Here is a 72,089-nt window from a genome sequence, read left to right as displayed (position 1 = left end):
ACCACAGACCCTGCAGTTGTGAGTATGATGCTGAAAAGACTACAGGAAGTGTAGTAAGAGTGGCCCTCTCTAGCAAGGCTCCAAAAAGACAGTCCTTGAATTCTTTGGCCCACCATGGTCCAAATTAAATCAAAGGAAGGAATATTATTTTTTAAATGGCAGAAAGAATCCACATTAGGGACATGAAGGGGGAATAGGATCAGCCAAGAAGAAATGCTCAGGCTTTTCAGTTTCTCATTTTAGGACAATGTCATTGCAGCCAGTTCACTTTCATCCAAATCCCTATCTCATCAGTCCCTGAGAGAGCATTGAATTCTCTGCCTGGTGGTACTATGCATCTTTTAACCCAGTTATAAACATGGCGCAGCCCTCAGGCTGAATCACGGAAGAACATTACTAGGCAGCAACTGAGATTAACATCCACTGATAAACTGGATGGTTTGCGTTTGAGACAGGGCCTTCCTCAGATTTGCTGGAATTATTGAAGTTTGTACTCTTGCTCTTCAGAAGGACAGAATGAAGTCCCTAGAGTAGAGTTCTTTTGTACAAGCCTATCAATGAAAAGGCCTAGCTGGGTTTTAGAATAGATCCCTGTGCAATCTATGGCACTGATCCTGTAGACCCCTGAGTCTGTGTGGAGTGCCATTATTGTCAGCAGGATTTTGTGCATGTGTAAATTTTCAGGTTGCAGGAATAAGGCCTAAATTTGTAGTCCACCAAGAATACATGGAACACAAACCTTCCACAGACATGATATCGGCTCCTCTTATACAGTACTTCTCAAGCGGGTGGTGTATGGAAGACTGGTGCTCAAACTACTTAAGACTAGTGGTCAGACTATTTAAGACTGATGTGAAAAGGCTGGGTTTATGTGCCTGAATATTAAAAAGAAAAAAAAAAACCTGTGGGATTTCTTGAAGGACAGAATCCCTTACAAAACTGCCTCTCAAATGTTTTTTAAGACCATTTCATGGCACTTGTTCCATCAATATGGCTTTTAATGCTAATATAGTAATGGGACACTAATTTATAAGAGAGCTAGTCCAAATTTAAATGTCCTTTTGCTGGGTCTCTGCTATTTGACCTAATTCATCTTAAATTTTGGATGTGTAGAAACGTTCAGTGAAACAGTTAACCATAATAAAACATTAATAGTAACAACTTCATTTATCAATGCCCATGACCAAAGGATGCTGACTTTTTTTTTTTTTAAAGAAAAAGATTGTCAAAACGTAACTTATCATTATCGAAGTCACGTACCTGAAAAGGACCAATCTACACTATGTGGTAACATGGTTCCATAACCTATAGGAATGGTTGGTCCTTTCCACACAGCCAAGTCTTAAACATATTAGAATGTAATTAGGGGAATATTGGGGTTTTTTAACACCAGTCCCCTAACGTGATCCATTTCCTGGATGGTAAGGCTTTCATTCACACCTTTACAGTTCTGATGGGCTCTCTGGATCTATTACAATGAATTAACAGTCCCTTCTTGAAGGAGCTATTTCCCTCACTCCTCTGAGGCAATGAATGACGCTTGATTGCAGTAAAAGTTAGAGGGGCTAGAAAGTTTAGAAGAACAGAACTCTCTGCTTCTCTCTGTAAGAGAAAGGGGAAAGCTTGGCAGCTGGTAGAATTCATTTACATAATTTATTATAATTTTGCTTGCCTGGAGCCATAAATGGTGTAGTGTTGCATTATTTGGCAATTTTGTTCATTCTGATTTTCTGACTGATAATAGCTTCTTAATGTAGCAGTATTTGTGAAGGGGCATATCAATTGCGTAAGATATGCCCTGTAGGAAGTTGGTCACCCTGAGCTGATGGGTATGCAACCTAAGTAGGTAAGGACCCCAAACAACAAAGGGACCTGGGGATGATGTCCAAGAGACTGGGGTTCTGTTTGGGGTCCTGCTTTACTCTGGATTTCCCATATAGAGGTTCTGAGCCCTATATAGAGCACATGTCTTTGTAGACTTATCTCATGGTAAAGTTAAAACTGACTTTGTGCAACTAGATTGCTGGTGCTGGAGAAGGAGATTTTGGAAGACCAGACTGAGCAATAGCTGAGGAGGAGGAGCTGACTTTGTGAAACCAGACTGGTTAGCCACCAGTCAGACCAGCACCTGGTGGTGCAGGCTTTGATGGACTAGAGCTGCCCCCAACACCCCACTTGACCACCACTGCTACCTGGCAGATCGGTTACAAAAGGCATTTAGAACCAATGCAGGGATGCAACTTTTATAGCTTAATATCAACATTATAAGCATTCAATGTCATAGAATCCTAAAATATTAGGGTTGGGAGGGACCTCAGGAGGTCATCTAGTCCAACCCCCTGCTCAAAGCAGGGCCAATCCCCAACTAAATCATCCCAGCCAGGGCTTTTTCAAGCCTGACCTTAAAAACCTCAAAGGAAGGAGATTCCACCACCTCCCTAGGTAACGCATTCCAGTGCTTCGCCACCCTCCTAGTCAAAAAGTTTTTCCTAATATCCAACCTAATCTTCCATATTACATTTAGGCAGAGCTGTGTGAGATTCAGAATTTCCATCGTGTGGGAAAATTTTAACCTTTGTTTTCCTCCCAGAATAGGATAAAACACTTAAATTTCAAAATTTTCTACAGAATGGAAAGTCCAAAAAGTTGTTTGGAAATAGCTAAACAAAACTTTCAACATTTTCAATCAAAATTAAACATTTCAACACTCCTGAAATCCAAATAATCAGTTTTGATTTGCTGACATGCCCCAAAATGCCTTGTTTTGAGTAATTTCTACATTAAATTGCATTTTCTTATGGCGGTACATTGTGAGTTGTAGTTCAAAAGCCTGGTACACCCATTTTACCCTATCAACCAGGCTCCCTGGCTGGACTACATCTCCCATAATGCTTTGATTCACATGACTCCCATGATGCATCCTACTGTTTGGTCTATATGAAATCACAGAACTACAACTTCCATCGGGCAATATACCACCACGATAGGAAAATACAGTTTTTAACGTTCTGTTGAACTGATTCTAAATTAAATTATCTGAAATATAATAGTTCATTTTAATGTTCCTAATGGAAAAATCATAACTTTTTGGCAAAAATCAAAATTTTACCTCCAAAAATTTCAATTTTGTGGAAACTACATTTTCTATTTGGAAATTTTCCATCTGAATGACTTTTTAACCAGCTCTAGCTTTAAGGTGGTCATCTCAGCCTATAAAACCTTGCATACTCTGTTAAAAACTACCACATCTTTCCAATTTATAAATCTACTTATATCTTCACAAAGATCATCACTGTGTAGATATGCTACACTGGATGACTATTAGCATCTCCTTTAGAATTTCACACCCTTAAATATCAGGATACTTCAATCTGAAATGAGAATGAAAGGTTCTTTTCTATTCCCTTACTTAGCACGAGTCGCAAGGCTGTATTGAATTATGCATCATTTGCTAAACATCTTGAGATGTGTTTGCATGAGAACACACCATAGAAATTGAAATGATGGGGCCAAATTCTGCACTGCACTTACCATCCATTGATGACTTACTAAGGAAAAGCCTGAATGACCGCATGTAAATGAGCACAGAACAGAGCCTAAACTATTCTCAGTGGAATATGAGACAGAATGTGTATGCAATGTGAACTTTAATCTAGTTCTATATGGGAACAGATGCATAATGATAGCATATAAATGTTATGTTTTTTAAAAGGTCACTTTCATTAATACTGAAATAAACTGCATATAAAACTTCATATTCTTGAAGGAATTCACAATAGTTTTCCTAAAGGTGGTAGCAAAAAGAAAAGGAGGACTTGTGGCACCTTAGAGACTAACAAATTTATTTGAGCATAAGCTTTCGTGAGCTAGCTGTAGCTCACGAAAGCTTATGCTCAAATAAATTTGTTAGTCTCTAAGGTGCCACAAGTCCTCCTTTTTCTTTTTGAGGATACAGACTAGCACGGCTACTACTCTGAAACCTAATGGTGTTAGTCAGACTTTAAAGATTTGGATGCTGATAAATGAAACTTTTTACTTGTCTTCTCAAATTTCTGCAAGTAGGGAATGCACCTAGATGCCCCCAAAGCTGGGGAACAAAACATAAGATATAGAGTTTCATTCTGTCACTCGTTCTTCTTGGTGCTGTAATTCATTGCTGGAAAACTAGCATCTGTCTTTTGGGCATTTATTTTTCATACTAAAAGCTGTAAGTCCTATTTATAATAAAACTTCTAAAAGCATCATAGAAGGAACATAAAGGATAAGAATGGCAGTGCCATTCAAAACACCTGTTGCAGTTGCTTATATTCAGAAACAGTAGAAATCCTGGACATGGAAATTGTATAAAATCCAGAAATTTAGATTCTGGAGAGAGAGGAATATCCATCTTCTATGGGAAGATGCTAAACTTTCATTTTAAAAACTTGGGGCCAGTTCCTCAGCTGTTGTGAATTGGCATAACTGCTTAGAGCTGTACTGACTTGAGCCAGCAGAGGCTCTGGCCCTAGAATTTTAGCTAGTTTGAAGATAACCTTCACAATATAGATCTAGACTTGCCCTTGTGTTGCTAAGAGCCACATCCATTGAAATAACTGCACTGGAGGCCTGATCCTGCAAGCTGTATGTGTACAGCTCTCTCACTGAATTCCATGGGTGAAGCACTTACAGGATCAGGCCACAAAAGGATTGAGAAGTGCCCCTTTTTAATTAGTGTTAACTCTGGTGCCAAATTATGACACTTTAAATGTTAATTTTGTTAAACATTTAATTGATTATCCAAAGAAAATTAAAAAGGAATAAGGCTGCAAGTTTAAATATGCCAAAAGCTTTCAGGTGTGTGTTTATTTTTTGGGGGTATTCAATGGAGGACATTCTCCCCTCCCCCCCCCCCCCAGCTGCCATCTTTACTGGAAACAGTCTATCAAAATACATGAAGGCAGACTTAAAGGTTGCTAAGGGAACCCCAACTTCTGTGACATTAAAACCTCAATCATATCATTTTTGTGGCACCAACTGTGTTCCAAGCACTTTTCAGAACAAGTTATAAACATAGTCCTTGGCCCAAGGAGTTTACAATCTATGGGGCTAAGGCAGCCACTAATGCAGCACTCGCAGATTCCATCCCTGCAATGGAGCTGTCATATGGAAAAGAACACAGAGCTCCACTGAGTTGAAGATCCTTCCCCAGGGAAATCAAAGATGGGGGCTCTTTCATTGACTCCCATCTCTCACTCTGAGGTGGTAACTTGTTTCTTTAAAATTGTGTGATCCACTCCCCAATCTCACTCCAGAGGCAACTGTGTGGCGGTTACTGCAGACCTATGGTTCTAGGCCACAGAGTGCTGCAGTGAGGGGAGAAAAGGGTCTGGAAGTTGTGGACAGCTGCATGACTTCCCCATCTTCTCAATTAGCTTCACACCTTGCTCTTCAGTATGGACACAATGCTGCATCCTTCACCCTGAACTGATTGTCCTTGGCATCTGTCAGCCTAGTGTGAAGCTGTATTACATGGTGGTAAGAATCAGAGCTGTGTGAATAACTGAGCGTTTTGGTTTGCTGCCTGTAGGGTTGCCAGGTGTCCGGTTTTCGACTGAATACCCGGTCAAAAAGGGACCCTGGCGGCTCTGGTCAGCACCGCTGATCAGGTCATTAAAAGTCTGGTTAGCAGCACAGCAGGGCTAAGGCAGGCTCCCTGCCTTAGCCCTGCGCCCTGGTTCCGCACAGCTCCCGGAAGCTGCTGGCATGTCCCTGCAGCCCCTAGGTGCAGAGGCGGCCTGGGAGGCTCCGTGCACTGTCTCCGCCTCAAGCACTGGCTCTGCAGCTCCCATTGGTCAGAAACCACAGCCAATGAGAGCTACGGGGGCAGCACGCAGAGCCACCTGGCTGCTCCTCCGCCTAGGGGCCTCAGGGACATGCCAGCTGCTTTCGGGAGCTGCCTGAGGCAAGCCACTGCACCCCCACACACGCACCCAAGCTCAGAGCCCCCTCCTGCACCCTGAACCCCTCATTTCTGGCCCCACCCTGGAGTGCGCACCCCCAGCTGGAGCCTTCACCCCCCCATACCCCTGCCCCAGCCCAGTGAAAGTGTGTGAGGGTAGGGGAGAGTGAGTGATGGAGGGATGGGGGATGGAGTGAGCTGGGATGGGGCCGTGGAGTAAGGGCTGGCCCTTGGGGAAGGGGGCAGGGCAAAGGTGTTCAGTTCTCTGCAATCAGAAAGTTGACAACCTTCGCTGCCTATACCGGGGAAAGTAGGGGGAGTAAAAAATTAATTTAGGTCAAACAATGTTTTATTTGACCTGAAACGAATCTTTTTGTTTGAGCTTTTTAAAATGTTTTCATTTAGAAATTTACTTCAGTTTTATTAAAAAGTCCTATTGAATTTAAAAATAGAAATGTTCTGATTTTTCTCCAATTTTGTTTTTTTTGTTTGTTTTTTTAACCAAAACAATTTGTGGAAATTGACGCAAATACATGAAATGTTTCAGCTGATCTGAATTTTTTTATTGAAAAACATTTCCGCCAAAAAATTTTGCTCCTCTCTAGTAAGGCACTCCCATACCTCTTATTGTCATGTAGACAGGGGAGAGAATTTGACCTTAATGAATGTGATTTCCTCTGCTTTTTGAGATACTGTCAGTTTGCAATATTGTTTCTACCTCTTGCCATCCAAGAAATATTTTACAGTAGATTTATACTTGCGTATGTGAAATCAAAGAATGAGGCAAACAGTGGTTCCAACAGATAATTATTTTCAACACTTTAAAACGTAACGAATTCAAGAATAGAGAGTACTGTACAGTCTACATGAGGGGCCAGGATGACCGAAAAAGCTGTAGCTCAACAGTTAAGAACGAAGCCAGCATGCTACAAATTACAAGGAAACTGAAGTGTCTGAGTGAGTAATATACAGCCTGATCCAGCCCCTATTGAAGTCCCATTGAGGGCCTGATCCCAGTGAAGTCAACAAAGACTTCTGCTGATTTTCAGGAGCTGGCTCAAGCCTTCAATGCATAAACATTTCTGAGTATTTGGATTCTTGTACATGCTCTCTGAGCTTTAAGGGAAATAGAGTTGTTTAGAGCCTGCAGTTCACAAGTACAGAAAGCATATTCTTACATTTTCTTCTTTGGCATCAGGGTTATGATATCTAGTCCCTCTTCACCCGAGGTGGGTCATGGAACTAATCTATAAATCAGGTTTTAAGCCTTTCATTTCAGCAGCCCTTTTACATGGCACCTTGGCTCTGTTTATGCTTTTTATCTGAGCTTAATCACTGCTTATTTAATCTTGTTCTGTGTATTTAGTAGTTTTGGACCTTATTCTGTAGTGCAGAGGATGCTCAGAAAGTTTTAAAGATTTTTTTTAACAAATTATTCTATAATACCATGTTTTACAGCCCAGTGGGTGTGGATGACTCTTTATAGAGCAAATAAAAAAGCCTTGAAGAGCTTGCAGTGTAAGAGCCTGATTGCATAATCACGTACTATTAAGCATATTACTCATCTCTCCATGAGAGCAGCTCTGCTTTGAGTCACACCAGAAGCCAGTGTATTATTTATGTCTAGACACTATTGTCTGGGTCTGAACTGATCTGCAAATTCCTCAGAATGGGGACTGTATATTAATATACATTTGTACAGTGTCAAGCCTACTGCTGATGCTAAATAAAATATAAGTCGGGGGGCTCCAGCCATTTTTCAACTCTGGTAATTTACACTCTGCTCCCAGAGGCCTTGATTCAAGAAATCTCTTAAGTATGTGCTTAAGTCCCACTAACTTCAACAGGAGTTGAGCATGTGCTTGACTTTAAATTCATGCTTAACTGCTTTCTGGAATAAGTAGTATTTCCTTAATCCGTTCCAGAGTGCTAGCCCTGTAGTAAAAGCACTAAGCACCTCCTGAAATGTGCTGTTTGTCTCAGATACCTTTGATGTCAGTGGATCTGAGGCGGTGGAGGGGTGAGCACCTTGCAGTATTAGAACATTTGCATTAAAAATATTGCAATAGGAATGTCCAGAATAAGATTTATGACATTAACAAAACTTGACATTAATTTTTCAGATGGAAATACCAAACAAGATGAAATAAGCACCTAGCAGATTTAAATGATCAGGCATCAATTTTAATACTTGCCTTTATGATACCAAATAACATTTTTTGAGAACTCAGTGTAGAAAGGTCAGTTAACTTTTACAGGCTTATTCTCCAAGTACTTATTAGAACTCCAATTATGGTTGTGATTTTTTTATTTATTTGGATTAGAAGACCTTATTATTTATATTTACATAATTTATATAAACATGGACATAAATATTGTTAAAGTAAATACTTTAAAAAAAAAACCAAAGTAAATAATAGAAAGGACAAATGTAGCACATATCAAAAATAAAAACAATTGTTGTAAATATAATGGCCTTCAATGTTTGCTTTTATGTGACAGATGTTTTTAAACAAAATTTCTGAGTTGGCAGTTTGAGTACACTTATGATTTTCATTTATGTAATATTCGCTTTTAGTATTGATGTCTATTTACAACATCTGTGAGCGGTCTGTAACCTGAATTTGACAGGGGAAAGCTAACATGCTGCTATTGGAATCTTTCCATGGATTCCATGTAACAGACTGTTACCAAAACTCTTAAATAACTATTCTAATCATCAACGGGGTTCTTACGCAAATTATATTAGACCCAAAGGGCCTGATTTACTTTAAAACGCCTTACAGACATGAAACATAAATTTAGCTTTCCCCGCCTTTAGAATAGGAATCGGATCGTAGAGTGTATGCCCATTACATGCACACACACAAATCAGTATGCAAGTCAGTCTTATATCAAGTAGGCAGGATTCCATTTTCATAACTGAGAAACCAAACTTGTGAGTACAAAATAAATTTAGCCCCTCTTTTCCCCATGAAATGTAAACACAGATTTACAACCAGAATTTGGAGCTACACAACTCTTTAACCAGCTGGAGGGCAGACACATTCATAGCAAAAGGAAGTATTAATATATCAACTGGCATTGATATTAAAATTATATCGGTAGAGTCAGGATTTCTGCTGGAGTAGAGCTAAGTCCTACTGATCAAGAAGCATTGTATGAACATAGCTTACAATTATCGAAGCATGAATGAGTGAACATGAGCTCTCCTTTGCTATTCATTAGTTAATGTTTATATTGATCTTTGAATTGCTAAGTATCTATCTCCCAGAGGCCCTATCCAGAGAAGAGAGTCCTTGGCTATTGGCTTGCACTGTTCAGGGGTCATCATTTACCCTACCATATGCCACTTAGCCCTCCTTCTCCCCCCCTTGCCCCCACACATACTTTGTTTGACCCCATCTATATTATTAAAAACTAACAGTTGTTAGTCCTACTTAGGACTGCCTCCCTTGTACTTCCTGCTCCTTGACTCTGACCTTGTGGTATCCTGACCCAGCCTACCAACTGAATCTTGCTCTGCCCTCTGGCCTGAACTGGACTCTGATTTCTTGGTAACCTGCCCCTGCCTGCCGCGTCACACCTGATTCTCAGTCTGCCCTCTGGCACTATCACAGATGATAATCCCCTGGTATCTTGCCCAGCCTGACTCTTGCTCTGACCACAAGTCAGACCGCCCACAACCTTGTTGTGACACAAAGTGAGTTCCCCCCACTAAACCAATTTTTTTGGTCAGGGATCAGTCTCTTCGCTAGAGTGTATAGATTTCACACAGGTGGGTACTTAACAGTCAGCTACCTTCTATTGTTCTTTCACCACCAGCCTTTGGAATTTTCAACCCAACATAGAAGCAAACAGACCATAGAGAAGGCAAAAGGCTGCACATTCATAATGGAATGTGCAACTGGACAGAGACATGTAGCGTTCATCATCTGACAGAGCATTCATAAATTGTACAGGCATGTTCCCAATTCATCACAGCTGGGAGAAGCCCAAACAACACCTAGTTTCTAAATGAAGTGATCTTGGTAATTCAATAAAGAACACTTTTCCTTCTGAGCTAGACTGATCCAATGCTCCAGTGTGATGTTAGAGGATCCACAGCCACTAGAGATGCTGTCCTGTGATAAGATATAAAGCCAAGCTGTGATAGGATGCTCAGAGGACTGGGTGGCCTAGCAGTTAGTGCACCTAACCTCTGGCCCCTTGCCCCTCTGTCAAGGTGGTAGAGGTGCCTGGTTCTTGACCATCAATCAGCCATAAATCTTCTGGCCTCCACTTGCCTCTGGGTCTCACCCTTAAGGGGGTGTGGTCGTGGGACCTCCCTCTCCACCAGGGCCTGTGTGAGCAACACCAGCAGGGTCTTCCCTGCAGACAGTCTAAGGGCTAGTCTACACTAGAAGCACTACGTCAGCGCAGCTGTACTGATTCAGCTGCGGCATTGTAGTGAGTCTGGTAAAGGCACTCTATGCTGACAGGAGAGAGCTCTCCCATGGGCATAATTACTCCACCTCCATGAGAGGCGGTAGCTATGTCAGTGGGAGATGCTTGCCTGCCGTGGTAGCACTGTCCACATGGGTGCTTAGGTCGGTGTAACTTGTGTCAGTCAGGGGGATGACTTTTTCACACCCCTGAGCAACATAAGTTATATTGACGTAAGCAATAGTGTCTGTCTGCTGCCCTGGGCTACTTCCTACCTAAAAGTCCCTTCAGGTTGGGATGTTGCCCCTATAGTCCAAACAATCAATCACTTAACAAAAGGAGTCCAAATGAGCAGGGCTCTGCAGGACCTGCTGGTTCTTAAAGTGGTTGGTGGTTTGAGAAGGCATTGCCTGTGGGCCTTACCCTCTTTATGGTTCCATCTTAGGCTCAACCTTCAATCTGGCTTCCTGGAGGATTAGTCTCTCCTATAGCCTGCCCACGACCAATAGTCTTGGCTTCTGAGCTCCTTTTTACCCACTCCTCCAGTAGTCATATGCTCAGAAGGCCTGGAGGGGTGGTGCTACCTGGGCCCAGTATTGCCTTTTAACCCCTTCAGGCTCAGTGTGGAGTTTGTATATCACATTACAATCTATGGGACTTTTCACCAGAATAAGTATCCTGGCCAAACTGGTGCATAGAGAATATGAAATGAGTATATTAAGAATACATAGACAGATTAAGTATGGTATAGAGGATAAATATCCCATTTTTGTAGATTTCACGTTTGTAATCTTAGGACTGGAAGGGACCTCAAGAGGTCATCTAGTCCAGTCCCCTAAACTCATGGCAGGACTAAGTATTATCTAGACCGGGGTGAGCAAACTTTCTGGGCTGAGGGCCACATCTGGGTGGGGAAATTGTATGCAGGGCTGGGGCAGGGGGTTGGGTGTGGGATGGAGTACGGGGTGTGGGATGGGGTGCGGTGTGCAGGAACAGGCTCAAGGCAAGGGATTGGGACAGAGAAGGGGTGCAGGATGTATGAGGGGGCTCAGGGAAGGGGGTTGAGTGCAGGAGGGGTGCGGGGTGTGGCAGGGGCTCAGGGCAGCGGGTTGGGGTGCACAGGGGTGCGAGGTGCAGGCAGGGGCTTAGGGCAGGGAGTTGGGGGGTGGAGTGCAAGGAGGGGTTCGGGCTCCAGCCCGGTGCTGCTTGCCTAAAGCGGCTCTGGGGTGGCAGCAGCGCACACCGGGGCCAGAGCAGGCTCCCTGCCTGCCTGCTCTGGCCCCACGCAGTGCTGCTCCAGGAAACGGCCGGCACCACGTCCCTGCTTGGCCCCTGGGGAAGAGGGGGGCACAGGGGTCTGCGCGCTGCCCTTACCCTTGCCATGCCTCCAGATATAGAATCATAGAATATCAGGGTTGGAAGGGACCTCAGGAGGTCATCTAGTCCAACCCCCTGCTCAAAGCAGGGCCAATCCCCAACTAAATCATCCCAGCCAGGGCTTTCTCAAGCCTGATCTTAAAAAACTTCAAAGGAAGGAGAATCCACCACCTCACTAGATAACGCATTTCAGTGCTTCACCACCCGCCTAGTGAAAGTTTTTCCTAATATCCAACCTAAACCTCCCCCACTGCAACTTGAGACCATTACTCCTCGTTCTGTCATCTGCTACCACTGAGAACAGTCTAGATCCATCCTCTTTGGAACCCCCTTTCAGGTAGTTGAAAGCAGCTATCAAATCCCCCCTCATTCTTCTCTTCCGTAGACTAAACAATCCCAGTTCCCTCAACCTCTCCCCATAAGTCATGTGTTCCAGTCACCTAATCATTTTTGTTGCCCTCCGCTGGACGCTTTCCAATTTTTTCACATCCTTCTTGTAGTGTGGGGCCCAAAACTGGACACACTACTCCAGATGAGGCCTCACCAATGTCGAATAGAGGGGAATGATCACGTCCCTTGATCTGCTGGCAATGCCCCTACATATACAGCCCAAAATGCCATTGGCCTTCTTGGCAACAAGGGCACACTGTTGACTCATATCCAGCTTCTCGTCCACTGTAACCCCTAGGTCCTTTTCTGCAGAACTGCTGCCTAGCCATTCGGTCCCTAGTCTGAAGCGCTGCATGGGATTCTTTCGTCCTAAGTGCAGGACTCTGCACTTGTTCTTCTTGAACCTCATCAGATTTCTTTTGGCCCAATCCTCTAATTTGTCTAGGTCCCTCTGTATCCTATCCCTACCCTCGAGCATAACTACCTCTCCTCCCAGTTTAGTGTCATCTGCAAACTTGCTGAGGGTGCAATCCATGCCATCCTCCAGATCATTAATGAAGATATTGAACAAAACCAGCTTCAGGACCGACCCTTGGGGCACTCCGCTTGATACCAGCTGCCAACTAGACATGGAGCCATTGATCACTACCTGTTGAGCCCAATGATCTAGCCAGCTTTCTATCCACCTTATAGTCCATTCATCCAGCCCATACTACTTTAACTTGCTGGCAAGAATACTGTGGGAGACCGTGTCAAAAGTTTTGGGGGAGACCTCCCCCAAAGCTCCCATTGGCTGCAGTTCCCCGTTGCCCACCCCTGATCTAGACCATCCCTGACAAGTGTTTGTCTAACCCAGTGGTTCCCAAACTTGTTCTGCCGCTTGTGCAGGGAAAGTCTGTGGCAGGCCAGGCCGGTTTGTTTACCTGCCACATCCGCAGGTGCGGTCGATCGTGGCTCCCAGTGGCCGCGGTTCGCTGCTCCAGGCCAATGGGAGCTGCTGGAAGCGGTGGCCAGTACATCCCTCGGCCCGCACTGCTTCCAGCGGCTCCCATTGGCCTGGAGCAGCGAACCGCGGCCACTGGGAGCCGCAATCGTCCAAACCTGTGGACACGGCAGATAAACAAACCGGCCCAGCCCGCCAGGGGCTTTCCCTGCACAAGCGGTGGAACAAGTTTGGGAACCACTGGTCTAACCTGATCTTAAAAATTTCCAATGATGGAGATTCCACAACCTCCCTAGGCAATTTATTCCAGTGCTCAACCACCCTGATAGGAAGTTTTTCCCTAATGTCCAACCTAAACCTCCCTTGCTGCAATTTAAGCCCATTGCTTCTTTTCCTATCCTCAGAGGTTAAGAAGAACAATTGTTCTCCCTCCTCCTTGTAACAGCCTGTTATGTACTTGAAAACTGTTATGTCCCCTCTCAGTCTTCCCTTTTCCAGACTAAACAAGCCCAATTTTTTCAATCTTCCCTCATAGGTCATGTTTTCTAGACCTTTTATCATTTTTGTTGCTCTTCTCTGGACTTTCTCCAATTTGTCCACATCTTTCCTGAAATGTGGCGCCCAGAACTGGACATAATTCTCCAGCTGAGGCCTAATAAGCGCAGAGTAGAGTGGAATAATTACTTCTCGTCTGTTGCTTACAACACTCCTTCGAATACATCCCAGAATAATGTTTGCTTTTTTTTTTTTTTTGCAAGAGTGTTACACTGTTGACGCATATTTAGCTTGTGGTCCACTATGACCCCCAGATCCCTTTCCACAGTACTCCTTCCTAGGCAGTCATTTCCCATTTTGTATGTGTGCAACTGATTGTTCTTTCCTAAGTGGAGTACTTTACATTTGTCTTTCTTGAATTTCATCTGATTTACTTCAGACCAAAGCTTCCAAAGGTTCACTTCAGAGAAGCACTCAGAAGTTCAGATGCTTATTCAAACTATCAAAACCTCTTAAATCAATATACCTAAGCTGGAAAGAGGCTTTCTTGTGAGATTTCCTTTACTTCCTTATTCCAGTTGAGTTAGAACTACTATGCCATTACAACAGTGGGTCTCAAACAGGGGTACATGTAATCCTGGGGTTACTTAGAGGTCTTCCAGGAGGTATATCAACTCATGTAGATATTTGCCTAGTTTTACAACAGGCTACATAAAAATCACTAGCGATGTCAGTACAAACTAAAATTTCATACAGACAATGACTTGTTTATTTTGCGCTATATACTATACACTGAAATGTAAGTACAATATTTATATTTCCAGTTCATTTATTTTATAATTATATGCTAAAATGAGAACATAAGCAATTTTTCAGTAATAGTGTGCTGTGACATTTTTGTATTTTTATGTCTGATTTTGTAAGCAAGTAGTTTTTAAGTGAGATGAAATTTGGGGTATGCAAGACAAATCAGACTCCTGAAAGAGGTACAGTAGTCTGGAAATTTAGAGAGCCACTGCATTAGTACATCATCTCTGAGTATTTGATCACTACAGCTTCTTGTGCCAGCCAGAACCTTAAACTGGAAAGGGGCACAAAAACAGAATGAAAAATTCAATATTTGTTCAAACATTAACTGAACTCAAACTGAAACTTTTATAGAGGTTTGGGTGATAGTTCAAGTTGCTTCTTATTTTATTCAAACTAATTTGTTGCCCTCTAATTTCAAACTCTCTTGATAGAGACAAGGAAGGTAAGCGAACATTATTTCTTGGACCAACATAATTTCTTTGTACAAGCCTTCAAACTACACAGAGTTCTTCTTCAGGTCATCTATATAGTTGAAAAGCTTGTACCTTTCACCAACAAAAGGTGGTCCAATAAAGATGTTACCTTCCTTACTTTGTCTCTGTCATATCCTGGGACTAACACAGCTACAGCAACATTGCAAACAAATTCTCTTGATGTCCTTTTGAACTAGCTGTTCTCCAACTTTCCTCTTTTAATAATAGATGTATCCCTCCCAAAACAATTGAGCACTTTTAAATCATATAACCATGCATCTCTGCTGATCTTGTGCATTTAGCCAAAATTAAACACATAATTCTGAGAGAGGCTGAGAAATTACGACTCACCAGTCTGGGTATGTTGAGATGATTTAGAAACAGAATAATAAAAATGCTGACTTCAACTGGTATGCATCATTTTTTTCCAGCAGCTCCTGTTCAAAAAGGCTTTGATCTGTTCAACAGATTTGTGGTGTATGGAGCAGATTTTGTTCCCACAACCAAATAGAATTTTTTGGGGCATACTTCAAACTCCTATGTTTTTTGAACTACATTGTTTTCAGGTAAAGACAATATTAGATTGTTTCTAATTTGTTCACAAAATGTTTTAACATGAACTATATGAGAATTTCTTATATTTCCATTCAGTGTCTTCTCCGCATTATCAGTGATGAAATTAAAGCAGATCCACTGTTTAAATAAAAATGTCTACTAATTTCTTTTTTTTTAAACTATAGTAATTACCTACATTTAATGTTTCTAAGTATATTCCCAATATAACAATGCCCAGAATAATCTGTATACCTGTCCTTACCCTACTATTACATTTTCCTGGAAATTGAATGCAAATCCTATATAGTTTTAATATATATATTGCTATAGGATCTGATGGCATTAGAGTCCAAATACTTAACTGTTACAGCAAGCACTATTGCACTGCCTCATGCTTACGTTTTTAATCTCTCTTTGACCCAAGGTCATATTCCAAATAAATGAAACATGCCTCGATTTTTCCCATCCAGAAGACAGAGGATAACATGTCTGTTTCAGACTATAGGCATATTACTCTTCAGGCAGACGTTTCTAAAGATATGGAACAAGTTCTTTAGTCTTTAAGTTTAATATTACCCTTTCATATTTTAATCAATTTACAGACTTTCTTTGTAATCAGTTTGGTTTCTTCCCAAGCCCAGTACAGGGGATGCTTTATTGCCAAATCTGTGTCTCTGGTATGGTTTTCTGGATAAGGGTTATATCAAAGACAACACTTCTTGATCTGTCTAGAGCGTCTCACACAGCCCCTTTGTTTAAACAAATATATATATTGTAAATATACCTTAACACGGCAACTCTCTAGTTATCTGCATTCAAGGTACAAAGTATTGTTAAAGGTGTTTCAAACAGCAAGGACCCTTTGTCATCTAGAATTCATCTATAGACTGTTCTTGGCTGGAATCTGTTTTTATATATATTCATAATATAATCTCTTAGCAGCTCTCAATAAATAGTAGGCTAATTTGCATTAGTGAAGACACAACACTTCATAAGTCAATGTTTAATTCAGCTGATCTTTCTGATTTCCAGTCTGATGTAGTAGTAACATTAGAATATAGCTGGTTCCAATACCATTTATAGATTCATTAATACAAATAGGGTGACCAGACAGCAAATGTGAAAAATCGGGATGGGGTGGAGGGTAATAGGAGCCTTTTTAAGAAAAAAAAACCCAAAAATCGGTACTGTCCCGATAAAATCGGGACATCTGGTCACCCTAAATACAAATACCATTCTGAATTAAGAGTTAACATTTGAAAGTCAGTAAATGAAGAAAAGACATAAATACATAGCATTTAAAAAGGAATACTGATTACTATGGGCCAGATGCTGCCATCCAAGTGGCATTCCAATGGGACTAACTGTGGAATAAGGGGCTACTCAATACAAGTAAAGGCAGCATAATCTGGCTCCTTTGGTTGAAAGAAAATTTAATTTGTAATAAAGATAAAAACATTAGGTTAAAGAGTGGAATGGCAGTTTCTTAAAGATGCATGTCAAGGTCACAATGCACCTCTGGTTTCTCTGAATGTACCCCATCAGGTTTCAGGCCTCAGAACTTTGGCTTTCCTGGGATGGAATTCTACAATTCTCCCCATCCTAGACCAGGCCATAGGCTAGAGTACCTTGTTGTTGGCTGACTCATAGAATCAGATTTTAAGGTCAGAAGGGACCATAATGATCAGATTCTAGTCTGACCTCCTGCATATTACAAGCCATAGAACCACCCCCTCCCTACCAGCCACTCCTGTAATAGACCCCTAACCTCTGATTGAGTTACTGAAGTTGTCAAATCATGGTTTAAAGACTTCAATGACCCATGCTGCAAACAAGATCCACTCCAATTTAGGCTCAGGCTTTATTTTGTATGTTTTAAGACAATGGTATTACCACCTGTGAATTACATGTACACGCAAAAACAGATAAGGCAAGAAACTTTTCAAATGACTCTTCAAATCTCTGTTCTTTCCTGTGTCTTCTTCACCACTTTCCTATTACCAATCACCTATTTTTACCTCCTGTTCTGCAACTTCAGGCAGACTCAGTTTAATCAGTTACCTAATCTCTATACATGTCCTTTTTAAACCCCAATTAAAACATTCTTATACATAAATCCCAATAACTAATGCAAACTAATCCATTTTTGCTTATCCTGCTAAAAACCTACTTTAATCTGCCTACTTCTGTCATCTATTCTTTGTTCTTAACCCCACTGGCTCCCTCCAGTTGTTTCTATCTTACTGGTCTGTGTAGGTTTTAGTTTGTTTGTTTGTTTTTTGTTTTTTGGTGGCCTTGGGTATGTGCTTGTTAGCATGTTCAGGGCACAACTGAGTTTAACAATTCCCTCATGACACTCTGTTTCACCCTATTTCCACAGATCAAGATTTTACAACTAACACACACACACAGACACACCCACCAGCTTTCATGGTTTACACAACACAACCCTGAAGATGTTTCAGCTAACTTCTGAAATGCTGCATCAGCAGGAACACATACAAAAAGCAAAACATTCTTTATATTTTCCTATAATACTATAATAATATTCATTTCTCTAGTGTATATTTAGTGTATATTTGACTAACACAATTCATTATCCAGTTTCCCAACACTGTGCATCAACCGTGTTTATCCAGAAGGTTTGGCACCTCCAGTTCTTCCGTTCAGAAGTCTGTGACCAGTGGTGTAGTGATGAGACAGTCCTGTTGAACCAATGTATTGTTTATTTTAACAGTAGGAACAAAGCATCAGAGAAAAAGGATTTTAAAACAGTCTCCCCACGTCTATCTTACCGATAGCTTACCATTCCCGATGATAATGTTGGCAAGCCTAGCTTCTTCAGACACTCCAGTGGATGTCTGTATGTAAGTCTGGTTTCCCAGAGCAGCTCCCCAGCTGCTGCCTCCCTCTCTCTTGAGTCCCATAGTCCTTTTGATCTCATGTTCCCAGGTCTTTTCTAGTCCAGCACTGTCTCCTAACAACCCTTAAGTGTTTACCAAGGTTGGCTTATTGTGAGTCATTGTTTCCCTTCCTATTTATTTTTCCTGACCACACCCCTGTTACTAAACCAACATATTCATATAACCAATAACCTGGTCAACACAGAGTCTTCTGAATTCTTTACAAAGCAGCTCCAGTTCCCTCACAGTGCACTGTGAAACTTGTAAACTCAAATTCTGTTTTCAGGCTCACAAATGTAAGTCAGCTGAGTTATTCTGGATTTATGCCTGTGAAGCCCACATCATCCCCTCTCATAGAAAAACCTGTGGGACTGAGGGATCTCAAAGGGAAGAAATCTCTGCAACGATCCCTTCACAGATAACCCGCTCTGTGGCTCACTGGGCTGGGGTTTGCTCCCTATAGAAAATACTGCGTCCCCTCTAGCCAAACATAATGGATCCGCAGGGAGCCATGGAAGACCAAGGTCATTTGTGTGGAGAGCATGTGCTTCTGCACCAACCCTAGCCCCCAGCAACAGCTGCCCCAGTTCTGGCAGCATAAGTCCAATGGAGCAACATTACCATGTCCTCCTCCTGGCTGCAGCTGCCCCCTGTTTGGGGGTGGGAGGCGCCAATGAAAAGATGATACAAGCCCTATGCTGTATTACTATTATTTCTGCAGGACAGGAAGGTGGGTTAATTTACTCTTCTAGGTGGCTCTCTCACGGGCTTGCCGGTCTTTACCGCATCCGCCATCACAGGACCACGAATCTGCATGAAGATACCTCTGTGGGGACAGGAGTGTGGGAGAAATGGTGACAGAGGTATTTAAACCCCACTTCTTGTAAGAAATAAGCCAACGGTCCCTGCCATGCATGGAACTAGGGAGTATGAGCTGGCCCGAGAGCCGAGTTTGGCACAACTGTTTTTAACCTGAAGAGTCCTAATCTAAAGTGGAGTATGTATGCTGACTTCAAAGCCACACAAATTTATTTTAAAATAATATTTGAAAATCACTTGCATGCTGAATTCTGAGATCAGGACTCAGTGTTTTCCCTTTAAGAGCTACAGTTTCACAGTCCACTAAAACTTGAGGGGATTGCTTGCCTGTTGTACTTCAGGTGTTTGTTTTTGCATCAACTGTTTCACTGGAAACATGGATTCCTGGACTGAGGACACTGTCCCTAATCCTGTTCCACTGAAGTCAGTGTGGATTTTGCCATTTGGGTCCATAGTAAGCAAGACGTTTCAGAGTAAGAAGACACTGAATCTTCAAATAGTCTGTTTTAACTGTATTTATAGTTTTTAATCTAAATATATTCTATTGATGGCCTCAGATCAGCTTTGCATTTAACTTTAAAAAGTGTTCTGATCATCCATGTGCAAAACCTTTGTATCCATTTATAAAATTGAACTGTGCACTATCATAGGCAGTGGGACAAATGCAAGGGTGCTCTTGGGTGATTATTCTGTCTCTTGGTCTGGCAGTACAAAGGTTGTCTGTACAATAAATGGGGATGGATATTTCACTCTACGGATGTATCCCACTTAGGAAAAGAGGAAGGAGGCCCTTTCTAATAGTCACCGAACAGCTTACACATAAGGGCCATTAAGAGGCTATGCTAGCGCAAGTAGCCTGAATGACTCTAGCCAGCTCTCCAGGGGGAGCACGGTAACCAGCGTGAACAGGGTTGGTCAAACTGGGGGAAGCAGATTGAGAGTCCCAAAGAGGCAAGGTAGGGAAGATTGGGACTCGCTAGTAGAATATAAGTTGATTCTGCTCTGTTCCAGTAACTTAAGACAAAAGCTGATCTAATTTTGTGTGTAATGATGTGTAAGATTAAGTGAAACTAACTACAAGCATAGGCTGTTTGTTGTTTTAAAATCTTTATTTCTCTAATGCTTTGTTCCAACTCCCTAATAAAAAAGCTGTATTTCAAGAAGTCTGTTGGTCAATATCACTGGTCACAGGTTCCTGAAATGCAGGTGCCCGAAACCCAGTCAAACCAACAGGTTGATAAATGGTTGGTATACACGGAGCAGTCAACCCATGTCCCCATTTAAGAGTGGAAGAATCATGAGGCCAGTCACCTGAAGGGTACATTAAAAGAGGGTCAGAGGTGCAGGGGTCAGGGGTGCAGCTAGCCCTGGAACTATGACAGGCAGTCTGACTCGATGTGCATTACTCCAGGGGGAGAGCAAAGGTTATGGTTGAAATTGATCCTGGTATACAACACTCAAAGATGTCGGAGTATCATTGGGGAAAGACTAAGAGAAGAGTTTTGAAGGAAAGTAATTTAAATAATTCTCTTTAGGTGTTTTAAACTGTTTCATTTATATCTCATCTGTATCACAATCCACTCATTTTTGGACATAATTTGAGGAGGAGGAATTTGGCTTGGGGCAGAACACTAGCATTATGGCTGGGACTTGCCTACCAGTAGCTCTTTGCACTATGACAGCATGAATGGGGAGAAATTTCAGTGATGAGAATGTAATGGAGATTAACTTTCCTTTAGCTCCTTCTGGCAGGTTGGGGTAATCAGGTGGGCCTTTTATATACAGTCTCTGTTATCTGCTCTCACGTGACACAACTCTTACTGTAGAGAAAAATTGCCTGAGAAGAGTAATTTGAGACATGCCAACATCCTCCCACTCAAAATGGACAGGGGAAAGCTTGGAAGAAAAGTGAAGAATGACCACAGGAATGTTAGGAATCAGGGAGAGTTTTTATTGAAGTGCCTGGCCCTCAAGAGCTGTTACTAAGTGTCCGCCACCAATAAACTTGTGGGTGGAACTTTGGACAACACCCGCAGTGAGCAGCATTCTATGATGTGGAAGAAAATGCATCCCAGCTCATATTTCTTTGGAAGACATTCCTTTAAAATTAATAGAATTATTTATTTGAATTTGTAATCTGCTTTAACAATATATATTCACCAGGAGTTACAAGATGACTTTTAATTCTCTTCTTACTGGCCTGAGTTTCTCTCTCATATAGGTGGAAAATGCCTTAAAAATGTATTTTTTTCTAAATTTGAAGTATAATATAATTATAATACAGACTTTTGTAATGGGGTTACTGACTAGCACTATTATAGATCCCTCACTACAGAAGAGCAGCAAATTTGATACTTCTATCATAGCTTATCTGTCCAAGAATTTGCAGGATATAAATTCTTTGTGTGTGTGTGTGTGCTAGCCATATGGGGTATGAGGCCTTCAGTTTGTAGAAATTAAGGTCACTGGTTCTATTTACCAGATTTCTAGGCAAAAAAATTGTTGAAGGCAAGAGAGCACTCTGTAGGTGACTACATTGATAGCCAAATCTGTCCAAGAAGCTGTTGTCTGCTAATAATAATGACTAATAATAATGCATCACTTACTTTATGAGAATAAAGACAATAATTAAACTCAAGAATTGTCCATATCTGTTCTCAGAGTAGCAGCCGTGTTAGTCTGTATTCGCAAAAAGAAAAGGAGTACTTGTGGCACCTTAGAGACTAACTAATTTATTTGAGCATAAGCTTTCATGAGCTACAGCTCACTTCATCGGATGCATAAAAGTGGAAAATGCAGTGAGGATGTTTTTATACACACAGACCATGAAAAAATGGGTGTTTTTCACTTCAAAAGATTTTCTCTCCCCCCACTCCACTCTCCTGCTGGTAATAGCTTATCTAAAGTGATCACTCTCCTTACAATGTGTATGATAATCAAGGTGGGCCATTTCCAGCACAAATCCAGGGTTTAACAAGAATGTCTGAGGCACAGGGCGGGGGAGAGGCGGGGGGGGGGTAGGAAAAAGCAAGGGGAAATTGGTTACCTTGCATAATGACTTAGCCAATCCCAGTCTCTATTCAAGCCTAAGTTAATTGTATCCAATTTGCAAATGAATTCCAATTCAGCAGTTTCTCGCTGGAGTCTGGTTTTGAAGTTTTTCTGTTGTAATATCGCAACTTTCATGTCTGTAATCGTGTGACCAGAGAGATTGAAGTGTTCTCTGACTGGTTTATGAATGTTATAATTCTTGACATCTGATTTTTGTTCATTGATTCTTTTACGTAGAGACTGTCCAGTTTGACCAATGTACATGGCAGAGGGGCATTGCTGGCACATGATGGCATATATCACATTGGTAGATGTGCAGGTGAACGAGCCTCTGATAGTGTGCCTGATGTTATTAGGCCCTGTGATGGTGTCCCCTGAATAGATATGTGGGCACAGTTGGCAGTGGGCTTTGTTGCAAGGATAGGTTCCTGGGTTAGTGGTTCTGTTGTGTGGTATGTAGTTGCTGGTGAGTATTTGCTTCAGGTTGGGGGGCTGTTTGTAGGCAAGGACTGGCCTGTCTCCCAAGATTTGTGAGAGTGATGGGTCGTCCTTCAGGATAGGTTGTAGATCCTTGATAATGCGTTGGAGAGGTTTTAGTTGGGGGCTGAAGGTGACGGCTAGTGGCGTTCTGTTATTTTCTTTGTTAGGCCTGTCCTGTAGTAGGTGACTTCTGGGAACTCTTCTGGCTCTGTCAATCTGTTTCTTTACTTCAGCAGGTGGGTATTGTAGTTGTAAGAATGCTTGATAGAGATCTTGTAGGTGTTTGTCTCTGTCTGAGGGGTTGGAGCAAATGCAGTTGTATCATAGAGCTTGGCTGTAGACAATGGATCGTGTCGTGTGGTCTGGGTGAAAGCTGGAGGCATGTAGGTAGGAATAGCGGTCAGTAGGTTTCTGGTATAGGGTGGTGTTTATGTGACCATCGTTTATTAGCACCGTAGTGTCCAGGAAGTGGATCTCTTGTGTGGACTGGTCCAGGCTGAGGTTGATGGTGGGATGGAAATTGTTGAAATCATGGTTGAATTCCTCAAGGGCTTCTTTTCCATGGGTCCAGATGATGAAAATGTCATCAATATAGCGCAAGTAGAGTAGGGGTATTAGGGGACGAGAGCTGAGGAAGCAGCTTGTTCTAAGTCAGCCATAAAAATGTTGGCATACTGTGGGGCCATGCGAGTACCCATAGCAGTGCTGCTGATTTGAAGGTATACATTGTCTCCAAATGTGAAATAGTTATGGGTGAGGACAAAGTCACAAAGTTCAGCCACCAGGTTTGCCGTGACATTATCGGGGATAGTGTTCCTGACGGCTTGTAGTCCATCTTTGTGTGGAATGTTGGTGTAGAGGGCTTCTACATCCATAGTGGCCAGGATGGTATTTTCAGGAAGATCACCGATGGATTGTAGTTACCTTAGGAAGTTAGTGGTGTCTCGAAGATAGCTGGGAGTGCTGTTAGCGTAGACTCTGAGGAGGGAGTCTACATAGCCGGACAATCCTGCTGTCAGGGTGCCAATGCCTGAGATGATGGGGCGCCCAGGATTTCCAGGTTTATGGATCTTGGGTAGTAGATAGAATATCCCAGGTCGGGGTTCCAGGGGTGTGTCTGTGCGGATTTGATCTTGTGCTTTTTCAGGGAGTTTCTTGAGCAAATTCTGTAGTTTCTTTTGGTAACCCTCAGTGGGATCAGAGGGTAATGGCTTGTAGAAAGTGGTGTTGGAGAGCTGCTGAGTAGCCTCTTGTTCATATTCCGACCTATTCATGATGACAACAGCACCTGCTTTGTCAGCCTTTTTTATTATGATGTCAGAGTTGTTTCTGAGGCTGTGGATGGCATTGTGTTCTGCACGGCTGAGGTTGTGGGGCAAGTGATGCTGCTTTTCCACAATTTCAGCCCGGGCACGTCGGCGGAAGCACTCTATGTAGAAGTCCAGTCTGCTGTCTCAGCCTTCGGGAGGAGTCCACCTAGAATCCTTCTTTTTGTAGTGTTGGTAGGAAGGTCTCTGTGGATTAGTATGTTGTTCAGAGGAGTGTTGGAAATATTCCTTGAGTCGGAGACGTCGAAAATAGGATTCTAGGTCACCACAGAACTGTATCATGTTCGTGGGAGTGGAGGGGCAGAAGGAGAGGCCCCGAGATAGGACAGCTTCTTCTGCTGGGCTGAGAGTATAGTTGGATAGGTTAACAATATTGCTGGGTGGGTTGAGGGAACCATTGCTGTGGCCCCTTGTGGCATGTGGTAGTTTAGAAAGTTTAATGTCCTTTTACTTTTGTAGAGAAGCAAAGTGTGTGTTATAAATGGCTTGTCTAGTTTTAGTAAAGTCCAGCCACGAGGAAGTTTGTGTGGAAGATTGGTTTTTTATGAGAGTATCCAGTTTTGAGAGCTCATTCTTAATCTTTCCCTGTTTGCATATCTGTTCTATTCAGTGTAATTTTTTGGCTGCTGCATCTGTGAGGTCTGGGCCACCAAAAGGCATTGCATTTTTAAAGCACTCCTCAGGATGGTAGGGGTCTGAGAAATCCCCTGAAATCCTGAAGATAAGGCTAAGGTAACCGTATTTTCAGAATAAAAACCGGACACTTTTGTGGCTATATCTTTTAGGTTGGTGGAAACACTCATGCAAGAGGCAAAAGTACATTCTTAACAATGTGTGCTGGTGCCCCCTACAGCCAGCTTCTGACTCAAGTTGCTCATATTTCTTGGAGCAGAGGAGTTCTTGCAGTAATTTAGTGTTGAGAATAAATTTATCATGAAATATTGAACAAGTGTTAACATTCACTTTGAGCAAAATAACAGCCTTGACAGAGTTTACACCCATTCAACTTTTCTCTCCAAACACTATGCATCACAAAGAACGCTTTTCATTAGACTGTTGCTGGTAAACAGAACAAATTCTACCTTTGATACAAACACATTTTAAAAAATGAGCATGTTCATTGATGAAATGAAAAACCAGGACATTTCAAGTGCCCCAAAAGAAGGTCCTGGGATCCTAGGACATCATACAAAAAATCAGGACTGCTTTGGTAAAACTGGATATACGGTTTCTTTAGATATTCTTGAGCACAGCTTACGTTTTTCCAGGATCAAGGCCCAAGTTATTATTGTTGCTAATATTTACAGAGAATATTTTCCAAATGAAAAACTTTCTCTGTAGACAGGTTTCAACACAGTAACCAATTCTGTTTGAGATATAGATGCTCTGGCAGAGATAACAAACACAGCCAGCTCCAGTGGATTTTATAATCACAGCAACCACAAACAGCGGGAGTTATAAACTCTGCTGGTGAATTCTGCAAATCCGGTAGCGTGGGTAGTTTGTAAGGTCCTAAAGAGAATAACTGTGGAACCATATCAGGCCATCAGTTTATAAGCAGAACTTTCCAGTGATTTCTGCTTTGCAGCACATGCCGTAATACGGCCCTTGGCTTTTCCTATGTCCCTGTCCCTCCTTAGGTTAAAAAAAAAATCAAGGAAAATTAAAATGAACGTAGGTTAACATAATTTTAAGGGTATAAATGTATATAGCCAAACATCAGGGAATTGTTTTCTGTAACATGAACTTAGCCATTTGGCATGTCCTGGCCTTGTCTTGACCTGCCGCTGTTTGGTTGTTTGGGTTTGTATGATGGCAAACAGCGTGCGCTGCGCTGCTATTTAATGCCCGCCTTAACAGATGCGAGTAACAGTGGTCTGGACCGGCTCTTTGGGGTGGGAATCGTCTTTGGGTTGGGGGTGGGCAGCACAGTGCGGCCCCGCCCCGGGCCTGGCGCCCCTGCAATAGCGGGCACCGGCTGCCTGCGAGACGAATTTAACACCACCCTCCTGTCACGCCCCTGGGGCTGGCGGGTAGGAGGGGTTAGGGGACGTCAGTCCGTCCCTCAGCTCAAGGCGGGGCCCGGCAGCGCCCCACACCGAGCGGAGGGCTCGGGGGGGGGAGCCCCGCCTCGCCGCGCCGCGCCGCGCCGCGCCAAGCTCGGGCCGAGCAGAGGGAGCCAGCGCGAGGCGCCGCAGTGTGTCAGGCCCCGCCTCCCCCGGGCTCGTACCATTTGGCGGCGCTGGTGGGGGGGGTGCGCGGCAAACCCCAGCCAGGCGTTCGCTGGCTGCCGCGCGAGCGACTGGACTCCCCTGTGATCTCCGCGCGCAGACCGCGCGGCCCCCGCCTTCCCCCGGGCTCTCGGGCCCGCGCCGGGCCTGGGGCAGCCCTGGCGGGAGGGCGCGGCGCCCGCGGCTCCCCCGCCCCGCGCGCCCGCCCGGGCCCCGCCGTTATTCGGACGCGGAGGCCGAGGCGGGCAGCGCCAAGAGCGCGGGGGACCCGGACCATGCTGGGTAGCGGGCGGCGGCGCCCGGCGGACTCGCGCCCCGACCAGTGGGTGCTGGTTGCACCAGGTAACCCCCCCTCCCCCGGGCCCCGCGGAGCAGCTGGAGCCCCGGCGCCCCGTCTCCCCACCAGCGCCCCCGGGGGAGATTGGACCTCCCTCAGCGCCCCAGGTGCCACCCCCCCGCCACTAGGGCCCCTGGGGAGACTTGAGCCCCCTACCCCCACGAGCTGCCCTCTGGGGAGACTGGAGCCCCGTGCCCCATCTCGGCAAGGAGGGGCGCGATCTCAGTGCAGTGAGACTTGATACCGCTGATCCACACCAGCTTCCCTTGTTGTGCCCCATCGAGTCTCCGGGAGCAGGACCCAGCGGGGTTGAGGGGCTGCTCTTTGTAGAAGGTTAAATTCTTTGCAGCTGTATTACAGTCAAGACAGGGGGCAGGATGTGATGGTCTATATCTGCTGCCCCTTCCCTCTCACGAGTGAGCTAGATGCATCTCAAAGGCTACTGATGCTGCAGAAAGAGAGAGATCTTCCCTTATCAAATACTTAGATTTCCTTGGCTGATTTGCACCCTAGTCAAGACCTCTCTGTATATCCAGCCAACCCCTATCGTGCTAAGAAGCAGGATCATCTACCGGACCTTCCTGTGTGTAACCTTAAGTAAAGTCTTACAGAGTTCACCATTCTGCTTCTCAGTCCATACTCAATATTTTCCTACATCACTGGGATGTCATAAGGCTTAACTCATTAGAATTAGTAAATTGCTGTGAGATCCTTGGAGAGAAGGTGCTGTGCAAGTGCAAAATATCATTTCTAGAGTACTCTCACAGGTGCTTGATCTCACCTGTTTTTGATGATCTCTCGTGAAGGAGCCTTGCCTACTTCACAGTTTATTCTGTCTTCTGTTTTCTAAAGGGAATGGCGTAGAGACATAAACATCAGATTCGAAACACTTAGACCCTTCTGAAACACAAAGTTCTAAACCTGATGGGGTCTACTCAACCCTTCATCCTTATAGGATAAAACAGAATTCCCTGTATCTGATGGAAGAATGTTTCAGATGAGGGCCTTAAAAACTGAAATCATCTCTGGCCTGTATTTCCCTCCACTCCACAACTGTCATTCAGTATGATTTGTAAATGTAAAATTGCATTACTGCTATTTTTTGCAGTGTCTGGATTTAAAATGTCATCTGATTCTTAGGTTTCAGAGTAGCAGCCGTGTTAGTCTGTATCCGTAAAAAGAAAAGGAGTACTTGTGGCACCTTGGAGACTAACACATTTATTAGAGCATAAGCTTTTGTGAGCTACCGTATGGTAACACCCATTGTTTCATGTTCTCTGTGTATATAAAATCTCCCCACTATATTTTCCGCTGTATGCATCCGATGAAGTGAGCTGTAGCTCATGAAAGCTTATGCTCTAATAAATTTGTTAATCTCTAAGGTGCCACAAGTACATCTGATTCTTACCTTCAGTTATCTCCAAACAAAAGATTGGTTAATTTTTAAATGAAGGTGGCTGAGTGAGAGAGAATGTGCACAAACTGTAGGAAACAGAGAAAAGATGCATTTCTCAACCCTATTTTCTTCTGGATTTGCTGATTCCTCCCTGTCTGTTCCACACTTGGATCTGAGCTACAGAGTGTACAAGATGCTGCCGCTGATAGTAATAATAACTAGGGCTATCAATTAATCACAGTTAACTTATGCGATTAACTCAAAAAAATGAATCGCGGTTCAAAAAATGAATTGCGATTAATCACACTAATAACAATAGAATACCAATTGAAATTTACTAAATATTTTTGGATGTTTTTCTACTTTTTCAGTATTGATTTCAATTACAACACAGAATACAAAGTGCACAGTGCTCACTTTATGTTATTATTTTTGATTACCAATATATGTGCTGTAAAAATGATAAACGAAAGAAATAGTGTATTTCACATCATACAAGTACTGAAGTGCAATGTCCTTATCGTGAAAGTGTAATTTACAAATGCAGATTTTTTTTTTGGTTACGTAACTGCACTCAAAAACAAAAGTGTAAAACTTCAGAGCCAAGTCCACTTGGTCCTACTTCTTATTCTGCCAATAGCTAAGACAAACAAGTTTGTTTATATTGACGGGAGATACTGCTGCCTGCTCCTTATTTACGCCACCTGAAAGTGAGAACAGGCGTTCGCATGGCACTTTTGTAGCTGGTGTTGCAAGGTATTTACATGCTAATATGCTAAACATTCATATACCCCTTCCATGCTTCGGCCGCCATTCCAGAGGACATGCTGATGATGCTCATTAAAAAAATAATGGGTCAATTAAATTTGTGACTGTACTCCTTGCGGGGAGAATTATATGTCTCCTACTCTGTTTTATCTGCATTCTGCATATGTTTCATGTTATAGCGGTCTTGGATGATGATGACCCAGCACATGTTTGTTTTAAGAACACTTTCACAGCAGATTTGACAAAATGCAAAGAAGATACCGATGGGAGATTTCTAAAACTAGCTACAGCACTCAACCCAAGGTTTAAGAATCTGAAATGCTGTCTAAAATCTGAGAGGGATGAGGTGTGGAGCATGCTTTTAGAAGTCTTAAAAGTGCAACACTCTGATGCAGAAACTACAGAACCCAAACCACCAAAAAGAGAATCAACCTTCTGCTGGTGGCATCTGACACAGATGATGAAAATGAACATGTGTTGGTCTGTACTGCTTTGGATCGTTATCAAGCAGAACCCATCATCAGCATGGAACCATGTCCTCTGGAATGGTGGTTGAAGCATAAAGGGACATATGAACTTTTAGCGCATCTTATACATAAATATCTTGCAATGCCAGCTACAACAGTGCCATGCAAATGCCTGTTCTCACTTTCAGGTGACATTGTAAATAAGAAGCAGGCAGCACTATCTCCTGCAAATTGTAACCAACTTTGTCTGCGTGATTGGCTGACCAAGAAGTAGGACTGAGTGGACTTGTTGGCTTTAAAGTTTATATTGTTTTGGTTTTGAATGTAGTTGTTGTTTTTTTTCTACATTTGTAAGTTCAACTTTCATGGTAAAGAGATTGCACTACGGTACTTGTATGAGGTGAATTGAAAAATACAATTATTTTGTTTTTTACAGTGCAAATATTTGTAATAAAAAAAATGAGCACTGTACACTTTGTATTGTTGTAATTGAAATTAATATATTTGAAAATGTAGTAAACATCCAAAAATATTTTAAATAAATGGTATTCTGTTGTTGTTTAACAGCACAATGAATCGTGATTAATTTTTTTAATCGCTTGACAGCCCTAATAATAACTGCTAGCTCTTATATCATGCATTTCATCTGCAGATCTCAAAGCAGTTTACAATACAGGTCAGTATCATTCTCCTCATTTTACAGTTGGGAAAACTGAGGTACCAGGCGAGGTGAAGTGAGGTCACCTACCAGCCTAGTGACAAAACCAGGAATAGAACCCAGATTTCCTGAATTCCAGTATAGGATGAGGATTCACTTCTCACATGCATCCAGTGAAGTGGGTATTCACCCACGAAAGCTTATGCTCCAATACGTCTGTTAGTCTATAAGGTGCCACAGGACTCTTCGCCACGTCTTACTTTGACATCTATGCAGACTTCAGTTTAGAGTTAAGTACTGTATTCAAACAGCTGGCTTTGCCAACAAATGCCTCTTTCCTATTAATTTTAACACACTTAACTTTATGCATGTGAGCAGTCAGTTCTGTGCAAAATGTTAATCTCTCACATCAGCATTTTCAGAAGTGGAGCCAGAGCTTGTAAATTCCAGGAACTCAGGTTTCCTTACAGAGGCTATGTGTACACTAGGGGGGCTTTACTGGTATAGTATAGGTATAATATACCAGCAGAATGCTCCTGGTGTGGGAACAGCTGCACTGGCAAAGCTGCCAACTTTGCCAGCAAAGTTTATAAAGTTCATCAAATGTATAGGAAAGTTTATTAAATTCAGTAGAACCTGAAAGCACACATGGAGTTTCAAAAGTCCACAGCAAACAGCTCCAAGGTTTTGCTGCTGACATAATCAGAAATAGTCCTGTGGTTGAGGTCTAATTGAAGACCATTGAATATAATAAATGTAATGTTTTTTGATTAAGTGTTTTTGAGAAATTACAGGAAGTTGAATACCACTTTTTGAAGTCCCATATTTCAGAAGTGTTTTGTCATAATTTCCGTAAATTCTCATGTGGCTATACTTGCAAAACTTGACTTTACTTTCCAAATTTCCAATAGAAAAGTCTGTTTTTTGAGGAAGTTAAGTGGGCAAAATGGGGCTTATAACAAAAGTTCGTTACAATTTTAGGGCCTGATCATGATAACTCTTACTTATATGAGTAGTCCTTACTCATGATAATAGTTCCATGGTCTTCAATGGGACTACTTATGTGGGTAAGGGGGTTACTCAGATGAATAATTATTTACAGGATCTGGTCCTTAACTGTGGAGTCTCTATCTTGTCTCTCTAGTTCTTGCAACTCCTTTGTGGCGTAGGTTAGTAACAAGTTTCTGATCTTATGCAGGGAAACATTGAATTATGGAGAGAAAAGATTTGTTTTAATGTTACAACAAGAAGCACAAAAGAGCTAATTGTTACTTTTTCTTCTTGGAAAGTAGGTACATCCAAAGGGTCCAATCCTAGAAACACTAAGGCACAGCTGTAGCTGCTCACATGAGTAATCTTAGCATTAGAATATCTCACATGGGTGTTGATATCATGTACCACCCTATGTATTCAGTAGCATATTTTCACCTGGACATGAATAGTTCATCTTGCTTTGATTGTGCCTTATTTTAACGTTAATGGAGAGGATGGGTTAATTCTGCAAAGAAGCAGATGTCTTGGAATCAGTCCAGACAGAGACGGGAAACTGAAATTAGGGGACTTGTCAGCAAGTATTCAGAAGTGAAACTGAAACTGTACCTAAATCATGTGTATCTTGATATCCGTCAAGCCCCAAGCAGCATGACAGCAGCTTGCTATATTGAAAACGGTGTGAAATAGAGTGCTACAAAGTTAGGGCCTGACCCTGCAAACCCTTAACCACATGCACAACTTTTCTCATGTGAATAGTCCCATTGTACTGAGAATTATTATTGTATTAATGTCACAGAGACCATTGAACAGCCCTAGCATGATTTTTAGTTTGGATTGAAAACAGTTAGCTAGAAATAAAAAGCTCTGTTATTCCATTATCCATCTCCTGAGTCACCATTCAGAGTGATAGTAAATCTTAATATGAAACTTTTGCACTTCAGTTAATGGTGACATGCTTTCCCCCGGCTGATCACTGTGATGCAGCATTGGAAATGGCAAGATATTGTCAGTACTTGCAACAAAAATCAGTGGAATGCCAAATAGTTAAATTGGAAGGCTGAGTGGTGCAATTTCTAAGTCTTCAGTTGAAGTAATCACATGAGCAAAGAAAAAGCCTGTTTTTATCGTTTAATAATGAAAGGAACAGTTATTTTGTGGTTTACTTTTTCGTCTGCAGGATACTTGGCATGTTTCCTGAGCAAATGTTGTTTACCAAATTATCAGATTGAGACTGTGCTATCAACCCCTAGGGCATCAGCAAGCATAATTGAATATGTGGGGCTTTCATATTAGCCTAAGGAATAAGAGAAGGAGAGTGACAAACTTGAAAACTCTGGATCATATTGGAAAAGTAGTCATATTAAAATAAGTTCTAGGACACATAGTATGTAAAATATAATTTATATTAACAACTTACACAGACAAATTATATTTATTTTTTTACATGTCATTACTCCTGGGGGCATTCTGTGCCAAAAATTTAAAAATTCAGTGCACAATATTTTAAAATTCTGCACAATTCTGCAAATTTTATTTGTCAAAATAACACTACAAGTTAATCACGCCAATTCCAATTATTTTGGTAATTTATTTCAAAATACCTGTCAGCAAATATATCTGTAACAATTCAGACATTCACAAAAATTCCCCTGGGAGTAGAGAGTTAAAGAAACCCCTATGACAACCCAGTTCCTCTGTTTCTCTGTCCCCTTTGCCCCCTCTCCGGATCCCAGCCAGGGGGCCAGACACCCACAACCCCTCGCCCCCAAGCCTACCTGTGGGGCCCTCCCACCCCCACGGCCAATACAGCCAAACCCCCTCCTCCCCAGAGTCCAGCAGCAAGGCCCTCGCAGCCCAGATAGCCCGGTCCCCTCCCAGAGCCCAGCTGCGGGGGGCCCCCCATGCCCAAACACACTTCCTCCCTCAGAGCCCAGGGATCCAGAGGGAGAAACAGCCTGATGCTTGGTCCCAGGCTTGCACAGAGTTTCCTGCATGCTGCCCTCTCTTTCCCTCAGGGAATGCTGGGAACTGCAGTTTCCAGGAACCCTCTAGCTCTCTCTCCCTCCCCCCCAAGCAGTGTCTTCTATGTGCAAGCTGGTCTCTGCCGAGTCCAGTGGTTCCTAATGGCAGCAAGCAGCAGTAGAGCCCATTTCTGTGGGGGAAAGGAAATTCTGTGTGCAAAACATTAATTTCTGCAAAATTCTGCATTGCGCAGTGGTACAGAATTCCCCCAGGAGCAGCATGTTAAGATCCTGCCTTTTAAAACATTTGGTTTTGTTCATTTCTGTTTAACCTAAAATAAAAGATGTTTAGCCCAATTTGTTCATCTGCCAAAGAGCAAAACACAGTAGTAGAGTTATAAAACAGGATCCAGGAATTGCTTAGAATTTGAAATTCAGAGAGACATTTGGACTTTTATATTTATCTGTCTCTTCAACAACATTCCCTGAACATGTAGGTTTAAAAAAAATCTAATAAGAATTTTGTACATATTGCATAAAAACACTGCAGAATATATATATTAATATTAAAGTCATCTTAAAAAGTTAGTGGATTAAGTGTCCAGGACAAATTCAGTGGTGAGTTTAGAGAGCGGCTTTGTTGGCATAATTTACCTGTGCTTCCCCCAATGTGTACATTATATCAGCTTAAATTCCCTTACACTTAAGACCTTTTACCAACAGGTAATTTGCACCCATTCTAATATGTCATCTCTGAATATGGTCCACTAAGTATAAGGAAGACTACTTTGATGTAACTCATAAGCTGAGGGGCCAGAAGAGAGGAGTATAGCAAGTAAAATAACCGAAAAGAGATGTGAGACCCTCCCCTCCTTCTGTTCCTATCTTCTGGCTCCTGAGTGAGCAAGTTACATCAATTTAGGCATTGTCTACACTCAGGAATAATGCTGATTCAGCAGTTGGTGTACCTGCACCAATGCTGACCCTTAAGTGTAGACAAGAGGAAGCTGGGGTTTGCATCAGTTAAGCTAGTCAGGATTTAACCTTGCTTAAGCTAATCAGAGTTTACCCATACTTCAGTGGGTGCAAACTCCGGCATGCCCTTGTCTACACCTAGGGTTGAGCATGGTTACAGCTACACCGATTGCTGAATTAGTGCTGTTTCTCTGTAGGCAAGTCTTAGACTTGCTCCTCGTTAGTTGCTTTAAAAAAGGTGAATTATACCTGAACGGGGTGAAGCCAGAGGAGGGTTCTAGTGGTCCTCATAGGCAAAATCAGTCATTCCATTTGGGAATAGGGGCAAAAGACTAACCAAACCATCTGGTAGTGTTTTCTCTGAAGTTTCACTCAAGATAACTCATGTTTGTCCGTGACTGCACCTTACAATTCACAGGTGATACATAAGGTGGTGTAAGTTTGAGGAGTGCAACTTGTACCACCTTAAACATCATTTCTGAATTTAGTCCTTTGCTGGAGAGTACCAATCAATGTTTCAGCGATTGCCAGACTGATAACCATTAGTGCATTGAGAGTAAGCATTGGAGAAGTCCTCGCTCAATTTTTGAAGATAGTATTACAGATTTGTTATGAAGAAAGCCAGAAATGTAAGCTCTCCAGCACTTTCTGATGTTTGAACATAGTTGAGAAATCGACTGCAAAAGCAGAATTTTCAAAGAAGATGCAATGGATGCTCCTACAGAATGTGTCTGTGCAAAAGTGCCTGTTTTCTAAAGTAGTTGAGGGTTTTTGTGAAGATGAAGTATCGGACTGGGAGTCAAGAAATCAAGTTTATAGTCCTGTCTTTGATACTTGACTGACTTTCTGACCTCTGCCAAGTCACTTATCCTCTGTGTAACTGAGTTGATTCCTCTGTTGATTGGAACTAATGCATTCCTCATATTGATTATTAATTAAACTTTGTAAAACTCTTGGATGATGTAAAGTGTCATAAATCCTATGTAATCTTATTCAGCCCTTCTAAAAGGTCTGTATTACTTATAAGCCTGGGTTGCAGAGTCGTAGGGCATCACACTTACGTACCATAGAGTCGTTGGTACTGAGCTAAAGCCATGTACTTCAGAGTTCCTTGACTCCATGAGGTACACAGATGAAGCGAGATTATTAGATCTAAAATATCTGCAGTATTAGTATGTCACTCTGTCTTTATTTAAAGCTTTTATTAAAATATCTATCAAAAGGACTTCATCAAAATGTTCCCATGTTATAAACAATGTGCAAAGGCTGCATGGGCTGGCAGTACTGCAAGGAATGGAAGAAAATACAGTTATGTAGATGACTTTAAACTAGATAAATCCATATGTTTTAATATCTGTTTTTAAATGAAATCTTAACTTTGTAGTTCCAGACTTTTTAATGAGCCTTTCTTTTTGAAAAAAAGCCCTCAATGTTCTTTTAAGGCTAACCTTAATGGCATCTTTTTGCCTGAGAATTCCATATCCTTTGATACCAGTCTGTTAAACAGAGTGTTCATTTCTAAAATTTGCTTGTAAAAATAGATTTTGCGTCATCCATAATTGCTTCATGTAGCTTGATGGGGTTTTATGCTCCTTCATGTAGTAGAAATATAACGCAGAACTGCATTGGGCCTGGTGTTGGCATGGAGAAAAACTGGCCTGCCAGGGGGATTCAAGGGCTGTGATGAAATTAAAGGTGGAGCTAGCGATTAGCAGCTGCCAGAACATCAAGGGTCAATTTCACCAGCCTGAATTAAAAAAAAATAAAAATAAAATGCACTTCCAATTTAGTCATGTAACAATAACCAATCTATAATATGGAATTTGGTTGTATGTCTGACCTCCAGGAAATGTGATAAGGTTTCCCGCAAGATTTTAGGAATGAGTCGGGCAAGTGAAAGTCATCAGATGACCTGAGTGTTTTCGTTAAATGTGAAAGAAGTCTGGACACTTTTAAAAAGCTTTAATTGTTTATTCTGGTATTATTTTAGACTTGGCCTGTGTTAAACTGGGAGAGGCTTTCATGTGAGGGAATGCATGACGATAGAAAGTAAGGGTGCTGGGATTACCATCTAGTGTACCTGCTGTGCTGCACATTTTCAAAGCTTTTATAGCCTCTCTTAAATCAGGTTCAGGATAGAGTAAGTTGTGAAATTCACTTTGTAGACTTCAGTGAAAATGACGTGTCCATCTCAAAGCATTTTTTTTTAAACTGTTTAGTGTTACTTGATGAATACTGCAAAGATTACTGTAGAATATATCTTAAATGATATATACCAAAACCAATTTTAGAGAGACACAAGGTGGATGAGGTAATATAAAAAAGGTAATAAAAAAGGCTCAAAAGCTTGTCTCTCTCTCTCCAGTAGAAGTTGGTCCAATAAGACAGTGGTTCTCAACCGAGGGTACATGTATCCCTGGGGGTACACAGAGGTCTTCCAGGGGGTACATCAATTTATCTAGATATTTGCCCAGTTTTACAACAGGCTGCATAAAAAGCACTAGCAAAGTCAGTACCAACTAAAATTTCATACAGACAATGACTTGTTTATACTGCTCTATATACTATACACTGAAATGTAAGTACAATATTTATATTCCAGTTGATTTATAATTATATGGTAAAACTGAAAAAGTAAGCAATTTTTCAGTAACAGTGTGCTGTGACACTTTTGTATTTATGTCTGATTTTTGTAAGCAAGTAGTTTTTAAAAGAGGTGAAACTTTGGGGTACGTAAGACAAATCAGACTCCTGAAAGGGGTACAGTAGCCTGGAAAGGTTGAGAGCCACTGCAGTAAGTGATATGACCTCACCCACCTTGTCTCTCTAATATCCTGGGACTAACACAGCTACAGCAATACTGCGTAAAACCAGTTTTGACATTTATTTAAACAGCCCCATAAACACATTATGCTTACTTCTTAATTACCTCGTTTGTTAGGGTTATAAAGGCACTATATATTTGTGTGAATCTGTAATGTAGTCATATTCTTAAATGCTGTGCTGGATGAACAGTTGTCTAGTTTATCTGTTACTAATACACCCACCTTTACTGGGTGAGCAGTTTTGTCTACCTGCCTCCATCTTGGTACAGTGTCTAGGTGCAGTATAATTAATTGAAAGGCATAATTTCTAATCAAAAGACCTTGCACACACTCACTAACTTGTTTTTTGCTCATATAAAAGAAACTCCTTGGGGCAGAGTTTATAAAAACTATTCTTGTATATTGTGGCAAATAATCCATCTTCCTTTAGGATTTAACAAGAGACCTCTTGCATCTTTGGTTTGGTTTTTACTTATATTCTCCAATTTTTTTTAACCAATTATGGGTCTTAGACCTTAAGACAAAAGACAAATTTTAATTCTTAGTTTTCCTGGAAACAGCAAAGCTGCTTTGATATTTCTTTTTAAGAAAGCCCATTAACTTAGCAACAACATTATCTTTTTCACTGAATATGGGGCTGAAAACCACACAAAAAAAAAAAAAAAAAAAAGGCAATCCAGTTACCTTTGTAAGTAAAGATCTCTGTGCCTTTTATAGGGCTTGCAAAATGTGGTCTTTTTCTCTTATATCTGATGCCCTTTCCACAAAAGTAATGCTTTCTTACCCTGACTTCTTATTCTTGAGTATTCTCTCCTGTAGGTGTTCCATTTAAATAGGGGGTTCTTAATATTTCAAGGCCAAGTTGGTTTGGTATCTATTTCTGCAAGACAGCACCATTGCAATGTTTTCCCCGTCTGCATGCCAACCTGATTTTCAAGCATAACTGATTTCTAATGAAAATTACTTCTAGTCAATGGAAGAAATGACAGAGTAGGTCTGGTGGGGACATGGCATTGTATGTGAAAGAAAGCCTAGAGTCACATAAAGTAAACATCTTAAACGAATCAAAGTGTACCATAGAATCTCTGTGGATAGAAATTCAGTGCTTGAACAATCAGAGTATAGTAGTAGGAATTTACTACTGGCTCCCTGACCAGGATGGTGATAGTGATTGTGAAATCCTCAGGGAGATTAGACAGGCTACAAAGACAGAAAACAAATTAATGATTGGGGGATTTCAGCTATCCTCATATTGTCTGGGTATATGTCACCTCAGGAAGGGACACAGAGATAAAATTTCTAGACATCATAAATAACTGCTTGTTGGAACAGCTTGTCCTGAAATCCACAAAGGGAGAGCCAATTCTTGTTTTAATTCTAAGTGATACACAGGATCTGGTCCAACAGGTGGAAGTCGGGTCCTAGTGAGGAAAATAGAAAGGAGCATAAACTCTGGCAAGTCAATCGTAAACTAGGGCAGGCCAAGAAAAAATGTGAAGAGCAACTAGAAAAAGACACTAACAGCAAATATTTTTTTAAGTGCATCAGAAGCACGAAGCCTACCAAACAGTCAGTGGGGCCACTGGACAATCAAGGTGCTAAAGGAGCACTGTAGGAAGACAAGTCCGTTATGGAGATGCTAAATGAATTCTTTGTATTGGTCTTCACTGTATTGGATGTGAGGGACATCCCTGCATCTGAGCCATTTTTTTAGGTGACAAATCTGAGGAACTTTCACAGCTTGAGAAGTCAATAGAGGAGGTTTTGGAACAAATAGATAAATTAAACAGTAAAATGCCACCAGGACCACTTGGTATTCACCCAGGAGTTCTGAAGAAACTCAGATATGAAAATACAGAACTACTACCTGTGATATACCTATCACTTAAATCAGCCTCTGTATCAGATAACTGAAGGGTAGCTAATGGAACACCAATTTTTAACAAAGTCCCCAGAGATGATCCTGGCAATTACAGGCCAGTAAGCCTAACCTGAGTACCAGGAAATTGGTTGAATCTCTAGGTCACAAAAAAATTATCAGGTACATAGATGAACACAATGCGTTGGCTTTTATAAAGGCAAATGCTGCCTCACCAATCTAGTAGAATTCTTTGAAGGAGCCGACAAACATGGACAAGGGTGATCCAATGGATATAGTGTAATTGGACTTTCAGAAAGCCTTTGACAAGGTCCCTCACCAAAAGCTTTTAAGCAGAGTATGCAGTCATGGGATAAGAGGGAAGGTCCTCTCATGAATCGGTAACTGGTTTCAAGCTAGGAAACAAGGGGTATCTCCACAGTGCAATTAGACACTCATGGCTGGCCCATGCCAGCTGACTCAGACTCCCAGGACTCAGGTTAAGGGGCTATTTAATTGTGGTGTAGATGTTCAGGCTCAGGCCTGAATGTCTGCACCACAATTAAACAGCCCTTTAATCCAAGCACCCTGAGCTTGAGTCAGCTGGTACTGGCCTGCTGTGGGTTTTTAATGACAGTATAGGCATACCCAAAGGGTAGGAATAAATGGAGAGAGGTAAATAGGAGGGTCCCCAAAGGATCTGTGCTGGGACCAGACTGTTCAACATACTTATAAATGGTCTGGGAAAGGGGGTAAATGATGAGGTGGCAAAATTTGCAGATGATACAAAATTACTTAAGATAGTTAGGTCCAAAGCTGACAAAGGGATCTCACAGAGCTGTGTGACTGTGACAAAATGGCAAATGAAATTCAGTGTTGATGAGGGCAAAGTAGTGCATTTTTGAAAAAATAATTCCAACTATACATACAAAACCATGATGTCTAAAGGAGTTCTTACTGCATAAGAAAGAGATTGTGGAGGCACTGTGGATAGTTCTCTGAAAACCTCCACTGAGTGTGCAGCAGCAATCAAAGGAGTGGGGAAAAAAGCTAACCGAATGTTAGGAACCATTAGGAAAGGGATAGAAAACAAAACTGAAAATATCATAATGCCACTGTATAAATCCATGGAACACCCACACCCGCAGTACTATGTGCAGTTTTTGTCACCCCATCTCTAAAAAGATATATGAGCACATATAAGAGATATTAGGGATGCAATCTCATGCTCTGGGTGTCTCTAAACCTCCAATTTCCAAAAGCCGGGCGTGGATGGCAGGGGGATGGATGATTGGAAATTGCCCTGTGCTGTCCATTTTCGCTGAAACACTGGCACTTGCCACTGTCATAAAACAGGATACTGGGCTAGGTGGCCATTGTTCTTGTCCAGCATGGCCACTTTTTGTGTTCTGATGTAATGGACATACTGGGTGGCTTTCAGGGGGAAATTACCAGTATCTGAAAGGTAAATCCAATTAATACAGACAAGTATGTTGGTGAAGTATGATGGGGTGGGAAAGATCTCTCAATTTATAATTTATAATTCTTTTCAGAGCCTGTTACTGATCTTCCTATGAAATCTGATGGTGGACCTTTATTTACAAGACTGCGTAATCCAAGTACAGGCAAGTTTGCAACAGTTAAGGACATTGTTAATATTATGGTTAATTCTCTCCTTCTCTACCAGAGAATTAATATTTTGCAAGCTGAAATGATGATAGGGTTAATCTCATGTGCCAGAGATTTTGTTGAGGATGCCATGTAGTTAATTGAGTTAAAACATTTAGGATTTGTTTTATAATTTTAATTGGTTGAACTGTTCATCAGAAATATTGGCAGCACAAAAAAGTGGTATATTTCAAGTGTGTCTTTTAAATGCATTAGTTTTTTGGGGATCCACAGGCCTTTCTTATAAATCCAAATTTAGATTCTTCAGCTAGTCACCTATAAAATAAACATTCAGCTAGGAGAGGCTTTTATTACACTTGCCAAACTTTTGAGCCTTTTCATTTTTAACTATGATTTTCTTTTTACTCAGTCCAAAGTGTGGTATCTCTTTTCTTGACAGTAGATGATGATTTACGTTTAATTAGAAACATATTAGAAAAACAAATATGTAGAAAATTTAATGAACCTCCCTCCAATCTCCAAAACAATCATTTTCTTCTTTGGTTGTATAGCTAGTGTATCTTAAAGCTGCCTTTGTCTAAGACTTTCTTTTCATTAAAGTATACAGTATTAAACCCTGTTTAGTTTATTTAAACAGAAAATCTTCACATTTAAAGTAGTTTGTTTGAAAAAATCTGGTTCAAGTTATTTCTTCACTCCATAAATTCATTTGCTTTTGGTAGGATCATTGGGTTTTTTAAAATGTCAACACTCATGTTTATAACAGTAAAATACATCTGAGAACCTTAATTACAGATGCAGATAATCTGCTAGTTTCTGCTTTGTGCCTAAGGGAAGAGATTAGTGAAAGACAAGAGATGCAGAATGGGAAGAGAGCTTATTAATTCTGTTTAAAAATATTCAGAATTTAGCTTCAGAATATAAAGCAATGCACAACTTCCATCTGCTGTACTGAATTGGCTTTGCAATTTGTCACCAGAATTGAAAAAAAAGTAGATAAGAATTTATATTTTACCAAGGAAGGAAGTGATCTCTTTAACTTATAGAATGAAAAGTGTGGGGGAAGGCTTTTAGAGAAAACCTTTAAGTGTAGTTGTTGACACTGAAGCTGGGTAACTTACTATAGAATTACCAGAAGCCTATTTAAAGATCTGTGATGCGCAAACCTTTGGTTATGTAACCTTATGTATGAGTGCAAGGTCTGAAATAGGAAGAGAAGACAACACCCTTTTAGCATCTTTTTAGAATATTTGTGTTTTAATAAATAAATTGTTGTCTCCAAATATTGTATAAACACCCATGCAATGTGTGCTCTTGAGAGATCAGCCAGAACTAACCAAGTCTGCAAAATCATACAACTTCTAAAGCAAAGTCTTGGTGACTTTCCATTATAGTAATGGAGATTGTCAGCCTTGTTCACAATGTATTTGGCGTTTGGTAATCAAAACTAATATGGGAGGCATAAGAATGATCCATTCCACTTTGTCCATGTGAAGCAATGACAAGCAGGGGGATTTTGTGAAGGGGCCTAAAACAAAGCAATTTCTGTCATCTCCAAGATTTCAAGTTTCTAATGAAACCCACTTGTTCAGCTCCCTCAGTCACCTAATTCATTTAACCCATAATCTCCCTACATCTGTACCAACACACAAAAATAAATGACAAACAACAAAATGACGCTTAAAAGAGTTGGGACTCTCATTCCCTATCCCTGAGTCAGATAACTCCGAGACAGACACAAAGAAAGAAGAGGGAAATTCTCACTATCACCAACCCCTCCCGTACAGACAAAAGCTAATTTCTTGTGTGATCTGATTTGGGTTTGAATCAAAGGCTTTGCATTGTAAGATGAACTATTCACACTTCTTATTTATTGATTCAAAATTGAGTAAGGATTATAGAGCTGGTAAACGAACATCTGTATATAATAGTTTTCTTTGTCTAAGCTTTCTTTGTAGTTACAGTGTGTGTAGAATGTATGTATGTTTATGTATATATTAGGCAAGTTCTTCAGACATATTGGATGGTCTTTTGATTTTCATGAAAGCTTACAAATACAAACCAGATTTCTTTTAACAGGAGAAGCTGCCCTCTACTTATTCAATAGCAGTGCACAGCAGCTGTTTGAAGTAAAAGCTTTTCATGAAGAATATCGTTCTTGGTTTATAGGTCAGACTGTTCAACATGGTGAGTGTTTCCTCTCCCTTACCCCTAAGTGTAACTAATATTCATACATTTCCCCCCATAAATTTACTAGTGTATCTCCTAATTTTAGAGTCCAGTCACACAGTATCTCCATCTTCTGAGGCACTCACATGCCATCTGGATTTAGCCAGGGGTGGGGCTTTGTGGTTTCTTAGAAGACTGCATTTGGCAGCCTCAATTAGACAGATGTTCGTGTGTCTTGAAAAAAATCAAATTGTCGTAAACTCAAGTGCCACAAAATATTTAGCTTTCCTTGTCGATCAACCTGACAAGTCCTCAGGGAACATATGTATATTTTAATTTTAGGGAAGAAAGCATAAATGGACCCACTTATTTTAGCAATGAAATATAGTTTCAGACATTGAAACATTTGGTCCCTCTTCCTTTAACCTACCATTCTGGTTCCCAGAAAAGCTTTGGGATCCCAAGCTGATGGTTCTTTTCCTGAGGCTGGTATTTAGGAATTTCATGACTTGGAGCAAGTTCCCCTATTTATTCACAGCCCTCTCATCATCCTAGCCTATCTTTTTAAATAGAAGGCAGACAACTTTCTGTACCTTCTCACCAAGGATCTAACAATGTTTTTATCAATGAGGATGTCACTAGAGAAATGTTTCTTGCCCAGTAAATTATTGCATCCTATTTTATTTGATTTTTTTTTCCCTAGAAAAAGTATCATTTAATGATAGGGGAACACACAATTTTCTAAAAACTGTATATCTTCTTTAATTGTATTATCCCTACGTGTGTGTTTAATTCTAAATTTCCTTTGCACAGGTGCATATAGGAATAACCAGACTGCAAGTAATGCTGCTGTAAGCTTTGATTTGCTGTGGGTGGGTGTTGAGCTGAGGGAGTGTGCATGCTTCATGCTGCTGATTATATTGAATTTTCTATGTCCGTTCTCCTCCCACCTTCTGCCTTGGCCCCTGAGAAATAGCTGTCCTCAGGAACCATCACCTGCATTTTGTTTAGAAGCCTGGAAAGATGTTCCTAATTTCTTTGAGTGCTGCAGGGGCGTATATAAAATTAACTCCTGTATCTCTGAAAAGGTTATTCTTCTGAAGATAATTCTCCAGCTTTTTGTTTTTGTTTGAGTATTCTAACTATGTATAAGTCTGAAATTCATTAGTTTTTCAGTTCCTGTAAAATGGGTCCATGTTAAACCTAGTTTTGTTAGTGAGCCTTTCAGGTTCCTGAGTGGAGTTTCCCTGTCTTTTCTCCCATTTGTCTGACATATCGGTGGCATGGAATCTCTGATTCTTGATTTCCTGCATCCCCTGAAAGAGGAGCTTACTCCAATTCCTTGTAATTCATGTTATCTTCTCTTGTTTGGCTTTTTTTTTCTTTATATCCCAGTGCTCATGCAAATACATTACCTGGAAGGTGGGTTGAACTGCCTCTCAAGCAGTAACATATTTGTTGTGGCTCTTAATGATCTAGACTACAGAAGCTGCTGTGTGAAAAGCATAACAGTACCTCCCTTTGATAGCCGGCATGTCATCTTCACAGCATGCTCCATCTTCAGCTGTTCCAGAAACTTAGACCTGATCTACACCTAAAACATAGGTTGACTTAGCTACGTTGCTCAGGAGTGTGAAAAATTAAGGCTACCAAAGCCCCGGTTTAGACTGGTAGACTGGAATTCTTCTGTCAACCTAGCTACTGGCTCTCAAGGGAGTGGATTGACTACACCACTGCAGCTCTGCCATTGTAGCACTTGTAGTGTAGACATATCCTGCATTCCCTGCTGGCTTCCAAAGGCCTGTCTTTCTTTCTGCCTTTTTATAATTTATTTTTAAGTATTTAATGATGATCTCATTGTTTGGATTTTTCTCATATTTTCCAAGTGACAATAATGCATTACTAGATTCATTGCTACTGAAAATGTTGTTTTTACGGGAACAAAAGAGTGTGTAGAGAAATAGAAATACATTCAGAATTCTGTGTCCCCAAAATACAAAAAAGCGTCTTTAAAAATAAAATTGCTTTCTCAGTGGTGTGGTGGTACTTTCCAGCCGTCAGATTAAAAAGTACCAATGACAAGGAATAGATGACTGTAAGACAGAACTTGGGGAATGAGGTTTCTTACTTATTTAGCGGTCTTACTCTAAAATGGAGAAGATTTGGAAATAAATATGCAAATTAATTAAAGACATCACAAATTATAATTTACCATTGGGACTGTTAGTTCTGTTGTTAGGTCTTCCATTGGAAAATCAACACTTTTTGAAATATGAAGAATAAATTATTAGTTGTAAGCCAAATGATTCTCCAATAACCTGATCTTGATTTAGCAAGATTTAGGAAATACAAAATGGGAAAAGTATGTTAAAATTTCATTCCCTCTTAATGAATTAAAACAAAAACCTCCCTCTAGCTGTCAAGTCCACATATCTACACTCATTTTTGGTTTTCGAATGTCAAGTGGTTATCAATTATTAGATCTTATCTAATGAACTTCTAATGAATGTTACATTGTTGTTTCCAATTATCTATACTGAAGGCTCTGTTAATTGAAGGCCCCATCCTGCAATTGGTATATATTATTAAACATACGCACTGGGCCATATTCTCTGGTCTACTAAGTTCACTTTGTGTCACATAAGAAACCAACAGAGAATTCCCCCATGCAGAGGGAATCTCTGGCCTTTGTAAAACACGCAGAATTCAGCTACAACTCCTCTTCTGCTTCCTACTGCAGAGCTTTCTGCGTGATGTAAGTGGGGAAGGGGCCACAGCAGAGCGAGGTCTCATTATGCCTGATTCTCTGCTGATGGAAGGGATTTCCCCTGCAGCATGCATTGAAGCTAGCCCCCTGCAGCTTTAAGTTACGCGAGGACTGGGGGAGAGCAGAATCATTGAGCTATAGTCAGCTTCCTATCAAGACACCTGTCCCACTGTATTTTAATGTGGCTTTTGCACAATTAAGAATAAGCCCTCTTTATATTAAGGCATTTGTAAAACAAAATAACAGAATATACTTAACTGCTCCATGAAAACGATGCAACCCCATCAGTAAAATTAAAAGGAAATAATCAATCTGTCTATGTTATGCTTCTGAGAATAAAATGTTCTTTCATCTTTCTCTCCATAGATGGACGCCTATTGTTTGCAACACCAATGGATCCTTTATTTCTGGTGCTTTTCTACCTCATAAAGGCAGAGAAAGAGGTAAGTGTCCTTGATTCTGGCATTAGAAATTTTAGGGGAAACAGCTATTTATTGCTTTATTTTCTCTAAAAGTTATTTTAATTCTTTAAAGTGGGACTCCCACACTAAATGAATATTGCATTATATATCACTGAAGCATAAATACATGTCCCAGACAGGTTGTTGTCATCTTTGCCCCTGTTGTTTGGTGATCAGAGATGTAGTGTGTTGTCAGTAAAGGATGTTATAGTTAAGGTTACATTTTGACTTTGATATAAGCCTTATATTTTTCTCTCTGCTCATAATTATCTAAAAAATTTTCCGTTTCATCTGAAATGTTCCATTCTTGGTCTCATACCAAAGGTGAATATTTTGGAAAGTTTGAGATGAATTCATTCATCCATTTTTGATTATGGAAGGTGAGGGAAATAAAAATACTTTTACCACTCTAGGAAAATGTGAAGAAGCTGCTTTGCTTGTTCATGAGTTTAAAAATGGCTGACCTTCACAAGTTGAAATTTCCACATGTCTAGTCCTTACTGAGGACTAATCTCTAAGCCAGTTTGCTTAACTAAATATAAAAATTAACAAAACAAGTTGAATTATAATCATTGGAAAAATCCATTTTGTGACTGCTCAGCACAAGATTTCCCCCTAAAATTTGAGTTAAGTTTTTTGGCTTCAGTCGAACAAAGCACTTAAATACATGCTTAAGTACTTTGCTGGATTGGGGCCGGTTGCTTAGTACTTTGCGGGATTCATAGATTCCAAGGTCAGAAGGAACCATTGTGATCGTCTAGTCCACCTCTTGTATAACATGGGCCATAGAAGATCCCTGAAAAAATTTCTAGAGCATATCTTTTAGAAAATATCCATTCTTTGATTTAAAAATTTTCAGTGATGAAGAATCCATCATGACCTTTTGTAAATTGTTCCAATGGTTAATTACTCTCACTGTTAAAAATGTACACCTTATTTCCAGTCTGAATTTGTGTAGCTTCAACTTTGAGCCACTGGGTTGTGTTATACCTTTCTCTGATAGATTGAAGAGATCATTATCAAATATTTGTTCCTGTGAAGGCACTTGTAGACTTAATCAAGTCACCCGTTAACCTTTTATTTAAACTAAATAGATTGACATCCTTGACTCTATTGCTGTAAGGCATGTTTTATAATCCTCTCATTATTCCTTTGGCTCTTTTCTGAACCTTCTCCAGTTTACCAACATCCTTCTTGAATTGATGGCACCAGAACTGGATATAGTATTCCAGCAGCAGTCACACCAGTGCCAAATACATAGGTAAAATAGCCTCTCTACACTTATTCAAGATTCCCCTGTTTATGCATCCAAGGATTGCATTAGCCCTTTTTTGCCACAGGGTTGTATTGGGAGCTCATGATCAGCTGATTTTCCAGCATGACTCCCAAATCTTTTTCAGAGTCACTGCTTCCCTGGATAGATTCCCCCCATCCTATAGGGATGGTCTACATTCTTTGATCCTAGAAATTGATTCCTGTGAGTCCCTGTGACTGTGGTACCTGGAGGAACTACACTGAGAATGCTTATTCAGGGCAAGCTGCAAAGGATAGGGCAGACAATCCCCAAAACTGGTGGTTTATTCTATAATTAGATTTCACCAAACCAGTAACCAAACAACTTCTGTAATACCTTACTGGTTACCAAGAAACCAAAATACGGTCCCCTTTAAGCAATCCAGCCTTTGGCTCCCACCCAGACAGCCAAGTCTAATATAGTGACGGTTACTAAAACCTTATTCACCATATATAAAGTTCTACCAATCGCAAGAGACCAGACGCATTGCCCACCAGGTCAATGAATATTTCATATCTCACCCACAGTTACAGCCAGTTCTTATTAACTAAATCTGAGATTTATTAATAAAAAGAAAAAAGAGAATTGTTACGGTTAAAAAGAAAGAAGAGAATTGTTATGGTTAAAAGATCAATATACATACGGATATGAGTAAAGTTCTTATGTCTGTTTCATTGCAGAGATGGTGAGGCTGCTGATCTGCAAAAGTTCTTCTAGAATCAGTTCAATAGGTTATAGTCCCTTAGGCAGTCCATGTGCAGAGCTTGTTCAAATTCTTCCATTAGAATTTCAGGATGGATCCAGAGTAACCTGGAGACCTCAGTCCTGTGCGCTTAGACTTACCTTGTCAAAGTTTAAGCAGATCTGAGATAAGATAAGGATCAGGCCCAGGTCTTTTCTTGTAGCTGAACCAGCCATGGTCACAGCAGGGCCTTTCTTGGATGACGAATAGTTAATGTATATTGTTGCTTTGAAGCTAATCTCTGTTTCCTGGTTACTAGTTGTATTCATTTACATAAGGCAATTAACCATTCAAACAGTTCACAGCTAATTTACTTATGTGGAATTTACAAGTTTCAAAGAAAAATGAAGCCAATAATATGTATTAAACTGCAAGTCCCATCTAGATGATGATATCCCTTTTTGATCTCTGAATCAATAGAATACAGTAATGAATCATTACGGATAGAAACAGAATTTTAGCATCTACAATTGAATTAGATCAGAGGGGTAGCCGACAAAGTGGGTATTTACCCACGAAAGCTAATGCTTCAATACGTCTGTTAGTCTATAAGGTTCCTTAGATCACATTGTTTAACTTCTAACAAGATATAGATAAACACAGACCAATACAGTTATTATCTATTCTTGTTCTCTAACAGTATAAGCAAACATATCAGAGTTTCTAGTCTACTTAACATGACTTTGATAACTATCTACAGGGAATGACCCTGTTCATCATTTCAGTACCTTCTGTTGAGTTGTTACGGGTCATACACCAGTCAATCAGTCTGTCAGTGTCACATCGCACTGCACAGGGCTCAAAGAGGGAGAAAAACTAAAATTAATATATATGAAACAGCTCCAAACATGACCTAAAATAACTTTAAAATACTACCATTTTAAAGTAATTGTCACCCTGCAGGGCCAGAAGTGAATGCTAGTTCTCATCTGGAAACAGAGAATCTCCTCTTTCCTGTCATTATAGAGCACCTGAGTCTAGAGGCCTGTAGAGCTGAGAGGTATTGGAGTTTGAACTGATAAGCAGCTGTTTGTGTAGGACTGAATAGTGCCTTTCCTGAGCCGGGGTAGGTGCAACTTTTGTGGGGAACCTACATGTTTGTGGGGAGGAGGAGGAAACATTTCTATGGCAGGTTGAACTTAAAGAGAAAAGGTGGCTATTTGAAGTAGTTACAGGGGCTGGAATGTAGATAAATCCTGGAATTTGCAGATTATGGGCAAAGGGATGGTTAAGTAATCCAAGGCAGATAATAAATGAATTGATCACATGGCTCTGCAAATTCTCACGTGTAATTTAAAAGTACAATACATCAGGAAGAATGGAAAAATGCACTTAATTAGTTAATGTAATCTCTTGTCCATGAGCCAAAGGACACTAGCTTATCTAACTGGAAGAATTTAAATGCCACTCTTCATTCATGCCAAATGGAGGCAGTAAATTAGGTTTACTTATCTGAAAGGCTTCTCTTTCCTTCAGTACCTGTTTCTTGTTTCTCCCTCCAAGATTCCCTGCTACTGTGTCATGGAAGAACAAGTATATGGATGAGAGAGAATTATTTTCTTTGTGCTTTTAAGTAGTGGATTCAGGATACAAAATCTTACTTTTATGCATTTTCTTCTAGCAGTGAACATCTGCTTGATATTTCTAACCAGTAATTTAACCTATATTGTGTTGGAAATGTTTCATCATTTTATGATAAAGGGTAACCATAAACATGTTTGCTTTATAGTATTGTAGTCCATCCCAATCTTATAGTAGTCCACATTCTTATAAACAATTACAGAAGAATACTTTCAATGGCTTTCCATGAACCACACTTCATTCAGATTTGGTTGCCCTTTGAAAACCTTATCCACAAATTAATTTTAATATACATTTATTTTTTTTACTCTTGTAATCGTTTTCTTCTTTTGATTTTTACCTCTACTTTTTTCTGCGCTAGAAACAAATATGAAATCCTTTGTTTTGTTTTGTACCTTGTAAATTTCAGTTGGTTGTTCTATGAATTCTCTGATTGCTCCAATGAGATTATTCTCTAATAATGAATGTGGTTTACCGAAGTGTTTTATTGTCACCCTGACCAGCATAATGACTTCAGTTTTGGCCCCCAGAGACTGTTCACTCTAAGGATGGAGAGCTAACTGAGCCTTTGTACTGATGTGCTCAGGGAGGTTTCCAAAGGGAAAGCTGTCAATTGTGCCAAACTGTGCTGAATAATTATGCATTGTAATGCCTGGCAAAGGCAAGATTTGTTTGATGGTTCTGTTGTGTACAGTGCTATTTAAGCTGTGCCAAAACCACTTTATGTAAGACTTCAGGCCAAACTGGAACTCACTTTCCAGAGGTGAAAGGTTAGTACTATGTTCCTTAAGATGCACTGCTCCTCTGAGATTCTTCTTTATGGAAGGGAAAAAAGCAAAATTTTAATGAAAATTATGATGCTGAATTTAATCCAGCAGGTTGTGTCTAGAAAAACTATTGGCACACATTAACTACCGTAACATGCTGCCATCTTCCAAAGTAAACCCTCTGTACTTTGCATTTGTTTGTCTCCATGATATTTTAAAACTGGACCTTTTAAAGTACACTAATTGAAAAGTTCAGTACTTTGTAAGTATTTACGGTTTTGAAATCTTTCTTCATAGTTTGTTGCTCTGTAAACAGTTTATGAATATGTTGTTGTACTCCTAGCAATCCAGTCTTTGTAATCCTTGCTTTAGGGCTCTAGCCTTAAAAAAATTTAATGGCTTATTATATTTTTGCTGTTGTTGACAGTAATGTTTCTATAATCCCTTTTGATTTTTTTTTTCAGCAAGGAAAGTTCCAACCACTGGATCAAGTTGTGGTTGATTCAGAATTTTCTAGCTGTACGATGTTGCTGCAGTGTGCAAGAGTTATGGACTCACTACATCATGTGATAGAAGAAAAAGGTACACGATTTTGGATATCAGTTTAGCTAACAGACTAATACTTCAGCTAATATTGGGTTCTGAAGGGTGTATTTATTTGTTTCCGTTGACGTCTGCACAGTGGGACTAGAAGCCACTCTGCTGCTAAGCCTACAGCACTAGGCACTGGCTTTTACGTCTTGTTTCACCAAGCATCTTTGGTGTGCCAGTGTAATCTGCCACATGTCCTGCTGCATTTCATTATTGGAGTCCATTCATGTAGTTGATCAGTCTCCTAAATTTGCAAAAAGTTTTCCCTCCATAAAGTAACTGCCATATTTGGCAAATTAAGCCTTTCTCTTTTTTTTATAACTTGTATCTCAGTTACAGCTCTATTTTTTAAGGTTTTTTTTTTTTTTTTTTACTGTGTATATATGTATGTATGTGCATTTCTGTGATTGCAACTGTAACCACCACAACTACAGTAAAATCAGGGATCAGCAAAAGAGTGCTTTCTCAGTAGAGGAGGGGTCTAACCAAAGGTACTCTACTGGAAGACTGTACTCTACTGGAAGACTTGAAGACTTTTTAAAAGTGCGAGTTTATGCTGAAAAGTGACTATGTGATAATGGCACCACCAGGCTCATCATTTTGTGTGTTTAGAGTTGTGTCTGCTGATTTTAGCAATAAATTTTTTTTTATTGCTTTTATTCCGGTTAGTTGGACTGTTTTTGCCAAGTTATGAGTGAATGAGCTGGATTTTATTCCTTCTTTTGCATCAGCAACAGAATTGTTTACTCAGTTACACTTGAATATTGCAGTTGCACAGGTATTGCTGAAGGCCTAATTGAGCATGTAGAGGCTCTGTTACTTTGGGTGATATGTGTGATAGAAAGAACCTAGCTTGTGTTTACATCCCAGGCTGAGTGTGCAGGGTTGGCAAGTAGAACACCAGCTTTTCACTTACAAATGTTTGGTCTGAAAAACATTGAGACAATAAACATGTAACCCCCTCAATGTCATTGGCTCAGAGTAGAACTGCACTTTAGTGATTGTTTAAGTTTAAGTAATGATGTTAGAAGTGGTCTTTATTTCAGTATTTTAAAAGGTGTTGCACTTGGCTGAAATTATATACTGCAGCTCTAAATTAGTAGCATACAGTTCCACCATTTGATATTAAAAATGATATATCATTAAAGTTGTAAAAGGAATCCGAGTGGTTCCCTTATCCTGTGAGCAATATCTCTTTTTTTTTGTTGTTGGTGAGTATCACATGGGTCTTGGAGTGACTCTTTTGCCAGGTGGACGGTCCACTAAGGAGCAGTGGCACCAGTGTCCCCTGTGAATTACCAGTACGGTATATGGAGAGTAAGCAGGCCCAAGCTGGGATGGGGAAAAGGGAGAATGAATGGCTGTGAGAGGCATTTCAGGAAAGGAGAAGAGACAACACAAGTTCCTGCAGTTTTCCATAAGCTTATAGTGTGGTGTTAAAATTAAGTAAAAAGAAAAATTTATTTTAAAAAAGTCAGCAGTTGTCTGCCATTGTAAGCTTTGTTCTGAAAGGGGCGTTTGGTGATAAACTGTATTAAAGAAAACCTGAAACAACTCCGTCTGTCAAGGGTATACACATACTATCCTTGATCTTTACACAGAATTCCCATTGATATTATTGGGAGTTTATGTGGCAGTTGAGGACAACATACGGCCCTAAATGTTTGTTAGATACATTTAAATACATGGCTTTTTTCATAGCACAGCTTGGCAGACATGGAAAAGAGGCTTCATAATTCATAACAATATTGTCTGAAAATTTAAGACTTGTAAAAATCCCGAAAGGTCCTGCACTGACCTCCTGACTGAATGGAGAGGGTAATCATTCAAGAAGGATACAGAAGTTAGAGAAAACAGAATCTTCCACATTGGCCTTCTTTTTCCATTAAAAAAAATCAACCAGTTTTTCTATTTCTGTACTGTGTAGAGCACCTACAAGGCACTAAGGTATGCGAACAAGAAGGTTTGTTTGAACCAATTCCTGCTAGCAATGGCAGGCTGCAGTTGTCACTGACACCTTTGGGAGGGAAGATTTAGGCAGCGTTACAAGGATAACTACCAAAGAATTGAAAAGTAACAATGGAACAATAAGCACCACAAACAGAAGAAAACTAAAAACGTATTGTTTCATGGAATTTAACAGTAACCTGGAGAGGCATGTTGAACTTTTAGGGAACCGGATATATTCTCACAATATGAGATGATGTTGTGTCCTGTATGGGTAAGGGGTGTGTTGCATGTGTTCAGCCATTTCTTCCTAAAAAGCTTCATTTGAACATAAAGTAGGACTTACTTCCATTGAAAATAGTCACGTTTATTGCAGTGAGCAAGCAGGAGAACATATTGATAACACAGTTACTACCTATGTGTTGAGACCAGGAATGCTGAATGGATACTGACTGTAGCCAGAAATGAGAGGATTTAATTATAAAGCAAGGGTGGAAGGAGATTAGATTTCTATCTTCCTTAGCCTCAGCCTGGCGACGAAGATGAAAGAAATCTGGGACACAAAGTAAACTTTCATTAAGAAAGGAAAAGTGTCCTTACTATTCCCAGTTACATGTACAACGAATAGAGTAACCCAGCTGTGGGCCTGACCAGAAACCTGTGCTTAGCTTGCGAAAGAGGGTAAATGACTAAAGAAATGATACACACGTCAAAGGATGAAAGCAGGAAGCCTTGTCTGTAGAGGCCTTTCAGTGGTAGTTGAAGGTGCACAGCATCTCACAGGATTGGGTCCCAGGTCAGCACTCAGATTTACTGTTCTGAGTTGCAGATTATTTTGTTTGGTTTCAAAACTAACTCTTCAGAAAGGCTCACGTTGCACATAGTTTTCGCAGATATGAATGACTGTTTACTTTAGAGCTAGAGTGTGAGTTTGGGCACAGCCTAGACAAAGGGGTGGCGCAAAATCTGCACTACCCCATGAGTAACCCTAGAAGGCACTGTGTGACACACACATACGCCTCCAGGTCACTGTTTCTCCCTGCTTGCTCTGGAGTGGTAGTATTTTTACTGCTGGTTTGTACCAAAAGTAAATTACAGTCCCCTCAGCCCCACCCCCATGCTGGTCAGCAAGTGGAGGAGGAGAAGCCAATGTTCTATCCACCTACTCCACTGAGGGAATAATGTGGTTTACTCCGGAGCCACCCAGACTAGGAAGTCTCTGTAGGGGTAATTAAGGGGGGGTGGGTTACTCCCTTGCATGGATGCCTAGTACAAATCGCAATGTAGCCCTTAGGAAATCGTTGGGTTTTTTTAATTCCATAGGAAAAATATAATAGTGGTTACCATAAAAAGTTCTTCTTTCTTAACCTTATCTCAGTGCTGGTTCTGTAAATAATAATGCAGTTATAGTACAACAGAGCAACCTCTGGGAAGCTCCTTTATTCCTTTAGACAAATGGGAATTATTTACTTTTGTTTATATATAAAATATATATGTATATAATTTTATATACTGTATAGGCTTTTCAGCAACTGGCACAAATTCTGAAACCAGCATCTTTATATTTTGTTTTGAAATATGTAAAAATGTGATTGACTTTAATTCAGTGTTTTTTATACACCGTTCTTAGTCATAACCATTTCTGGGTCTCCAAGTGCTGCTTGTCCCATTTGTGTCTGTTCTATGGATTGTATCTTGGAGCAAGGACTTTAGCTATTTTTTCTCTTTTACAGCACCACACACATTAATATGTAACAAATACACTTGGGGCTATTAATCACGTCTCACGTTTCCTTTCTACCAACCCACTACTCGCTTGTCATTCAAATCACTCTTAAAAACTTACTTTGTCTAGTGTTCACAAGGACTACTGGTATTATGACTAATGCATTTCTAAAAGAACCTAGTACTTCTCTACTACGGCCTCTCATTGCTCTGTGTACTCTGCCTTATTTGAGAGTAAGCTTCTTGGGGCAAGAAGTATTTGTAGATGGCACTGAACATGGTAGTGGTGCTTAACAAATTAAAAAAAAAAAAAAGCATAACTGGCACTGGGAATCTGGGTAGTAAATTCTGAACCTAGAGCACTGATAGTTTACACTTGCTGGGCTAACATTTAGAAGTCCCCCTGCCTGGCACCCAGCAGCCAGGGCACTGAAGCAGTCAGAGTTCTGTTCCTGTGTAAAAATCACACTGAACTTGCATTCACCTGCTTCGTTGGTAGAGGAAATTACTTCTTTCTGTTCACTAGATCTGGGTGAGGAGGATTGTTTCAAAATAAGTTCATGTATGAGGGAGACACTATGATAGAAAAGGATTAATAAAGGGTTATGAACTTCAGTTTGTGAGTGTTACTCTTTGTTTCATTTTGCAAGGCAAAAGTTGCACTGTGATCTTGTCTGATGTGATTAATATGAAGAGCCAAGAAAACTTACCTGATTAGAATAACTAAGTAATATTGCCAAGCTTATATTCCCAGAAGGTAGGAAAAAAAGGGGCCATATGAGTTTCTGAGTTATAGAAAGTACTGAGAAAATAGATGTTAAAATGTGCTTTAGGCAGTTTGCTCAACAATACATCAGGGAAACTTCCAAGTCTACATAGCGATTACCCAATTGCTGAACATATTATTTAATTGTAGAACCACTTATATTCCATTTGTATTTCTCAAACCCAATCTTTCCAGATGTCTCAGACCAGTTTTATAGGCACCAGACACATTAGGGAGAAAAAACCTTTCCAATATATTCTCATATTATCAAACATAGTTGCTAACTCTCACCAATATCAAATGTGGATTACATGTAAAATCCATGTTCCAGTATTGAATCCTTTTGTCAGCAGTTTGTGACTTTCACAACTCATTTCAATTCTTCAGAGGTCTCAAATATTGTCAGTTCCTAGTATGTAATAGTACAAACTGTCAAGTGCATAAAATACTTTCAAACAAAGTGATCTCTGAAGGGTTCGGTGTAATTATTTTTCATGTTTTAATGAAAATGGCTTCACATTCTACATTTCCTTCCCTAACTGAGTCACTCTGATTCATGCTGTTTGGAGATTCTGCCTGGAAATCTGGACTTGAACTATTTTTCAACATGGATTTGGGGAGGATGGCAAGAGGGTGTCCTCTCCTCGAACTTTCTCAGATAAGGGAAATCCAAAAATTGTGCATTATATTCTTGGACCCAAATCATGTTAGTTTCTTTGAGCAACAAACAGGTTCGTGTATCCCTTTTGTGCTTCTATCAAACTTTTTTTCTTTTAAGAACCATTTTAAAGCTTTTTTTTGAGTCCCAAAAGGCTGTAGCCAACAATATCGCAACTAACTACTTAATCTGCAACAGGTCAGTTATAAAATGAAGCATAGTATTTGGAGTTTTCTTTTCTTTTTTGCTATGTAAAAATATTTACTTTTTTACTCTTCTGCCATGGTTGAGATGAAATTAAACTATATCTTGTATGTAACATTCCCCAACCCCTCACCGTCCCCTGCTATGCACACACAAAAAGTACATAACAATTAGATATTTGTATGCAGTTTGAAAGAGCCAAAATAAACCTCAAAGAAGGAAATGCCGAAGGAACCATAAATAAAGCGTTGTTGGTTGTTTGCAGGGAGAGAAAGAAACTCCATGAGTCTAGTGCTGGAGTATGGTATCAGACCTTTTAAATTACATAAAACAGATGTAAGTATTAATGGTAATGTTATATAGGTTATTAAACCCTATTGAAATACCTGTTAAAGAGCAAGATTGAAATGTGGTGTGTCTAAAGTCTGCTATATAATCTTTCACATTCACATCTTTCACATCTTACACATTTCATTCAATTTCCGGACTGTTAATTTAGTGTGCAATTCTATGCTGAAATTTTCCTGAAATCTTTGTAATTTCCTCTTCCATTTGCCCCAGCACACGCAGATAACTAATCATTCATCAGCAATGAATGTTTATGCTCTCATAGTTGCAGATATGGAAAATATTTTAATACATATATCATAATTAATTTGTATTGTGCTTAACAAATAATAGATAAGACATATTACCATCCCCAAATAATTTGCATGTTTTCACTTTTTTTTTTTTTTTAAGAACTACAACTTGTTTGCTTTGACATTTATGTTAAATTATTTAGAAGCAGGAGGAGGAGATGAAAAAGAGAATGTTGCTATCCACCATCCTATGACTCTTTGGGGGAGAATGCTTGGAAGAGCAGTGAAATATTTTTTATAAACTATTCTTTTTTTCTGCTTTTGGTGCCAGATGCATCTGTTTACAAAGTCCAGGTTTAAGACATGAGGCTTAACAACAAATTGACTAGGAACTGAACCTGAGACGAAAAAAACAGCTGTGACCATATCACTTATAAATGTAACCGTCTGTTGGCATGTGTCAAAAGGGATTCAGCAAAGCACTTAAGCATGTGCTCAACTTTGATCATGTAAATAGTCTCATTGACACCACTTTTGAAACCATTGGACTGAGACTATTCATGTACTTAAATAACACATGTGCTTTCCTGAATCAGGGTTAATTAGAGACAATTGTCAAGTTGCATGGTCTCGTGAACATCAGCTTGCTGTGTTGTTTTTCCACATTTCCAATATTTTTCAGTATTATTACCCTGATGACATGTGCAAACTATGAAATAACTTCCATGCCTTATGTGCATCTTTTGAGTTTTTAATGTATTGAAAATGAAAACCAGTTATGACTTTATTCCCTTGTTTTGTTTTATCCTAGAAATTGGCAATAAGAAATTTTATAAATACAGCCAAGAGAAGACATTGAAGTGGTTAAAGAAAAAGGTATTATGTTTCTCTTTTGCTTTCAAAGAGCTTTTATGTTCAAAATTTAAAATAGTAAGAAGTTTTCTTCACATTATATTTGAATCACAAAACGTGAGTATATTCAAAGTCCATATCCCGTTGAACAAGAGTAAACACATCAGTAAAGCTGTCATACTTTAGAATGTGACAAATATAAAGTGTTAAGGAAATAGCAGATTTTTAGCAGATTCCCTCTTAGACAGAACCAGACTGTGGTTAGTCCCTGCACAGGCGCAGAAAGGTCCAGAGTAGGCTACAGTTGCTATTTCTATGCTGTCCCTGAGCTCAGGGACTGCTCTTTGCCTTAAAGCATGGGAAGGAAGCAAGGCTATGACCATTTCTCGCTCCCTAGCCCATAGCAGCCGGCCAGACATGGAGGGAAGCATACCTTGAACACTGCTGTGATTTGATGCAACTGTGTTCCTCATGAGCTCTCTACATTGTCTCCCCTAATACTGGTGGGGTCGTGCAACTATGTATCACCTGTGAAACAAGCCTGCCCACACTCTCTATGCCTAAAAGAAATTGTACTGTGTCAGGTAAGCTGTTGTCCAAGCTGCTGTACTTGTCCAAGCTGTTGTACACAAAGAAGCAGATCCTTTCAATCAGAATAGATCATCTGCAACAGCATCCATCTGAGAAAATGATTAAATCTATGTCAATCACAAGATGTAAGGGAGCCCTGAAAAATTGTCATTAACATTTACCACCCCAAGTACAAAAACTACTTCCCACCTTTTGCCATGATCATGGGCGGGGTGGGGGGGATAACAATAATGTTCTTGCCTGTTAAAGGAAGTACTGGTCTGGGTTAAGTGGAATTTTTCCAAGGCTGGTATAAGGGAAAAATATCACTGGAAGAGCCCATATAGTTTCACATCTCTGATATTAATTTTCACATCCATGGCTGAATATTCATGTTTTTGCAGGTGCCTGGTATATAATTATAATGTTCTTGATCTATTGATAAGGTTAAGATTTTATCAGGGTATTTTTAGTAAAAGTCATGGACAATAAACAAAAATTCACGGAAGCCTGTGACCTGTCTGTGACTTTTACTAAAAATACCTGAGGGGGTGGGAACTAATAGTCGGAGCCCCGCCGGGGGCTGGCCTCTGCTCCATCCCCGCCTCTGCTCCTCGGTTGGAGCTGATAGCTTCTCCACCCCCGGGGGCTGACTCAGTCCAGCTGCTGCTCCTGTGGCAGGGGCTGACCACCGACCACTACTCCGGCCCCACTGCTGCTCCTGGGCAGGGACTGACAGCTTCTCCAGCCCCATGGGCTGAAGCAAAAGAAGTCATGGAGGTCCATTAAAGTCACGGATTCCGTGACCTCCAAAACAAAATTGGATCCTTCTCTACTGACAGTCTCTCTCTTATATTGAATCTGACAATGCCCTGGCCTACAGAATCCTGATGATTACATTCCATTCCTGTTCAGGACTCCATTCCCATTCCAATAGAAATGGAAAAACCCTTACTTTTCTGAGCAGGTGCATGAATCATCTGTAAAATCCATAGCTGCTCCAACTGTAAATTCCAGCCCGTCTCAGCGGAGCTGCAAATCTAGCTGCCATGTCTCAAAGGCAGCAGGCCGGAACACTGGATCTTTAATTTTTTGAGATCATATGCTAGTCATTACAGATGTATATTAAGTTTCATCACAGTTCATAACTTGAGCATTTTATGTGCTTTAAACCAAATTACAAGGGCTTTGTCACTGTATTAACACACGTGCAGAACAACATTGATTTAGACATTTCAATCTGTGGCTCCTTACAGGTCAGCCAGACAGTGAAAGTACTTAAAAGCAGCAATGTATGTGTGGGTGGAAGGGTGCAATCAGCTACATTTATCAGCGGCAAACAAATCACAGATGTTAAAGAAGGTAAGAAAACTAAGTGTAGTTCTAACTAAATATATCTTTATGTGATAAGATACCTGCAGCTTAGATGCTCAGCTAGAATCTAACAATAATTTTAAATGGTTTGTAAACATTTAAAAATATTTCTTGCCCAAAATGTTTTTAGTGTAGTTACTGTAGTGGTGCCATGACTCTTTTGAGTTCTGTGGTGCCTGAAACGTGGTAATTGTATAATGCACCAAATGTACAGGGAGAAGGGTTCTGAATAGCTTCTAGTGAGATCTAATTGAGGCGCCAATTCAGCAAACCATCACTATTCATTGATGTGCTCGGAGAACAAATACTCAGGTTGGGATCGTACTCCTGTGCAATGATTATGCAGAGAGAGAGAGAATATGCATCTCGTGTAATCTTATATAATAGATATGAATTATCTCTATACAGTATGTATAGGCAGAGTTATGTTATATATACTCACATAATATAAATTATGAGTTAATAATATATTGAATACACACAATATAAAGGGGGATTTTCAAAAATGCCTTTTTGCGCACAAGTCCTACTGAAAGTCACTACGACTTGTGTTCCTAAATCATTTAGGTGATTTTGAAAATTCCACCCAAAGTGTTAGAGTTATTACCATAATCATTAAGTTGTAAGGTTTCACCATTATTTTGATCACCTTTTTTCCTGAGGACAAGGTCACGGAGGGGTTGGATTATGAAATATCCTAGATATGCCCTTCAGAATATGCACTATGATGAAGAAAAAGATCAAAATTTTAAGAGAAGAAATTCAAATTCAGAAAGTAATTAGAGCAAATTAAGCGAAGTAAATTATTCACTTTACTAAGAGGTTCAGAAGCCAACATGCAATCTAAAAATGAGGAAACAATGAACAGGTAATTGTGGCAGGCTTCTTGAACTCTGAGTACTGAGTATGTGGAAAACCAGTTATCAAGTAATGATATGCAGGAAAAAGCATAAATGAGATTTAAGAGATATCTAGACAGTTTTATAGGGGGGTGCATTATAATATATAGTTTCAAAAAGGAGGTGGTGCTGAGAGACTTGCGTGCCTTTAACTTTACAGTAACTTTTTATTACTTCCAAAAAGATTAAATAAATAAAAGGAAATTGCAACTGTCAGATCAGGTCCATCTTTACTATATTTAACCATTATCTTTGGTAAATTTATTGTTAGTCTCAATCTACAATGTTTTCTTTTGTATCCTCCCACCTTACAGGAAGGTGTGTATATTCTTTATTATAGTTTTGCCATTGAAAAGGGTCTAGATTTTAAAGAACAACATTGAAGGAGGGAGTATTGTGGGTTAAAGTTAGGTCAGTTTTGGAGGAGGTTCTAAAGTGTCTCTAACTACTGTATGTAGCAAAGGGATTGGCAGAAAGTCAAAGGGAACTTACTCAACACTTATTTTTAATCATCATTCAATGATAAGAGTGCAATTGATTTTTGCATACAGTTGCTGATTCAAGAGTATGGCAGTAATCTTCACAGTCTACCTGTAAATGCAGTTGTGTAGATTACAGTAATAACCGCCAGGTAGCATCTGTTGGTGTGGTAAGACAGAAGTGTTGTAGGGCATCCAATGGGAGAACGAGTACAAGGGAAACAAGGAAGGATTAGCGTGTAGGATCTGAATGTTTTATTAGAAAGGAAGGTTGGGAGTCATATAAGCCAGGGAGAAGAGATGGATCTTGAGATGAGATTTGCTATTAGGGAGGCTATTTCATATGGTGAGAGCAGTGTGGGAGAAGCCCGCTGAGAAAAGACAAGGAAGGGAGATACAAAATTCTCTGACATTTGAGAAGAGAAGCAAATGGCCTGAATAAATGGAAAAGCTGGCGGCAGGTTAAGAGTTAGGGTATGGGTTAGGGTGGCAATAGGAACTCCTTGGAAAACTCTGTACTGGATTTTTAAATAAGGAAGCCAGTGAAGATTTCTGGAGGACGGGGGTGATGCAGCCTCATATCTGGGTCTGAGAGAAGTGAAGAATTGCTGTAGTAACTGCCTTGACCTAACAATTCAGTGCCATAAAAAGGAGAGCAAGATAACAAGAACATCTCTATTTAGGTATAGATGGGGTATAAGGGTGAAGTTCAGAATCAGTGTGTTGGATCTGGACCACTCCTTTATGGTTTTGGATGCCAAAGGGGGTTAAGGAAGGAGGAAATACGTGAGAAACAAATCTGCTTTTTGTTGTTGTAAAGCACACAGGAAAGTGGTGCCAGTAGAGCTAAAATGTGCACACTGGGGCCAGTTTATTAATTGTATCTGTTTTGGCACCAATTTGCTTTGTGCTATTACACAACTTCACATAATCGTGTGTGGCAAACCATCTCTGACCCAGGAAAAATATATCTTTGCTACTCTGGGGGCTGGTTTACCATATGCTTCCATATAGTTCGGGGGAGAGGGTTGAAGTGCTTGGCTGTTTTTAAGGCTAATTAAGAGGCAAGGTATTGGCTTGGGGTCTGCTTGTGCAAACATTTATGCATGTGAGTAAAGTTGCTCTCTAATAGCCCCATTGACATCAAGTTATTCACATACAGAAGAGTTTGCAGGAGCTAAGCCTTGTTTTGCCTTTTTGTGGGGAGGGGGACAGAAAAAGAGATGTTTTAGGACTTCATGTTGCCAAAGGTTTGATTTCCAGAAAAACTTTTATAGCAAGAGTTTCCTGTCCTGAAAACAGCTTCTAGTAGTTCATATTTCCACAGATAATTATCCTGTCTTGCCAGTGATGTTTAGATATGCCTTGGCATTTTTCATAAAATACTGACATTAAGTACAAGGCTTTGAAATAGACTCATTGTCTCATCTAATTGTTTTCAGTTGAAGCCAGAAATATATTTTAGTACTGAAACTGTTGCCAAATAATTGTAGGATCCAGATGCTTTAAAATTAATGATTACACATTTTGTTGAGTCAGCTTTTTACTTCTGCAGCATTTTTTAAAAATTAATTGTGCAGAAAAAATAGATTATATTTAGAGTTCTCAGAAAGCAAACAGGTTTTATAAAGTACATGCCACAGAGATTAATAACATCTGTGCTGACAAAGTAAGCATAGTAACTCCTTGCTTTTTAATTAAACCTACAAGTGTCATATAACATAAACTACTCAACAAAGAGAAACGTCATGTGTCTGTTAGTAGTTTCTTAGCATTAGCTCATCATAATGGGTTATAGTGACATACAAGAGCATGGATTGAAAAGCAGTCCTGTGACTGTATAACATGGATGCACACTCTCTTTCTCCGAATCATGTTTGTTTGTTTTTAACTTTCAGATGACTATGTACGATATGCCCATGGTTTAATATCAGAATATATTTCTGAAGATCTGAGTGTTGAGCTATCTAAGTACTTACAGTAAGTATTTTAATTATTTGTTAGCTTTATATGACACACATTGCTCTGCAGATGACCTTTTCTACTGAATACTGTAACTTTGACCATCAAGTTACAGGGACTGATAGAGATATTTTTGTCACTTATTAAATATCTGAGGAGGGTAGGAATTGGAGGAGGAAGTCAAATCCTACTGAAGAAAATAGAAAGGAACATAAATTCTGGCAAGTCAAATGTAAAAGTATAATTAGGCAGGCCAAAAAAGAATTTGAAAACCAATTTGCAAAAGACACACAAAATAACAGGAAAACTTTTTTTTTAAGTATATCAGAAACAGGAAGCCTGCCAAACAACTGGGGGGGCCAGTGAGTTATCAAGGTGCTAAAGGAGCACCTAAGGAAGACAAAGCCATTGCAGAGAACCTAAATGGATTCTTTGCATCAGTCTTTATCGTGAAGATGTGAGGGAGATTCCCACACCTGAGCCGTTCTTTTTAGGTGACAAATCTGAGGAACTTTTCCAAATTGAGGTGTCAGTAGAGGAAGTTCTGGAACAAATTGATAAACTAAACAGTAATAAGTCACAGGACCAAATGGTATTCACCCAAGAGCTCTGAACAAACTCAGTTATGAAATTGTGGAACAACTAACTATGGAATGTAACCTATCACTTAACAGCCTCTGTACCAGATGACTGGAGGACAGCTAATGTAATGTCAGTATTTTTTTTTTTTTAAAGCTCCAGAGGCAATCATGGCAATTACAGGCCAGTAAGCCTAACTTCAGTGCCAACAATAGCAAAGAACAGAATTATCAGACACGTAGATGAACATGATATATTGGGGAAGAATCAGCACAGCTTTTGTAAAGAGAAATCATGCCTATTAGAATGCTTTGAAAGTATTGACAAATGTAGACAAAGGTGATCCAGTGGATTAGTGTATTTGGACTTTCAGAAAGCCTTTGACAAGGTCCCTCTGCAAAGGTTCTTCAGTCATGGGATAAGAGGAAAGTTCTTCAATGGATTAGTAACTAGTTAAAAGATAGGAATCAAAGGGTACAAATAAATGGTCAGCTTTCACTATGGTGAGAAGTAAATAGCGGGTCCCCCAAGTATCTATACTCGCACCAGTGTAGTTCAACATATTCATAAATGATCAGGAAATGAAGGTAAACAGTGATATGGCAAAATTTGCAGACAATACAAAATTACTTAAGATAGTTAAGTTCAAAGCTGGCTGAGAAGAGTTACAAAAGGATCTCAGAAAACTAGGTGTATGGGCAACCAAATAGCAGATGAAATTCAGTGTTGATAAGTGCACAGTAATGCATATTGGAAAACATAATCCCAACTATACATACCAAATGATGGGGTCTAAATTAGCTGTCGCTATTCAGAAAGAGATCTTGGCGTCATCATGGATAGTGCTATGAAAACATCTGCTGAAGTGCTGCAGCAGTCAAAAAGCTAACAGTATTAGGAACCATTAGGAAAGAGATAGAAAATACCATGTCACTGTCTAAATCCGTGGTATTCCCATACCTTGAACACTACGTGCAGTTCTGGTCACTTTATCTCAAAAAAGATATTAGAACTGGAAAAAAGTACAGGGAAGGGCAATAAAATTGATTAGGGGTATGGAAGAGCTTCCATATGAGGAGAGATTAAAGAAGACCGGGACTGTTCAGCTTAGAAGAGAGATGACTCAGGGGGATATGACAGAGGTCTATAAAACCATGAATGGTTTGGAGAAAGTGAATAAGTGTTATTTACCCCTTCACATGAACCCAGGGTCATCTAATGAAATTAATAGGCAGCAGGTTTAAAACAAACAAAAGGAAGTTCTTCTTCATGCAACGCACAGTCAACCTTTGGAATTGTTTGCCATGTGGTTTTTTGAATGCCAGAGCTATAACCAGGTTCAAAAAAGAATTAGGTAAGTTCATGGGGGATAGGTCCATCAATAGTTACTTGCCAAGATCGTTAAGGATGCCTCCCCACGCTCTGGGTGCCTCTAAACCTCTGACTGCCAGAAGCCAGGACTGGGTGATGAGATGGATCACTCAATAATTGCCCTGTTCTGTCTGAAGCATCTATCGCTGGCCACTGTCAAAAAACAGGATACTGGGCTAGATGGACCATTGTTCTAACCCAGTATGGCCATTCTTAGGAAGAGTGGAACTCTCTTTATTAAGTCTAGGTTGGCATTGTGAATGTGAACAGCATGTTTTGCAAGTAGAAATATACTAATATAATAATAATACCTAGCCCTTCATAGCACTTTTAATCCATTCATCTCAAAGTGCTTTACAAAGGTCGATGTTGTTATCGCCATTTTATAGAGGAGATGCTGAGACAGAGAGAGGTGAAGTTACTTTCCCAAGTCACCCAGTAGGCTAGTTGCAGTGCCAGGAATAGGACCCAGAACTCCTGGGTTCCACTGCAGTGGTCTAGCGATTAAGCTACACTGCCTCTCAATTCTCACTCAATCAGCTGCTATATATATAAAATATCCTTTCACAGCTCATAGCCAAGGTTTTCAGAAGTAACTAGTGATTTGGGTTTTCCTCTGTTTTAGGTATCTGACTTGACACCATTAAAGGGGACTGATTTTCAGGGGGTGTTTGCTCAGCACTTTCTGAAACTCAGGCCTCTTTCAGTTGTCACCTAAGATGATTAAACCTAATGGTCACCCCACTAGCCACTTCTTTCGAAAACTTGGCTCTCATCGTTAGTGTGTCATAAAAGTAATATGAAATGAAGTGGAAAATATTCTGAGGGTGATTGATGGGATTAGCATTGATGCCCTCTTTGTGGGAGAGGAATGTAATTTCAGGTTAACATATTCAAAAGTTATATTCCAATATATTGATTTGTTTCTATATGAAAACTGTAACTTAAAATCTTTTATTCTGAAGGCTTCCAGAACTTACAAGTCCAGAAGCAGACCCCCCGCTAAAGGTAGGAAAATAGGAAAAATTTTAAGGTAGAAAACTAATAAAACTTCTTGATGGATGTCTGTTTTGTTGTGGATTAGTCTCTCTCAAATGTTTGAGGCAATTAAAACTAGACTGGACAAAGCATTAAAAAATATGCAGTAAGGAGCAAACCTGCATTGTAGTAGCACTGATCAGAAATATAGGGGGAGGCGGATCCCAAAAATTTTGCCAAATATTTTTCTATTTTTTATTCATCAAAATTTCAGTCATCTTTGTCAATAATTTTTTCCTGTTCTTATAATGAAAAATCAAAAAAATTGAGCATCTCTTGTTGGTAGATTGATGGGACTATATGACCTCATGTCTTTTTCATAAAAGTTACACCTGTCCAACCACATGGAAGTAACTGTGGCCACAATTTATTCCTTTGATTCTGTCTTGAGCCAAGTGATATTCATTAGGTGTTACACTAACTCTGTTGAGCGTTCTTGTGATGTGGATTATACAATGTGTATGAATGTCTATTACACTGTTTGGATAGTGCTGAGAATCTGTTTTTAGAAAGGTCTAGTGACTTCTAAAAATAATCAACAGTGTGATTACAACTCAAGCCATTTTTAGAATTTTGTTCAATAGTTTGACTGTGAAATAATGTCTGCGGTCCCATTGACTTCCACATGGCTGCTCACGGTGTGTTGAGCACATGTGTAAATCTTTGTAGGTTCAGGGCTTAAAATGCTACTTTAATATGTTTTATCTCACTGCTTTACAGGATCAAGGCATAAATTAGGTGAAATTTGATTTGCTTTAAACCTTCTGTTTTAGCTTATTTTAAAATTTCTCTTATGTGAAACCAAGGTGTGTGTTAGGACAAAATGTATGGTTCCTACAAATCAAGACAGATCTGATGTATGTCTCTTACTAATACAAAGTAATTGCTTCTTAAATAATAATCTGAAATAAATTTCTGAAGGGGGAGAGACACAGGAGCCTTAGAGTATAGCTACAAATGTCTACTAGCTGGAGCATATTACCAAGCTTACTCTTCTATTACAAGACTTTTTGAGGAAGTCTGAACTCTTCATGTGACACATGCCAACCATCCCATTAATTGTAACCACCAATCTTGCATTGTAATCACTATATCTTCTCAGAGTATGAAGTCTGGTGCTGTCAGATCATAATACATAGCCACGCAAAATACTTGAGATCACTTAAAGCTGAACTACAAAAGTTTTACTGAAAGTTAAAAACATGAAGATTCCAAAAGAGGGACATCATAATTTATTGTTAGGCTGTCATTTAAAAATGTTCTTATAGTGTAGCATTTAAGAAAACTACCTCCCAAAGGGCCTGCTCCAACTTGGATTGAACTAAAAAAACAGCTGCTGTTGGATCTGGTCCTAAGGGCCTGAGAAATCTAAGATGCAGACCTGGTTTTTGTGCCAGTGAGAGAGATCACAAGTGCCAATAAATAGAGTAAAAAATAAGGATTTAAAATAGAACGGTTACCATTCAGGTTACTTTCACTATCACTCACTCTGGCAAAGAAACTAGAAAGGCTGCAGCTCAGATTTCACAGGATATTAAGGCAATGGTAATTGTTTCTGAAAATTTAAAAAAAAAATAAAAGCACTCATTACATTTGTGAAATGCCAAATGCACACAGCTTAGGGAAAGAAACATGCATTCTTAAGGCCTGATCATATCAAGTGCTGAACTCCCTTGAGTTCGATTGACTTCAATAGTAGTTAAGGATAGCTAGCAACTCGAACAGTTAGGCTCTTAGATTGTCACTGAACTGAAATTAGAGAGCATTGAGCAAAAACAAGTCAATGTATGTCAAACAAGTCAACATATGAACATTACCAGATTGTGGAAAGTAGCGATCCCAGGAGAGGTTGTATGCAACAAACAGATTAGACATTGTTCCAAATGTAGGATTGCTTTGTGCTTTCCAGTCCCAAGAGACCACAAGGACCTGAATTTTGTCCCCTGTTCCTTGGCCAGTAGATAATACTTTTCAGCACTAATCCATAAAGATGAGTCAAATAGTCTCTGAATTAAAAACTAAAGGCAAAGGTTGGAAATTGAAATGTATATGTAAGTGATTCTATAAATCAGTCTTCTGTGGGCAAAAGAGAAGAAAATGTGTTTCCTACAAAACTAACCAAACTTCTCTGAATAGTGAAGAGATACTGTTTATCCTCCTGTTTCTTGAGGAGACTGTTAGGAAAAGAGACCTACCAGTACTATATTGCATATTACTTGTTTGGTTGCCTGTGCCATTTCAGTGTCTAGCTTACACCAGAAAGCCCGAGGGCCTTTTCAGCTTTAATGTTCAGTGTGTGTACATCAGCGTAGTGGTTGACAGAGCAACTTCATCACTCTTAACATTTCAGAAAAGGAAATTCTCAGATGCACCTGTGGAAGCAGAAGAAGACTACACTAAGTTTAACAGCAGTGATCTCAAGAACAAAAAGGTATGTGTGCTTTATGCGTGTGCATGCCCACATTTTGTTAAAGCGTGTTTTAATGCTGGTCAAATAGTTACACAGGGTGCCCATTTTTTGCAATGTGCCTCTTATTCAGAAAAGCAAATGTAAAATGGATGTTTTCGGAAAGTATATTCAACGTGTTCTGAATTAGAATCAATGTACTGTATTGTAGGTGGGTTCACCTTGATAAGAACCAGACTGAAAGTGACTTTCTGGGTCATTGAGTCCAGTTCCCTGCTATCTCAGGCAACCCCATCATATAATCCTGTTCATAAACTTATCAAACTCCATCTTGAGACCAGTTAGGTTCCTTGTTTCCGCTACTCCAGTTGGACGGCTGTTCCCCAACCTCACTCCTCTGATGGTTAGAAACCTTCTTCTAATTTCCAGCCTAAATTTACTCTTGGTCAGTTTATATCCATTTGTTCTCATGTCAGCACTGTCCTTTTACTGTTCCTGGTATTTTATCCCCTGAATATATTGATCCTGCCAAGTCTTCTAAAGCAGTTAATATTCTTTTGAGGTACTTAATTGTTTGTGAATAAGGCAGGTCAGAAATTTTTGAAGCAATCGAAAAGGTTTGACATGAAGGTCGTGACCATATATTATCACCATTTATCATGGCACATTTCATAAGAGGTACCACAGAAGTGTTGATTCCAGAGTCCTGGAAAAAATGTAGTGAAAGCAATTGCATTCTCCTTCTTTAAACTCTACCTGCAGTTTCCATTTGACATGATAGTCTTAATTTCCCATTCTAAACTGTTGTGTAGTGTTGCAGTGTAATGTTAAATAACTGCAAAGGTGACTGTGTTTTAGTGGTGGGCCTTAGATAGCCACTTACTTAACTAATGTTATATGGCTTAGTGAATGTTTATAAAGCTTTCTGAGCCCCTTGGATGAAAGCTACTACAGCAGTGTAAAGGATTATTATTTATTTATTATGGAAAATGGGAGTGCAATTAGTTTGCTGTTGTATTATTTTTAAAAAAGGGGCAAGGGAGGCAACATTGATTTAAATTCCCAGGTATTTTCAAACAGGTCTTAATTTGCCCACAGGTGTTGTACTGTGCAGTTGTTTGTGTGGGTTAATAAAGTAAATCAATACCAGCTGCCTAATTTGCCAGCTTCAATGCAAGTTTTCAGGGAAGTCCAGTGGAGTCTACCATTTTGTCACTCCAAGGGGAGAAGCAGAGATATGAAAATAAATAGATCCTCTCTCTGCACCAAGCCTAAGTAGCCAGGCTTGGTGTTGAGTGGTTCTGTTGATGCTGAAGAAGAAGGAATTCTCCAGTCCATAGGGAGGCAATAGAGCCCCACTCTATGCTGTTATTGTAACAGCTACTGCTCTTTGCACCTCTACTCTTCCAGGAGCCGTGGCCAGTGGGTCCTCCTAGTGCAGGGGTGGGCAAACTTTTTGGCCCGAGGGCCACATCGGGGTTACAAAACTATATGGAGGGCTGGGTAGGGAAGGCTGTGCCTCTCCAAACAGCCTGGCCCCACCCCCTATCCGCCCACTCCCACTTCCCACCCCCTGACTGCCCCCCTCACAACCCAACCCATCCAACCCCCCCTGCTCCTTGTCCCCGACCACCTTGCTCCTGGGACCTCCGCAACCCCACCCCCTATCCAGCCACCCCTTCTCCCTGTCCCCTGACTGCCCCAACCCCTGTCCACACCACTGCCCCCCAGGACCTCACCCCCGATCCAACCTCCCCTGCTCCCCGTTCCCTGACTGCTCCCCGCCCCCTTACCATGCAGGAGCAAGCCATGCCGCCGCATTGCCCCACAGGAGTGGCATGTCAGAGCATGGGTGGCACAGTGAACTCAGACTGCGGGGGAAGGGGAACAGCAGGGGAGGGGCCAGAGGCTAGCCTCCCCGGTCGAGAGCTCAGGGGCTGGGCAGGACGGTCCCGCGGGCCGTAGTTTGCCCACCTCTGTCCTAGTGGTTGTTCCATTCCCTCCCCCGCACCTCTGCCCTTTCCCACAAACCCTTAGGGGCATTCCACAGCCTTAAAGGACGGTACAGGAGTTCCCCTATGTTCTTGTGATAAATGACTCAAAAGCTCCATTTTTTTCCCCACTCCCATACCATGTACATGCAGTTTTTGAATCTTGGCACAAAGATACAAAAAGGACTGAAGAAAGCTTTAATATTAAATTTGATTTACTTCTGAAATAACAAAATATGTAGTTAAGAGCATCTGGGAAGGATGAATTGGCTCGTGGGTTCTGTTCAGTGTACTGCACTTTTAAAATACTTTGGCAGTGTTTTTGTTTGCACTGTAAGTAATGCAGATAATCTTACTGTTGGTTGCATATCATTATCCTGTTCATAACATCATAGCTGAACCCAAATTGAGTGAAATTGTGAAGTCCTACAGTAGGAGGACTAACAGAAGGAAAGGTCAATGCAAAGATTTCTTAATAGGGAAAATGGCTAGAGATGTGAAGCATGCTATTTTAAAATGTAAGAAGGGAAGGAGGTCAGCTCTATAAAATGTGGCACATAAAATGTGTTTTAGGTGTAACAGTCTCTAGGAAGCTGTCCCAGTGGCCTCAACATGCTTTTCAAACCTTGGTTACCTCTTTCATCGTTAGTGTCCTTTCCTCTCTTTCCCTTTATTTCACTGTTCTAAAAGATTTCGATAGTAAATCAGTGTGAATTATTCATCATCTGTAATGCAAGGCTGTAATTCAGCCGGCTGACAACATAATCATGAGACTGAGTCACAGGGTACAGTATACGTCTGTTGTATTGCGCGCATTATTCCTGTTAATGTACACTCCAGGATTATCCAAAGTAAGCATTTGAGTTAGGATACTTCATTCTGCAGGAGGGAGAGATATTTTGCTTCCTTGTCCTCTTAACAGATTCTCTGTCTTTGAGCTTAAATAATTCATGACAACTATTTTCTATTGAAAAATCTCAAAATTGTAAGGTTTTTTCCTTCAGTTTTATCCCACATCATCTTTCCCTGCTGTATACTGTAGACTAAGAAACCAAGCAAACCTTTAACTGATTTCAGTATGTGTGAGTTTGTAGATTAGCATCCCCTTCTGCAGATTTGCTCAGTAATTTTTCTTTTTTTCTCTCTTTACCTCATTTCGTTAACAGACAACTAGCAAGATGTCTGCTGCTCAGAAAGCTCTGGCCAAAGTTGACAAGACTGGAATGAAAACCATGTCTGCTTTCTTTAGCGCAAAACCTAAAGCAACAAAATAAAGATTTGAAACTAAAACATATTTTTGATACATAATTATTTTTGTAGTTACTATTGTTCTAAAGCTAACTCTTTTTTCCCCTGTTTTTGTTGTTGGTTTATTACAGCTAATGAGGATTTTAAAGCAGGATTTTTGGATCTAGTGAGTGTGTTACATTTCTGAGATTTACATGTTGTATAAAATCAGACTGGAGCAGCTTCTTAAGGTTTCCTTATTAGCCCAGGTCAAAACACGTGATGTGAGAGCTGCTTAGGGTAGGTTATCTTTGCACCCAGAATTCCTGCGTTGTTTTTGTTGTAATTGCAATAAATAACAAAACTAATATAGCATAATAAATTGATGTATGAAACAAATGTTTGTTGTGTTTTCTGTATTTATAGAAGTATGCTGAGTTTTAGATAAGCTGTGGCACTTGGGATATGTCTATCCAGAGATAAAAAATCCTAACAGGATCCCAGAGCTTGGACTCCAACCTGAGCCCGAACATCTGCACAGCAATTTTTAGCCCACAAGCTTGAGTCAGCTGACCTGGGCCAGCCGTGGCTGGCCCATGGGTCTTTTATCGCTGTGTAGACGTACCCTCATAGTGCTTCCCTGCATATACACCTCTACACCATCTTTAAAAATTATAACATCACTGAAAAGTTGTGTGATAAATCTGCTAAAAAAAATTATGTATCTTTCACTGTTTGTTTCCAAGAATCATGGCTTCTTACCAAAATAAGTTGCCAAATGTTTGTTTAAAGACAAAGACTGAGATTTTCAAAGAAGCCTAATGACCAAATCTCAATAAATCCAAATAAGCAAAAGGTGGGTGCCCTAACCACCAGCCAATAGTCACTCTATCTCTCTGGCTCACTGATTATTCATGTAGTTTATAAACAGTGGAATAGCTTCATCAGGAGAAACTGAGGAAGCTGCAGACCAGAATATCCCATTACCTAGTGGCTAGGGTG

At 40.2% G+C, this 72,089-nt stretch overlaps 1 protein-coding gene across 1 annotated transcript; it reads left to right on the top strand.

Moving 5' to 3' along the window:
• The first annotated feature begins 25,100 nt into the window (after positions 1-25,100).
• Positions 25,101-71,446, top strand: RNASEH2B (ribonuclease H2 subunit B). The gene is made up of 12 exons (XM_074957064.1): positions 25,101-25,197; positions 26,057-26,560; positions 40,010-40,081; positions 42,165-42,272; positions 45,388-45,464; positions 50,331-50,448; positions 57,150-57,214; positions 59,017-59,122; positions 62,411-62,492; positions 65,390-65,432; positions 67,813-67,893; positions 71,027-71,446. The coding sequence occupies exons 1-12, from the start codon at positions 25,101-25,103 to the stop codon at positions 71,132-71,134; spliced, it is 1,461 nt and encodes a 486-aa protein (XP_074813165.1). The 3' UTR covers positions 71,135-71,446.
• The last annotated feature ends 643 nt before the right edge of the window (positions 71,447-72,089 follow it).

This window comes from Natator depressus, chromosome 1, assembly GCF_965152275.1.
Source record: "Natator depressus isolate rNatDep1 chromosome 1, rNatDep2.hap1, whole genome shotgun sequence".
NCBI classification, from domain to species: domain Eukaryota; kingdom Metazoa; phylum Chordata; order Testudines; family Cheloniidae; genus Natator; species Natator depressus.
The sequence above is the reverse complement of the archived record's forward strand: the minus strand, read 5'-3'. Positions and strand labels throughout refer to the sequence as shown.

What these genes read in the sequence shown, in the direction of transcription:
- RNASEH2B (XM_074957064.1), top strand. Translation starts at nt 25,101, where the DNA reads ATGTTCATTGATGAAATGAAAAACCAGGACATTTCAAGTGCCCCAAAA. An exon ending in TCATGTGATAGAAGAAAAAG is followed by an intron (nt 50,449 to 57,149) that starts GTACACGATTTT and finishes GTTTTATCCTAG; the next exon opens with AAATTGGCAATAAGAAATTT. An exon ending in TGAAGTGGTTAAAGAAAAAG is followed by an intron (nt 57,215 to 59,016) that starts GTATTATGTTTC and finishes GGCTCCTTACAG; the next exon opens with GTCAGCCAGACAGTGAAAGT.